The sequence below is a fragment of the Henckelia pumila genome, chromosome 2 (genome assembly GCF_033568475.1).
Source record: "Henckelia pumila isolate YLH828 chromosome 2, ASM3356847v2, whole genome shotgun sequence".
Classification (NCBI taxonomy): domain Eukaryota; kingdom Viridiplantae; phylum Streptophyta; class Magnoliopsida; order Lamiales; family Gesneriaceae; genus Henckelia; species Henckelia pumila.
This window is the reverse complement of record NC_133121.1, coordinates 194,033,611-194,105,699: the sequence shown is the minus strand read 5'-3', so window position 1 is coordinate 194,105,699 and position 72,089 is coordinate 194,033,611. Positions and strand designations below refer to the sequence as shown.

At 37.7% G+C, this 72,089-nt stretch overlaps 1 protein-coding gene and 1 long non-coding RNA gene across 3 annotated transcripts; one reads left to right on the top strand and one right to left on the bottom strand.

The window, feature by feature from the left end:
- Positions 1–36,189: 36,189 nt before the first annotated feature.
- Positions 36,190–40,070, bottom strand: LOC140879351 (DUF21 domain-containing protein At1g47330). Of its 2 annotated transcripts, XR_012149396.1 has the most exons (13): positions 39,584–40,070; positions 39,221–39,297; positions 39,033–39,116; positions 38,825–38,938; positions 38,577–38,663; positions 38,274–38,413; positions 38,091–38,178; positions 37,843–37,916; positions 37,182–37,300; positions 36,777–37,009; positions 36,641–36,687; positions 36,383–36,487; positions 36,190–36,287 (listed from the first exon to the last, which is right to left on the bottom strand). XR_012149396.1 is itself a non-coding variant. In XM_073283031.1 (12 exons), the coding sequence occupies exons 1-12, from the start codon at positions 39,759–39,761 to the stop codon at positions 36,463–36,465; spliced, it is 1,266 nt and encodes a 421-aa protein (XP_073139132.1). In that variant the 5' UTR covers positions 39,762–40,070; the 3' UTR covers positions 36,190–36,462. The 2 variants fall into 2 exon arrangements, 1 of the variants encoding a protein (XP_073139132.1); XM_073283031.1 differs by having other exon boundaries at positions 36,190–36,487.
- Positions 40,071–41,885: 1,815 nt separating this feature from the next.
- LOC140880428 (uncharacterized) lies at positions 41,886–42,411 on the top strand. The gene is made up of 3 exons (XR_012149656.1): positions 41,886–41,998; positions 42,072–42,215; positions 42,299–42,411. It is a non-coding gene; the product is annotated as an uncharacterized lncRNA (long non-coding RNA).
- The last annotated feature ends 29,678 nt before the right edge of the window (positions 42,412–72,089 follow it).

Here is a 72,089-nt window from a genome sequence, read left to right as displayed (position 1 = left end):
GAAGATGAAATGCAGATTTGAGGAAATAAGATTGAATGTGCTAATATCAGACGTGAGATATTAAGCTAGAATGCATTATAGATATTAATGCAATAACTGAGTATCAGATAAGAATTGATTGATTCTATGCAGTGATTAAGTTAGATCAGCAATAGAAATGAGTAGAGATCTATTTGATATGAGTTTCAGAAAATAAAATTTCTATTATTTAGGTACTGGTTATACCAAGATGCAAGTAGAAGAACGTCGGAAGAATTTTAGTCTAACCTAGAATTGACAGATTTGTCAGTGGTTAGAATATACAGAAATATGCAGAAGACATATTTTGACTTTTCTACGAAATGAAAGGAGTTCTATAGAAAGTGATGTCTAGTATGAAATTCTGATGACAACTCGTATAGAAGAGCATTACTTGAACTGAAGAACTCCAGAAACAGCTACAAAAGTGAGTAGAAAAGAGTTATTTAGTACAGAAATAATGAGTAATTCTATGACAATCAGGTAAGGCGAAAAGATTATATTCGACTATTGTCAGCTGAGAATTAATAAATGAACTCATGTCAATAGAGAATAAGAAAAATCAGTTACAGTTGAGCTTTATCTTCAATTTTGCTGAAACTATTACATCATAGACATCATAATTCTTGAATTTCTTGATATCGATTCTGAGGTTGTGTTATTTGACCTCGATCGATTTTGATTGATTCTTATTCTTTTGCTAGAGTCTGCTTTTCTTAACTCGCTGTCATTCAGAATATTTGATTTTGTCTGACATTTCCTTGAGCGAGGTTCTTTGATTGAAATTTGAGAATTATTGATTATTTGATGTATCTATTCAGTGTATCTTGAAGTATTTGGCTCGTAATTGATAGAAACCCAGATTCAAAGTATCCATAATATTTATGGGTTGATTTCATAATTTGCTAGTACATGGTAAATAAAAAGAAGAAAAGTAGATGAATACTTGATCGAGTGATTACAGATCTGTAATTTTTATACGTGAGTTGCTAGACAGATACTCATACAATAAGAATTGTTGCAATCCAAGATAATAGTGATTGGTTTGGAAAGATAAAAGCAACATGGATATAAGATCAAGCAATGAAAATTAGATTGAGAATGCTAGATTAAGATAAGAGATAAGACATCTGATCAGAACAGATGAATTTTGAAGTGAATAATCGTTTGAATATGCCAAATATTCAAGATATGGAATATCAGATTCTGAAAGAGGCATATGACAACAGATTGAATATCCATTCAATTGTTTACACATGTATGACTTACATGTAGTCATTACTTGGAAATTAGTATTGGTGAAAAAAATGAAAACAGATACGACAGAATTGACATTACCAATACTAATATTCCAATAAACAAAGCAGAAAATATGAACCCAAGTGGTTTCTGTAACAGATTAGTTACGTAAGAGTTGAAAGAAGATCAACTTTGCAGAAGATTTTAGTTCGAATATACTCAAATCGTCATGATTTTGCGATTTAGATTGTAGTAGATTGCGACGGATTCAAGAATATGTTGTATTAGATATGATACAAACATACAGAGATACTTGTTATGAATTTAGCAAGATGATCAGATTACAGGAATTATTGAAATCTATTGTCAAGATAAAGACTGTAGATTTGTTTTCTAGATTGTGGCACTGATTGTCTGATGTTATGAGTGTTTGGTTGTATGAGATTTCATTATACCATCCTCCGATTAGTGGAATATCAGATGTGATTATCCAGATTTTCGAGGATATGCTCAGAACTATAGTACTAGATTTGGTACTAATTGATTGATTATGTGTCATTTGATTACCATAATTCTTGTGACAGCTATCTGATAGATATAGAGACAGTCTTTTGCATTTAGATAATAAGAAAAACAGAATTGTCTTTATATTGAAACGATATTTCAGAAGTATCAGCTATCAGACCAGATATGAGTCAAGAAAAGATAGAGAATATGAAGATTGATTTGAACAGAATAAGAACAGAGCAGCATAGACAGAGTTAGCAAATCAGTAATAGATGTAGATTTTGAAGCCTGAACAGAATGACCAGCAAAGAAGTTCTTTCCCAAGCATCATTAGGTTCAGAAAGAGATTTCAGAAGCTATGAGTATTTGATCTAGCTTATTGATTAATACTCAATTTCGAATTGTCAGACAGATGACTTGTTATCCATATGAATTGGCTGAAGAATATCAGCTAGAATATGTATGTGAATTCAAGTCAGATAACTGATACAGAGTTAGATCACGAGAAAGAGCAACTTAGATATAAGTTGACTTAGTGATTATATGTTCAAGAGAATATATATGATTGCAGAAACGATCAGAAGGAAGAATAAGATACTATAGAAAAGAAGATATCAGAATAGATATCTAAAGCTCAGAGAATTGAAGTACGTATTACTTCAGTCAGCTATACAGCTTACGAGAATCAGCAGTAAGATCGAATGCGATTTTGAGGACGCAATCATTCCTTAGAAGGGAGGAATTGTAAGGCCCAAAAATATTAAGTTCTTAATGATGGGATTTAAGAGTTAAATTCTGAATAATATTGAAAAGATGAATTTAAGAATTTATGGAAATTAGAGATTTCAATTTCGGGTCGAAAATATTTAATTTGAGGATTTTTGGATTTTAAGATTTTAATATCCGGAATTCTTAAATTAAAATATTAAAAATATTTGAATTGATATTTATGGAATTTAAGATGCAAATTCCAAGATTATAAATATCAAGGATTTAATTTGAGGATGAAATCCGAGAAAGGGCCAATTTGCAAATATTGAGAAATTCAAGGACTAAAATGCGATAAGGTACGAAATGATTTAATTTTACTCTGAAAATATTTAATTTGAGAATATTTAGAGTTTAAAATTAAATTCTATTATTCTTAAATTATTTAGGATTGAAATTGAATTAAATCGCTTGTCCGGGGATTGAATTGTAAATATGCCAAATTTCAGGGACCAAAGTGCAATTTGCCTTGCAAATTGGCCATAAAAACGTGTAAGTATGTGGGAATTGATCATAACACTCAGCCAAGAAACCGAGAGAGAAGGAGAAAGGGGTTTCAAGCCATTTTCGATTCTTCAAGCTCCGATAAAAATTGATCCGCCCGGTAGAATTTTCGATTGATCATATATTTGCGATCACGGCTCCGAGTGCTACGTTTTGACGTAAGTTTTAAGAAGTTCTACCATGTTTTAATTTTAAGTTGTTGTTAGAATTAAGATTTGATTGTATAAACGTGTTCTAGCATATACGACGATAACATATCTAAGACGGATCGAGAAAAGATCGTCATTTGGACATGTTTTGGAATTTTGAAAGAATGTTCGAAAATATGAATTTTTAGGGCTAATGATTTCGAAATTGAGCTGATGAATTGCTGTTGATATTGAGTTGAGATGATGAATAAGATTGATGTTATGCTTTCGGAATTACCGACTTCGAACTGTTATGCCCCCGGTTTGCAATTTAAGCCGATTTTAGCTATAGATTGAACTTAGCACTAAAGATCAGATGTGAGAATAATAGTAAGCATATTGTACACTTCATTTCAGTTGTGAATTGGAGTTATCGAATTCGAATCGACGAGTTCGAGCCGTTTGAAAAATTCAAGTTGAATACATATTTTGATCAACTATCAACGTCGATGAGCAAGCATGAATAGAAATTAGATACGTCATCAGCTTTGATGCTAGCAAGAGTGAATATGTCAAAGCTACAATTAAAAGGTATGAATAGACATTAATAAGATGAGCAGAATAACTCGAGATTGTTTCTGATTATCGAGTTGCCTAAAATCACATACATGCATGTTTAATATATGTTATTGTTTACGTTTACATAAATGGGATAGATTATTCAAGATAGCTATCTTCTTGAATTCCCAGAATAATTATGTAAATGTTTACTTGTCTTCTTTGATTTATATTATGTTCTGTATTGAATATGTTTTACGTATTCTATGTGATGCTTACAGATTTGTCGGTATCCTTGAGTGATTAGATGATTATATGATTATATGATTGATGTGTTCAAGATATTGTTTTAGCTTATGTATGATTTGATGCATCCAGATTTTGTTGCATTCATCTTGAACTTCAGCCTGAAAAGCACAGAGGGTTGAAAGGCCTAGAGTGCAGATGACGTTTGGAGAACTGTAGTTGAGTGGCATGGAATGTAGATTTACTTCCAGAGTCAGATGACTCATGGCACGGAATATAGATTTATTTCCAGAGCTAGATGACTCACTATAGTTGCACCAAAGTCAGGGGAATTGAGATATTTAACACCACCTCTATTGGGAGAGTCAGTGGTCGGTTAAAGATTTTATTTCCCCGGGATCCCAGAGCTACGATTTATTGATATCAGATTTGATAGCCTATTCCTTGACACATGCATTGCATTTATGCATTAACCTAGAGATTTCTATGATTTAGAATATGTGGTTATAAATGCTAGCATGTTATTTTATGACATTCAAGATTTGAATGAGTTTATATGCTTAAATGATGTATATGCATGTTATTTATACTGAGATTTATTCTCGCCGAAGTTATCCGGTTGTTGCTTTGTTTGTATATATGCATTGCATCAGGTTGGGGCTTAAGCAAGTCAGAGTTGACTTGGATAGCACGAGATTGAAAGATTAGAAGTGGAGACTTGGGTTTTAAGCAGATGACATGTAGTTTATTACTTTGGTAAACATGTTAGAACAACAAGCACCTTTGTTTATGTTGTTGTCGAGTATTGATTTATACTTGAGAATTCATGTATTATTGATATATCGATTGATGTTTAAATGCATGTCATGTTTATAGAATCATGTTGAGAAGCTTTGAGGTAGATTGTATCCTTTTTCGGATTTGAAAAGCTTCATTATTTAATTTTGTAGCAGGGCACGGACCCCGTGCATATGTTGAGCAAGGGTCCGTGTACCTCGGCTGATTGTATTATGTGCAAAGAAGCAAAGGCACGGACCCCGTGCCAAGATCCGTGTAGGGGTCCGTGTGGTCTGGAATGAAAATAGTAGCTCAGAAAATTTTGAAACTTGGGCACAGAGCCGGACACGGAGGTAAGCACGGGGTCCGTGTACCTAGAATATTTTGTTTTGTGCATACAGGTGTTGGAAAACTGGCGAGTTCCCAGACCATTTACGATTGATACCCGGTGCAGCGGAAGTTTAAAAATTTTTCATGGAACGTTTCCATGGTATGGGTATCAACCGTTCATCGATTGAATTACGTGTGTGTAAAATTTAAATAACAATTAAATAAATTTTACCTCAAATCTCGCAACGAGATTAATGGACACCAACAGAACAATTCTGCTCTTGTTGTCTCTCCCTGGAACCGATGAACGCCTTCAATCAGGTCCACGAACAGAGGTTTAATCCCTCTGATAGATTGCACTAGAAAATCTATCAGAAGTTTTCTGCGAAGAGAATACACGAATTTGATTCGTTATTCCTTACTGCGATTCAAAATCACAGACCGGAATTTCTCAGACAGAGAGGGAGGGGGGGCGACGGCCAAGCTTGAGAGAGGGGCTAGGGTTTCGATTTTTTTCTCTCAAAATTATGAGCTATCGTGTGTAATTTCTGTACTGAAATAACTTATTTATAATGCAGGCCACTAACACCTTAGGGCCCATTAGTCATAAGCTGGGGCCCGACAAGCAAAGCCCGCTCGTTCAGAAATTAATATAAAATTCATCGTGACTCTGATTGATGAAACGATTTCACCAATGTGTACAGAAACCATTTCTGCACGTTTTAAAGTCAAAATAAATTTTCCTGAATCCGAATTCAGTGGTTTCCAAAAATGTCCATCCCTATGTCATTTTAGGAAATCCTACTCCCTTACTCTTATTTAAGAAGTCCAACTCCTTAGTTCATTAAATTTAACTCTTTAAATTTAACTATCTCAACGGGGATTAAAACTCCATTACACTGTGTGACCCTCAATGGTTCAGGGATACAGCTAGCCGTGGGCTCACAACTCCTTGTGACTCGGAACAACACTTTCCAACTTGCCCAACGAATCATGGTAAAGCGCCTAGCAACATCGCCCCATGATTCCCTAGGTATCATTGATAGTGCCTACAAGAACCAGTAGATTTTGGTTAACGTACAGTACGGTCCCTTCATCCATATATCCCGATCGAATCAACAACCATTGGTATATCGAGAGTCGCTCAAGATTCGATAACTATGCAATGCATCTTGAAGATCAAATTAGTGACATCGCATGTGCTACTAAGAAACCATTTCTTAAATCACATCAAGTACTCTGGCCAGAGATTTGTCACACTAATATCTCCTCAGATCGCATAGGATATCCATACTCGCAAGTATGTGGTGAATCCTTGACAACAATGCATTGACTCCTATATGTGTCGTAACTGTACCCAATCTCGACACCTGATGACCCCCTCAGAGTCGGTAAACGAGTCAAAGCACAGTACTAGCATATAGAGTCTCCATGATGTTTCAAGTCGTAAGGACTAATGGTGTACAACCAAAACCGCGGACTTTATCCACTCGATAAGTGATAACCACTTGGAAAGTCCGGATAGGGTAGTTCGACTATTCATCCTATGAATATCCATTTGCATGCTTCGAACATCTCCATGTTCCCTACCAATGAAACGTGGTACTCCGCATCGCAAATGCTAGTCTCAAACTCGAGCGACCCTTATCCTTATTATCGGACGGCTCAATCGACTAGGAACGGTTTTAGAATATACAGTGACTATAAGATGTATTTCATGATAGACATCTCCATGTTCTACCACATCTTACATACACTATAGTATATTCAAGGTCTTTATCAAAACAACAATAGTATATCACAATATAACAATATGAAGTAATATAAAGTCATTGCCATAAAAGTGTAAATAATATTAAACAAAAGATTGTTTATACAAAGAGTCAACAAAGCCCATAGCCACACAGTTGGCTCACTGGGCACCCACTCTTACAATCTCCCACTTGCCCTATAGCCAACTAGTCATACTACGTAGACCCATTGCTTCGCGATGTTTGTCAAACAATGGTCCTGGCAAAGGCTTAGTAAGTGGATCAGCGATATTGTCTGCAGAGGCCACTCGTTCGACACTGATGTCTCCTCTTTCCACAATCTCCCGGATTATGTGGTATTTCCTCAGTACGTGTTTGGATCTTTGATGAGACCTTGGTTCCTTTGCTTGAGCAACGGCACCCATGTTGTCGCAGTACACCGGGACTGGACCAACAAATTCAGGAATGACGCCCAACTCTTGGACGAAATTCCTCATCCAAACGGCCTCTTTAGCAGCAGCTGATGCTGCAATGTATTCAGCCTCAGTGGTGGAATCCGCTGTGGTGTCCTGCTTGGAACTCTTCCAAGAGACAGCACCGCCATTGAGCATGAACACAAATCCAGAGGTTGACTTCGAGTCATCCACATCACTTTGGAAGCTAGAGTCGGTATAGCCTTCCAGTTTGAGTTCTCGTCCTCCATAAACCATGAACATATTCTTAGTCCTTCGCAAGTACTTAAGAATGTCCTTCACGGCTTTCCAATGCATCTGACCAGGATTAGACTGATATCTGCTCGTGACACTCAGAGCAAATGCTACATCCGGTCTGGTAGATATCATCCCATACATGATACTACCTATAGCTGACGCATATGGTACATGTGTCATATTCTCTATCTCTGCATCAGTCTTGGGACACATAGACTTGGATAGAGAAACTCCATGACACATGGGTAGATGTCCTCTCTTGGACCCATCCATTGAAAACCGTTTCAATATGGTATCGATGTAGGTTGATTGAGTGAGTCCTATCATTCTCTTAGATCTATCCCTATAGATCTGTATCCCAAGAATGTAGGATGCCTCACCCAAATCCTTCATCGAAAATCTACCTGATAACCATATCTTTGTTGACTGCAACATCCCTACATCATTCCCAATGAGTAGGATGTCATCAACATAAAGTACTAAGAATGTCACCGCATCCTTAACTACTTTCTTGTACACGCAAGGTTCCTCCGGGTTCTTGATGAAACCAAAGTCTTTAATTGTTTCATCAAATTTCTGGTTCCAACTTCTTGATGCTTGTTTTAGACCATAAATTGATCTCTGAAGCTTGCATACCTTATGCTCGCTTCCCATGGATGTGTACCCCTCAGGCTGCTTCATATAGATTTCTTCCTTAATGTCTCCATTAAGAAAAGCAGTCTTCACATCCATTTGCCATATCTCATAGTCATACCATGCAGCTATGGCAATAAGGATTCTTATGGACTTGAACATTGCAACTGGTGAAAAGGTTTCGTCATAGTCAACTCCTTGCCTTTGAGTATAACCTTTAGCCACCAATCGCGCCTTGTAGGTCAATACCTTACCATCAGGCCCAAGCTTTCTTTTGTAGATCCATTTACACCCTATTGGAACAATTCCATCGGGAGGATCCACTAAAGTCCAGACTTGGTTAGTATGCATCGAATCCAATTCTGACTGCATAGCTTCAAGCCATAAATTCGAATCCGCATCAGAAATTGCTTCCTTGAAGCTTCTTGGATCACATCCAATGTCGGGTTCATCTTGACCCTCTTCAAGAAGAAGACCATATCGAACTGGAGGTCTAGAAGTCCTCTCGGATCTTCTAGGTGCAGGCGTGTCCAGCAATGGTTCCTGAGGTGTGGGATCGTTATTTTGTATTTCGGGTTCTTCTCGAACTTCTTCGAGTTCCATCATCTCGCCTTTCTTATCCAATAAGAACTCCTTCTCCAAGAAGGTGGCATTCCGTGAAACAAACACCTTTGTTTCAGCAGGATAATAGAAATAATATCCGATTGAATTCTTCGGATACCCCACAAAATAACACAGGCTGGATCGACTATCCAACTTATCTCCCACTGTCCGCTTCACGTAAGCAGGACATCCCCAAATCCTCAAGTATGAATACTTAGGAGCTTTGCCATTCCATAACTCGTATGGTGTTTTGTCCACTGCTTTAGTGTGGACGTTATTCAACAACAATACCGCCGTTTCAAGCGCATAGCCCCAAAACGAAGGTGGAAGCTCAGTGAAGCTCATCATGGATCGAACCATGTCCAACAAAGTTCGATTACGGCGCTCCGATACACCATTAAGCTGTGGTGTCATAGGAGGAGTCCACTGAGAGAGAATCCCATTCTCTTTTAGATAGTCCAAAAACTCGGTACTCAAGTATTCTCCACCTCGATCCGATCGAAGTGCTTTAATACTTTTACCTAGCTTGTTTTCTACTTCAGCCTTGAATTCTTTGAACTTTTCAAATGCTTCAGACTTATATTTCATTAAATATAAATACCCATACCTAGAATAATCATCAGTAAAGGTAATGAAGTAGGTGGGGCCATGTTGAGTCCCTACTCTAAATGGACCACAAACATCTGTATGGATCAAATCCAACAGATTTTGACTACGTTCAGGCTTCCCCTTAAAAGGAGATTTAGTCATTTTCCCTTTTAGGCAGGATTCACAAGTAGGTAGAGAGTTAATATCAGACATATCAAACATGCCCTCTCCCACTAGCTTGTTCATCCTCCTTGAGGAAATATGACCTAGTCTAGCGTGCCAAAGGTTTGCCGGGTTTTGACTATCGATTTTCCTTTTGTTTGTTGTTGCCGGTTTGTCAATACAATTCACTGGAACGTCTTTTAGTTTTAAATTGTATAGATCGTTTTCAAGTTGTCCATTTCCAATTAAACATTCATTCTTGTAAATACTGCAAATCCCATTCACAAAATTACAAGAATAACCATCTCTATCAAGCATAGAAATAGAAATAATGTTTTTAATTAAATCTGGCACAAATAAAACATCTCTCAACAATAATTTAAAACCATTCTGCAAAATCAAACAAACATCTCCAATGGCCGTAGCTTCAACTCTGGAACCATTCCCGAGCCTCAGCTGGGTCTCACCCATTCTAAGCCTGCGACTTCTTGTCATCACCTGCAAATCATTGCAAATGTGAGATCCACATCCGGTATCCAATACCCAAGAAGTTGTATTAAGTGACATGTTTATTTCGATATAGAACATACCCTTTGCAGTTCCCAACTGCTCAAGATACTCCTTGCAGTTGCGCTTCCAATGACCCGGCTTCTTGCAGTAATGGCAAACATCCTTGGATTTTCCATCGTTTGAAGCCTTTGTCTTTTGCTTCTTCTCGGGTTCCACTTTCTTGGGTGGGGCAGAACGTTTCTTGCCCTTCATACTTGGCCCCTTCTTAGCAGAAGATGAGGAGCCCACCAAGAAAGCTGGCTTATCCTTCTTAAGTGTGGATTCATATGTAACGAGCATATTGACCATCTCTTCAAGGGTGGCCTCTATCTTGTTCATATTAAAATTTATCACGAATCCATCAAATGAAGAAGGAAGAGATAGAAGCAGCAAGTCCACATTGAGTTCATGCTCCAACACCAAATCAAGGGTCGCTAACTTCTGTATGAGCCAAATCACTCGTACCCCATGATCACGGACCGAAGTCCCTTCACGCATGCGGCACGTCATCAACTCCTTAACAGTAGAGAACCTTTCAGCCCTCGACTGAGCCCCAAAAAGTTCCTTGAGTTGCGTGTGAATGTCAGCAGCATTCACCGTGTCCTCAAATCGCCTCTGGAGTTCATCAGACATCGAGGCTTGCATATAGCATTTGGTCTTGATGTCATGGTCACACCATGCATCAAGTTTGGCCAATTCCTCCGGACTTATGTCAGCTGGTGCTTCCTTCGGAGGTGCTTTCTCTAACACGTAGAGCATTTTCTCCGAAGTTAAGACAATCTTCAACTTCCGGAACCATTCCGTATAGTTGGCGCCAGTCAGCTTGTTTTGTTCGAGGATCGAGAATAAAGGATTTCGCGAATTCATTGTATGAAATACTGAAAAGGAAAAACAGACATATATCAATGATTGTTTAACAATTTACTAAGACATAAAATAGGCGAATTTAATTTTATGAATCTCACTCCCACTATTTTAACGATTTCACCACCCTCTAGTGAAAACGGGAAACTTTTTCCTTAGTGAGAACATGGAGTCCAATTGACAAACTTATGGTCCCGAATAATATCAGCCAACCATAATTCTCAAAAGGTAGAGCCCAATTGCTTCCAAAGCAACCCCCATGTATTTACCTCATGTCCAATAAGGGCCCAATAATATGACGCCGTTTAAAGTGACATGTCAAGATGACCCATCAATATTAAGTTGTGATGGACGGTCGCCATGTGGATCCCCCAATAATATGAGCCGATCCCATGGGAGTTCCACCCAACTTACAACATTTGTCGATCCAATGTACAGCTTTCCGACGAACGGGCCCCCCCAATAATATGAGCCGGACCGTATCCGCGGGTAGCATCACATACATTGACCGTTGATGGAAGGTAGGAACATTTAAACAATATTTAAATTTCCTTTATTTATCTTGATATAAATTTTAAATCATATTTAAAATGAGGGATTTTATTTATAAAAATATTTGTCTCATCATTTTTAATTTATTGCATGCATTGCCGGATTCACGCAATTTATGTCTAAACATGCATACAATCATAATATCACATATTATATAGGATGATCGATTCCATTTCTAATTGACCCGTGGTTGCCAATCACGGGTCTTAGTCCAATCCTAGGTAATATGCAGTATGCAAATGCAATCCTATTACATATGCTTCCAATTTACATTTCTTCAGTCTTCATTGTCTGCTGGGCCCACCATCTTCAAATCTTGATCTCCCACTAAATCTAATGTATTTACAATTAAATAACAATGACAAGTAGGGGATACATTTTTAGGGGGTGGGAACGGGCTATAAACCAAGCCCACTTTTATTACATATGACATTCATATCGGGCCATAAACCAGGCCCATTAATAAAACCAACAACAATAAAGACAAAATGTAAATTCCTAACATACACCTACAAAATTGGTCATGGCAATCGATCATCCTTATCCAATAACATTTAATTCAAAATTAATTTATTGGATAACATGCTGTGGCAATTCAAATTTAAACAAGATAAAATCATATTTTATATATAAAATCACATTTCACATATAAAATCATATTTTATCTCCATATCAAATAAAATCATATTTTATCTATAAAATCCAATTTTACAAATAAAATCATATTTTATCTAATATATCATAAGATCATATCTTATCATCAATTGTACCAAAATAATTGATTTCAAAATTCAATTTACGGATAAAATATTAAAATTTTCCAAAAATTCAAATTTATCCAAAATCAATTTTAAAATTTACGGACTCGAACAATTCGATCCGAAATCTCGTGAACCAATCAAAAACAATTTTTGACCGGACCAAAAATAAATTTTAAATATTAAAATTAATAAAAATATTAAAAATTAATTTTTCCCGCGGGCCACCCGGGACACTCCCGGGTTGGCCCGCACCCGGGGCGCGGGCCGGGGGCAGCCCGGCTGCCCCCTTAGGGCAGCGCCTGGCGCCGCCCCTGGGCGGCGCCGTGCGCTGCCCTGGGCGGCGCCGAGCGCCGCCCTGCGCAGCGCCTGGCGCTGCGCTGGGCGGCGCCGAGCGCCGCCCCTGGGCAGCGCCGAGCGCTGCCCTGCGCAGCGCCCAGCGCTGCGCTGGGCGGCGCCGTGCGCCGCCCTGGGCGGCGACGGTCGCCGCCTTGGGTGGCGCCGTGCGCCCCCTTTGGGCGGCGCCGTGCGCCGCCCGGGGCAGCAACAATTGCTGCCCCACCGGGCAGCGATCCAATCGCTGCCCGGGTTTTGCCCCGAAAAAAAATTTTTTTATTTAAAATATTTATTTTGTTTCAAAAACCGAGACTCAAAAATTTTGTACAATTGATTAATTCAATCGATTGATCTGAGCAACCTGGCTCTGATACCACTGTTGGAAAACTGGCGAGTTCCCAGACCATTTACGATTGATACCCGGTGCAGCGGAAGTTTAAAAAATTTTCATGGAACGTTTCCATGGTATGGGTATCAACCGTTCATCGATTGAATTACGTGTGTGTAAAATTTAAATAACAATTAAATAAATTTTACCTCAAATCTCGCAACGAGATTAATGGACACCAACAGAACAATTCTGCTCTTGTTGTCTCTCCCTGGAACCGATGAACGCCTTCAATCAGGTCCACGAACAGAGGTTTAATCCCTCTGATAGATTGCACTAGAAAATCTATCAGAAGTTTTCTGCGAAGAGAATACACGAATTTGATTCGTTATTCCTTACTGCGATTCAAAATCACAGACCGGAATTTCTCAGACAGAGAGGGAGGGGGGCGACGGCCAAGCTTGAGAGAGGGGCTAGGGTTTCGATTTTTTTCTCTCAAAATTATGAGCTATCGTGTGTAATTTTTGTACTGAAATAACTTATTTATAATGCAGGCCACTAACACCTTAGGGCCCATTAGTCATAAGCTGGGGCCCGACAAGCAAAGCCCGCTCGTTCAGAAATTAATATAAAATTCATCGTGACTCTGATTGATGAAACGATTTCACCAATGTGTACAGAAACCATTTCTGCACGTTTTAAAGTCAAAATAAATTTTCCTGAATCCGAATTCAGTGGTTTCCAAAAATGTCCATCCCTATGTCATTTTAGGAAATCCTACTCCCTTACTCTTATTTAAGAAGTCCAACTCCTTAGTTCATTAAATTTAACTCTTTAAATTTAACTATCTCAACGGGGATTAAAATTCCATTACACTGTGTGACCCTCAATGGTTCAGGGATACAGCTAGCCGTGGGCTCACAACTCCTTGTGACTCGGAACAACACTTTCCAACTTGCCCAACGAATCATGGTAAAGCGCCTAGCAACATCGCCCCATGATTCCCTAGGTATCATTGATAGTGCCTACAAGAACCAGTAGATTTTGGTTAACGTACAGTACGGTCCCTTCATCCATATATCCCGATCGAATCAACAACCATTGGTATATCGAGAGTCGCTCAAGATTCGATAACTATGCAATGCATCTTGAAGATCAAATTAGTGACATCGCATGTGCTACTAAGAAACCATTTCTTAAATCACATCAAGTACTCTGGCCAGAGATTTGTCACACTAATATCTCCTCAGATCGCATAGGATATCCATACTCGCAAGTATGTGGTGAATCCTTGACAACAATGCATTGACTCCTATATGTGTCGTAACTGTACCCAATCTCGACACCTGATGACCCCCTCAGAGTCGGTAAACGAGTCAAAGCACAGTACTAGCATATAGAGTCTCCATGATGTTTCAAGTCGTAAGGACTAATGGTGTACAACCAAAACCGCGGACTTTATCCACTCGATAAGTGATAACCACTTGGAAAGTCCGGATAGGGTAGTTCGACTATTCATCCTATGAATATCCATTTGCATGCTTCGAACATCTCCATGTTCCCTACCAATGAAACGTGGTACTCCGCATCGCAAATGCTAGTCTCAAACTCGAGCGACCCTTATCCTTATTATCGGACGGCTCAATCGACTAGGAACGGTTTTAGAATATACAGTGACTATAAGATGTATTTCATGATAGACATCTCCATGTTCTACCACATCTTACATACACTATAGTATATTCAAGGTCTTTATCAAAACAACAATAGTATATCACAATATAACAATATGAAGTAATATAAAGTCATTGCCATAAAAGTGTAAATAATATTAAACAAAAGATTGTTTATACAAAGAGTCAACAAAGCCCATAGCCACACAGTTGGCTCACTGGGCACCCACTCTTACAATAGGTTAATGCACGGACCCAAGCACAGACCCCGTGCCAAGGTGGTAGCGCTTATAGTGTACGCCCAAATTACCCGGCTCAATCAGATAAACAAATAATGCACTAGTGTGAGTAGGGATCGTTCCCACGAGGAAAGGTAAATTTAAAAGTGTTCTTTGAAAAATACTAAAATAGTTTAAAGGGGGGTTTGGGAGTTGAGATTAACTACTGAAGCTTGTAAGCAATTAAAATTTACTAACATGAAAAATTAAATAAAAGACTGAAGAAATCAATAAGAAATAAGACTTGGTATCGGTCGACTACACCCTTGATATTATTCATTCAATCATTGATCATCTAAAAATAATTAATCCTATCAAATATTCATCATCGAAAATTTAATTCCTGTTTCACCTTAATTTTAGTTAACTAGACACAAGCGTTCTAAGTTAACCCTTAGCCCATAGACTAACCCAATACCAGCGATCAGATTTAAATCCACAGTAGCATTCAAACTAGTAAAACTGATAAAGCTAGACAACTCATACACAAGCGGATGAATTTAGCCTAGTCAATTATTATTCCCACGATTTAGCAAATTCAACAGCAGAAAATATTAATCGCAGTTGCTTCGCAAATTAGAGGTTTCAAACAATTACGGATTTGAATTCTAATTTAGCTTTTGTTTGTATAATGAAATTCTAAGATGGCCAATCTAAAAATCTCATACACAAGCATATCAATCAATTCAGAATAATTCTTGATACTTGATAGAAATCAAACAATGAAAATCAAAATCTCATGAATAAACTAAATCAAGGGTCTTGTCTTCCTCAACCAAGTATTAAAGTTTAGCCAACACCCATGAATTCTCTACAAAAATTCATGAGAGAAAATAAAAAAATAAGAAAAGAAGGGAGAAAACCTAGCCGTCCACAGAGAGTTCTTCGCGTTCTAAGCGTGTAGAATAATCTGATAATCTCCCTCAAAAACGAATTAATTCTCTAATAAAAGTCTAGAGCCTTAATTAAAAGAATTTTCCAAAATTACAAATTTTTCCCGCATCAGACCCGCGCGCTCGATCCCAACAATTCCCAGGATCGAGCGCATGCTAAATATTCAACTCTCTGCCTTTAAACTTCCTTGCGCTCGCTCGATCCGGGATTTTCACCCGATCGAGCGAGAGATCTTGAGCATCCTACTGCCTTCATAATTTCATGACCGCGCTCGATCCCAAGAATTTCCAGGATCGAGCGCATGCATCCCCCTGATGAAAAATTCTGCTCTGCTGTTTTCTTTGGACGCATGGACGCACTTCGATTTCTTCGATCAACAAAATAGCAATTCCTACACAATGAAAAAAAAACTAAGTTAAGAAGCTCAATGCATGACATAAAGTAAAACTAGAATAAAACACAAACAATGACACAAAATGCATGCAAAATACTAATCAAAACGACACTAAAAATTCAAACAAAACACTACTATCAAATACCCCCACACTTAAACCTTGCTCGCCCTCGAGCAAGTTATGCAAGACAAAATATAAACACAACGAAAACATAAGAAAGGACGAATCATGCATACCATAGCCTCAGAGAAAACCACTTTCATCTAACAAATAAGTTCATAGCGACTCTCAATTATCAATGATACACCTTCAGTCGAATGCGAACGTGTGCGTGTGCCATGTTACCCCAATTACATGCAACTTCAAAAGACAAAGTTTCAAGACTGTTCGCCGACCTTTTAAACAATTCAGTGTAAGCTACACCATCAAGAACTCTCCTCTCAACAATCATTCAACACAACACAACTTTCTTGAGAATAATTACGCACCTCCGGATTTTGCACCCGGTATTGCAATAACCCCAATAATTACCCGCAAACTTAGCTACAACTAAGATAGGATTAGAATTTCAATCCCCTCGTCTATAGCCCGGATGGAGCATCAACCCCATTTTATCCGCATACTTAGCCTTGATCTTGCTCTTTTAGGATTTAAATCCTGTCAAGGCCCGGATGGAGTTGTACATTTATTACAATTTTTTTTTTTTGGTGCGCCCAAGATCATAGGTGTCACATCAAAAAAATCATCAAGGTTCAAGAAACTATCAAGTTTCACAGACACCTATTGCCGTGCAATGGTCCAACAGACATCCACGATATCTAATAAATCGCTACACTTCACTGGTTAAACATGAGTGCTTAAGAATATTCAACAAACAACCTACAGTTTCTCATATCCAACTAAGAGTCAAAAAGTTTTTCAAAAATTAACATTTTTCAACTATCTCATCATAGGCTAGAAATCATCCTTTACTTATACACAACAAAACCTCATGACACAATTTACGAACTATATGCAAATACGCAACAAACATAATGCAAAACAAACAACAAAACACTGCAGCTGGTGGGAGTGTGGTGGGATCAATCCCTAGTCGCTCGGAGATGCCACGAGTAATATAATCTAGCACCTGAAAATTTGCAGCAGTGGCTGCATTGAACATGTTCTGGTGCTGCGTGAAAGCGGCCATCTCTTGAACAGTAACTGCAGTCGAGCGGCGTGGAGGTGGAATAGGACGCACCTGCTCGTGCACCGCCACAAATTGGTCATCCACCAGAAATAGGCTCCGCCTATAAGCCCTTTTTGCATCAATGACGGCTTGATCAATGGGTCGCATTGGTTGCAACCATTCCTCGTCTGCTCTTGCTTGCACACCAGCTCGCAAGCATAGCTGTGTAATTATCATAGGAAAGAAAAGACCGGATGTCCTAGAAGCAACCGACTGTCGTATCAGGTGGCCGGATTCACAAAAAGATATTTCTCTTTGAAGCACTTGTAAGTAATCGGATCCAACCAAGCAGCCCCGGTAAAGCATAGCTGAGCAAGGATCTCGTGAACATCCGGGTAAAGGGCAGCGCTTTGGAATAAACTGTCATCGACATCTGGTGTCTCGAGCATGGCATTCAGCTCAGAGGCTGCGTATGAAACCAAAGTGCCCCGGACAAAGGCCTTGCCATCCGTCCGCTCCGCAGCATTAGCATAGAATTCCCTAACAAGAGGGACAATGGCTGGAGTGGGTTGCTTACAGAACGTTCCCCACCCACGTGCCAAGACTTGAGCCGCCACTTCGTTTACAGTCACATCGAGATCAAAACCCCGCTCAGTAATAGGGGATCGATGGTTCTTGGCGTGGTCGTAGCGATCACGAGCCGCTTGATTGACAAAGCGCCCGGCTAAGTTGAAGGATGCGGTTGTAGCTCGTGTGCCTTGGCGAGAAGATTCGCCTCTCTCAGTAGTACGCCTTGGACCCATGAGCACTCAAAAATTTGCAAGGATTAGTGATATTGGCAATTCGTCGAACACCTTGTGTGCACCAACAATTCCGGCTTTTCTATCAAAATATGGCCTTGGAGGAGTAGAGAGTAGGAAAAAGATGAAGATTCCAAGCCCTTGAATGATCCTGTAATAGATTGATAACAATTCGTGAACAATGGTGAAATGTCAAAAATTTAGAGAAAAATGAAGCTAAGGGCCGAGGGGAATTTGTAGGGAGAGTGGGGAAAAGAGAATGAAAAACGCCTAGTTAAAAAGCCAAAGTGGCGCGCGCTCGATCCGGGTAAATTCCAGGATCGAGCGCGCCTATATAAAACGCGAGGCAGATAGCTTGTGAAATCTGCGCGCTCGATCCGGGAAAAATACCCGATCGAGCGCCCCCAAAAAATAAATGAGGCAGTAAGCTTTTTCAATATGCGCGCTCGATCCCAAGAATTTCTAGGATCGAGCATGCCTCGAAAAAAAAAATTTTACGAAAATGAAATAAAAACAAAATTGAACGAAACAAAAAAAAAATTTTAAATAAAATTAAAAAAAATAAAGTAAAAGCAAAAACTAAAAAAAATTAGAAATACTGGGTTGCCTCCCAGTCAGCGCCTTTGTTTACGGTCGTTGGCTCGACTGAATGTTGCAGTTCCTCAGGGTGGTTTAAATTTGGTTCCTTTGTCCACATTCACCCATTTAAAACATTTTCCAGAAAATTTTGTCTCAAGCATTTGCTGCGTCAATTTCTTGGAGGTGCTAGCTCCTTGACCCCGTTTCTCTTTTCTCATGGGCATCCTTTTCGCGTTATCAGGAGGACATTTTGTCGCAGTTTTTAGTGCCTGCATATCAGAGAAAAAATTTTCAGCAGTAGAAATTTCAGCAGGTGTTACAAGAATATTAACAACACTTTCACGGGCAGGAATTTTCAGGGTATCAAAAATATCAAATTTAGCAATTTTTCCATCGAATTCCATCGTGAGATTACCGTTATCAACATCTATGATAGACTTAGAAGTTTTCAAAAATGGTCTTCCTAACAAAATAGGACTATTCAATTCATTACTTTTCATGTCAAGAACATAGAAATCAGCAGGAAAGACCAAGTCACCAACTTCTACTAAAACATCTTCTAACAAACCCCTTGGAAAAATAGTAGATCGATCAGCCATTTGGATAACAATATCAGTTTCATTCAAAGGCCCAAGATTTAAGGAAGCATAAACAGAGTATGGCATGACGTTAATAGATGCTCCTAAATCTAGCATGGCCGTATCAAGCTGAACACCTCCTATTTGACAAGGAATCGAGAACATACCTGGGTCCTTGCATTTTGTAGGTACCTTTCTTTGAATAACGGCAGAAACCTGTTCTCCCAATTCAACTTTCTTACAACCCTTCAAATTTTGTTTTCTTTTCGCAGTACATAATTCTTTCAAAAATTTAGCATAGCGAGGTACTTGCTTAATAGCATCTAACAGTGGAATGTTTACCTCGCATCTACGAAAAGTTTCATAGAGCTCCTTTATCCCCTCATTTTTCCTAGAGTCCTTTAAAGCTAAGGGAAAAGGGGCTACAGGTTTATACTCAGACAAAGGAGGAAACTTACCTCTCGGTGCTTCTTTAGGAATGGGCTCACTCTCCTTCACCTTAGATTCTTTTTCCTTTTCAGTCTCTATCGGTTCTTTGACCAATCCGTCTTGAATCTGCAGCTCCTTTCCACTCCTCAAAGTGATAGCACTCACGTTATCCTTCGGATTCACCACTGTTTGTGAAGGCAAACGGCTGGAATTTTGTGCTTCCAACTTGCTAATTGCTGTAGCGAGCTGCCCCATTTGGGTGTTTAAGTTTTGGATGCTCGTCCTGGTGTCCTGTTGAAAAGCCAAGGTATTAGTGGCAAGATTCTGAACTATGTTTTCAAGAGACTCACCTAGCGTAGGAATCGGAGGACGCTGTGGTGGAGGGTACGACGGCCTATAAGCTTGATTTTCTGGAGGATTGCCATATCTGAGGTTTGGATGATCCCTTCAACCTGAATTGTATGTGTTAGAGTAAGGATCATACTTCTGCTGAGGTGGCCCTGGAAATCCTCCTGCTGCATTGACTTGCTCCGCAGATCCCTCTTGAAGAGTGGGACACATGTCAGTTGCATGTCCCACTTGAGTGCAAATTCCACATACCCTTGCAATCTGTCCATTCCCTACAGCCATTTGTCGCACAAGAGACGTCAGTTTGCTCAGTTGTTGTTCAAGGGAAGAAACGTTTACCTCGTTACTCTTCCTTGGTGCAGGATCACTTCTGTTGGTGCCAAATTGCTGAGAATTGGCAGCCATATTTTCTATTAAGTTCCTCGCTTGCACCGGAGTTTTGTCCACAAAAACTCCTCCACTAGCCGCATCCAGCATACTCCTGTCATGAGACAACAACCCTTCATAACAGTATTGAATTAGTAAGTTTTCACTTATCTGGTGTTGTGGGCAGCTGGCGCAAAGTTTCTTGAAGCGCTCCCAATACTCATGCAGTGACTCTCCCATCTGCTGTTTGCACCCATAAATTTCTTTCCGGATGTTTGCTGCTCTAGAAGCTGGAAAGTACTTCTCTAAAAATATTCTCTTCATCTCAGTCCAGGTGGTGATGGATCCAGAAGTTAGGTAGTACAGCCAATCCTTAGCAGAACTCTTTAAAGAGAAAGGAAAGGCTCTGAGCTGAATCTACTCCTCTGTAACTCCATGCGGTTTCATGCTTGAACACACCACGTGGAATTTCATCAGATGTTTGTGCGGATCCTCACCTGCAAGACCATGAAAAGCAGGCAGTAAGTGTATCAGTCCAGATTTCAATTCAAAATTAGCATTATTTTCTAGAGTAGGGAAAGTAATGCATAAGGGCTGTTGGTTTGGATCAGGAGTGCCCAATTGTCTCAAAATCATATTAGCGTTAACAGCCATCTCTTCTTCTGGGAATGCAGCTCGAGCAGCTTCCTCTTGTTGTTTCCTACGAAGTTCTCTCCTTCGCGCAAGCAAGTTTCTTTCTATCTTTGGGTTGTATTGAAATTATTCTTCTTCTGAAGATTCACCTGAAAGCATGAACAAACCATAGTAGCACTACGAGGAATAAATAAAAAAAATTAAAATTAAAAATAAAAATAAAAAGAACACAATAAATTATTGTCGTTCCCCGGCAACGGCGCCAAAATTTGGTAGCGCTTATCGTGTATGCCCAAATTACCCGACTCAATCAGATAAACAAATAATGCAGTAGTGTGAGTAGGGATCGTTCCCACGAGGAAAGGTAAATTTAAAAGTGTTCTTTGAAAAATACTAAAATAGTAAAAAAGGGGGGTTTGGGAGTTGAGATTAACTACTGAAGCTTGTAAGCAATTAAAATTTACTAACATGCAAAATTAAATAAAAGACTGAAGAAATCAATAAGAAATAAGACTTGGTATCGGTCGACTACACCCTTGATATTATTCATTCAATCATTGATCATCTAAAAATAATTAATCCTATCAAATATTCATCATAGAAATTTAATTCATGTTTCACCTTAATTTTAGTTAACTAGACACAAGCGTTCTAAGTTAACCCTTACCCCATAGACTAACCCAATACCAGCGATCAGATTTAAATCCACGGTAGCATTCAAACTAGTAAAACTGATAAAGCTAGACAACCCATACACAAGCGGATGAATTTAGCCTAGTCAATTATTATTCCCACGATTTAGCAAATTCAACAGCAGAAAATATTAATCGCAGTTGCTTCGCAAATTAGAGGTTTCAAACAATTACGGATTTGAATTCTAATTTAGCTTTTGTTTGTATAATGAAATTCTAAGATGGCCAATCTAAAAATCTCATACACAAGCATATCAATCAATTCAGAATAATTCTTGATACTTGATAGAAATCAAACATTGGAAATCAAAATCTCATGAATAAACTAAATCAAGGGTCTTGTCTTCCTCAACCAAGTATTAAAGTTTAGCCAACAATACCCATGAATTCTCTACAAAAATTCATGAGAGAAAATAAAAAAATAAGAAAATAAGGGAGAAAACCTAGCCGTCCACAGAGAGTTCTTCGCGTTCTAAGCGTGTAGAATAATCTGATAATCTCCCTCAAAAACGAATTAATTCTCTAATAAAAGTCTAGAGCCTTAATTAAAAGAATTTCCCAAAATTACAAATTTTTCCCGCATCAGACCCGCGCGCTCGATCCCAACAATTCCCAGGATCGAGCGCATGCTAAATATTCAACTCTCTGCCTTTAAACTTCCTTGCGCTCGCTCGATCCGGGATTTTCACCCGATCGAGCGAGAGATCTTGAGCATCCTACTGCCTTCAGAATTTCATGACCGCGCTAGATCCCAAGAATTTCCAGGATCGAGCGCATGCATCCCTGATGAAAAATTCTGCTCTGCTGTTTTCTTTGGACGCATGGACGCACTTCGATTTCTTCGATCAACAAAATAGCAATTCCTACACAATGAAAAAAAAACTAAGTTAAGAAGCTCAATGCATGACATAAAGTAAAACTAGAATAAAACACAAACAATGACACAAAATGCATGCAAAACACTAATCAAAACGACACTAAAAATGCAAACAAAACACTACTATCACAAGGTCCGTGTCTTGTTAAAAAAAATTTTTTTTTTTATGCTTCATTTATTTCTTTGCATTAATGATGTTTAATGTATAATTTGCCCTAAGAATAGAGTAGCAACCCGAGGTCCCCACAACCGCCCCTCACAACTGATCAAACAAATCATATATCCATGGCAGTGAATACTTGTTCTTCACTGTGACTCGGTTCAGCTCTCTATAGTCAATGCACAACCTCATCCCCCATATTTCTTGCGAACGAACAATACTGGTGCACCCCAAGGTGACACACTCGGTTGTATGAACCCTTTGTCTAGAAGTTCTTGCAACTGATCTTTAAACTCTTTCATTTTGGTTGGTGCCAATCTGTACGAAACTTTAGAAACTCGCGTGCTAACAGGTACCAACTCAGTTCCAAACTCCACTTCTCTGGCTAGAGGTAATCCCATCACATCATCAGGGAACAGCTCTAGGAAATCCCTCACTACTTCCACTTCTTATAACTTTGGTCGAGGCGACTCCTGTTCTCCGGAGATACTCGCTAGGATGCCTGAACACCACTTTCTCAACAACTACCAAGCCTTACATGCTGAAATCACATGAGGTAAAATCGGTCTTGGTGTAGCACAGAATACAAATGCTTCACCCTCTTGCGTTTTCAAGGTGATTGTTCGCTTCTTGTAGTCTATGATAGCCTCATGCTGGGACAACCAATCCATCCCAAAGATTACATCAAAATCTGCCATACCCAACATAATAAAATCTGCACACAGTTTGTGTCCCTGCATCTAAATCTTACAATTTCTCACAGCACTTTTACTCCTCAATTCTTCCCTTGAAGACAAGGAAACACTAAATTCCGAAATCTACTGATCTCGTACTACCCCCAACTTAGCCACAAAGTTCACAAACATAAAAGAATGTGTAGAACCCGAATCAATGAAAGCACAAGAAGAAAAACTAGAAATAATTATTATGCATGTGACAATAGCAGAGTTTGTATCTACATGTTCTTGCGTCATTGCAAAAACTAATCCCTTAATTTGATCCCTGGACTGGGGACACCCTTCACAAAATGTCCATACTTCTTGCAAATAAAGTAGACACCAGATCCCATCATACATTGGCCTCAGTGAAACCTTCCAAACTTCTTACATGCAGCTCTGTTTTTGGTCTTAGGAGCACTTACGACTGCTGGTCATGGCCCTTGAGGCTTAGACTGAATTGCTAATTGTCGTCGCTGCTACGGCCTCCCTTGGGACGGAGCCTAATATGGTATCTTCATGTTGGGCCGTGCTGGTCACGCCCCTGGAAGCTCACCCTCTTGCTCTGTGCCTTCTTTATAATGTCATTATTGTCCTTCTCCGCTAGCATCGCTTGATCTACGACCTCCCTATAAGTGGCATCCCCACTCAATTGGACATCACGACAGATGGAGGCATGCAGACCCTCCATGAAATGTTTCAACTCCTCCTCTGGCCTCACAAAAATCAAGGGCACAAAGTACCGCCAATGCTCAAACTTCTTGAAATATTCCGCCATACTCATGCTCCCCTGAAGAAGCTCCAAGAAATCTCTTGACAATCTATTCTTGGTGCTCACAGTGAAGTACTTCTCATAGAACACCTCCTTCAACCCATTCCACATCAGTGTGGTCAGGTTAACTGCATATTTTTCCTCCTTCACCCAGATACGGGTGTCATCCCGAAACATAAAAGTAAAACATCTCCCCTTATCTACATTTATCAGCTGCATGAACTTGAAAATGGTCTCCAGCGATCTAATCCACTCATCTGCCACAACTTGATCAGACAACCCCTTGAATTCACTAGGCCCCAAATCCTTGAACTTCTTTAATATGGGGTTGGTGAATCCTATAGGACGATTATTCCCACCATTGTTCGCATGAGCCCATAGTAGTTGTTGAATCTGCTCCCCCGGAGCACGAATTTGTTCTTGCAGCAAAAGTAACTAATCCCATCAGAAACTAGTTTTTCTAATCATTGGTATCATTGTTGTTCTGTCCCCTACATGTTGCATAGTCCTGATCTCCAACGTAATCCACATCACTCATTCACAACTTTTACATAGTAAAAACTTAACCTTTAACATCTATAATTCATAAACCTAGAATACTACCTTGCAATTCTATCATTTGAAACTTTAAAACTTAAAGACATGAAGACGAAGCATCTGAGTCGTGGCGATAATTCATGCACGTGTTGTCTTATAGAACTAACCTCTCTGATATCAAGCTGTAACGTCCACAAATCTCGAGGACGCTACTCAAAATTCATTCGTTAAAACTTAAGAAAAATGAGGAAAATAAAAAAATTCATTTAAAAATAAAGTGAACCAAAAAAATTTAATAAAATATTCATCAATGTTTTTACAACATGAAAAAATATTGAAAAAATTATTTTTTCTTCCTCAACGACACTTTTAAGATGCACAAAAATAAACAAAAGTCCTCTAAAAGCTCGCTTGTGCATAACCTCTCATCGGACCGGCTATTCCGCTTCTTGTCCCGCGACATACTCATCAATATCATCATCATCTACATCATTCAATTATAGTGAGTCTAAAAACTCGGCAAAAAACTTACATTTCATAGCTAATACATAATAAAACATAATGTATAAGCATAACTAAACAAAAACATCATGCATAAAAACATATGTCATAAACTTCTTCATTTTGGGTGATGAAATACATACAATTTTGATAGCCGTCATTTATGAGCACATTGGGTTTCTGTGATCACAGTCGTTGTACAACAAGCATATGAAACATACGGGCCTTGGACAATATGCATCTCATATCAGCCTTAGCCCCTTAAAATTTCATTCTTTAGAAGGGCCCCTCCGGGTTCAATACGGATTACCAATCTTGTACTACTATCACAAGAACACATACAACATCAAAATATTTTTGATGCTTCATCATTCATCATCATTCTTCATCATTGTTATGAAACATCATCATCATTCTTAAACTTATCATAAACTTTCTCATAAAACTTCTCATCAAATTTCATAAACATTCCATGCCTTTAAAACCTTTCGTGCTTAAAAATCATGCATGATATTTGAAAGAAATTAGTATAACAACTTCACATTCATGAAACTTCATGCTTTCATAATGAACATAAATTTCGTGAGGAAAAAGTACATATAGATGTACTACATAGCTAAATCGATCTACGTGAGTTGTTCTTTCCGTTCTAACTTCAAAACTTGAACATATTTCCATGAAAACATTTTATAAATAGTTCCAATACCTTAAAAAACCTTAAAGTATCTTTAAGACATTAAAAATTTGTTTAAAAGAAGTTCCAAGATGACCCCTAGCGCTGAGGCGCCTCTGGGAAGCGCTCTGGCACTAGGGCCACAGCCCTGTCTAGCGCTGGGTGCTAGGGTATAGGGCTTCGGCCCTGGGCAGAGTTGGGGTGGTGTCATGACGCTCAAAGAGGGACACAATGTTATTTTGGTCCATTTTTCGATCTTTTTTTATTCCAGTTCAATCAAACTCACTCACACATTGAAACTTTGATCATACTCATGAAAATTTTCAAAAAATAAAAAAAAATTCAATCAAAAAAACCAACTTCAAAAAAATTGCATCAAAAACTTAACATAAAAGAATACACACAACAAGAATCTGAGTTTCACACATCTTTTCTAATCAAATCTAAAAAATATTTACACAAAATGTCAAAAACGATTCACGTATCATAATTATACATCATGCTCATCCAAATCTCATAAAATCAATGTATCATACACTACATACACATCAACACACAGAATTTTCATATCAAAATAACGATATTCTTGAATGGTAGTTTCAAAACAATAAAAGCTTTCCTGATCGCCATAGGTTGGGTATAATCTAGCTTTGGTAGATATCTAGCCTTGAACTAACGCGATCGAAGAACGTATTTCTTCCTTAGTGCATGTTTTTGAAAGAGAGAAGGGATAGGGAGAGGGAGATGGATTAGGCTACGTTGGAATAGAAAATAATTGTGAAAATTTGAATGCAAACTCAATATATGACTAATGGGCTTGGAAGTCGACTCCTTAGTCACCACGCATGACTTTTAAAATTTTCTCCTCTCAACTTTTTAAAATAAAAACTACACCAAACAATGAACTTAAAATAAACTTAGAAATATTTGTTTAACCTCGTTCATAGGGTATTCTCGTTTTTCTCAGTCCAGAATTAATCCCAAACCTGAAAATATTAAACTTGCAACATTAATACATCAGGCGCAATCATAACATAACATTTTAATTTCATAAATAAAATACATTAAATCATAAAAATCATTTAAAATCTCGTGAGTGAATTAGTGAATTACTGGACCTTACAGAAAGTCTTTTTTTGAGAACATAGGTATTTTGCTAAAGGACGTCATCTTTAAATATGTGTTCCAAGCAAGAAAGATCCTCACTCTGATACTACTATGTTGGATCGTAAATGTGTGTAGAGGATGGGGGGTGAATATACACTTTAAACTTTTCTACTTAAAATATTAGATCAGTTGAGTTGTCAACGGAACCACTCGTTCTTACTTGGCTATCAATGTCAGTTAAACAACAGTAGTTGAGAAAAATAAGGTTGATTGAGAGATAAGAACATTGTAAAGATATCTCGACTGAAAATAAAGAACACAAGAAATTGTTTCTAGATATTCGGAGATTTAACAACTGCTATGTCACCCCTTCTTTATATATAGTATAGATATAGAATTTATGAATGTTTTCACATATATTTGGAGACACAAAAATTAACTAATTTTTTTTTAAAAAAAGTGACATATATATATATATATATATATATATATATATATACAATCCCGTTCCCCTGCACTCTAGGGTGCAGGGAAACTTGGGGCGCCAGCTGATATGGCAAACAGCTGGCGGCTCTCTCATTTTTTTAAAATTTATTATTTTTTAATTAAAATATTTGGGCCCTTCCCTACGCCCACGACCATCACCCACCACCTACCTATCTTATCCATCACTTCATGCAACCCATCACCCCTTCATCTTCACTTTCTTTCTCCTCTCTCAAACAACAACCAGAAATCTATCGGCCTCTACCACCCATCTGTCCCGATCTCACGTCTTATTCAACCCTAACACCCAACACCTCCGCCGGCCCTGATCTTGAACCCATTGCAAACACTTGGTGGTCGACTGACATTCGACGGGTGAGACAAAAAATCACAAAAATGGTGCACGGTGGTGGGGTGGCTGGTCGTGGGGTTGTTGGACTAGGGTGGTTGTCGTGGTGATTTGTGGTGGTGATGGTGGTCAAACTCAGGTGGTCGGGAGTGGAGTGAAAGGGGTGGCTGACCATGGGGTTGTGGGACTAGGGTGGCTGGCCGTGGGGCGATGGTGGTCGGACTGGGTGGTTGAGTGTAGGGTGGTCGGCATGAGGTGGTTGGTCCCCTTTTCCAAAGAGTGGTGGCCGTCTGAAGAGGAATTGAGAAGGGATGGGTGATAACCGATGAACGAGAGATGAGAGAAGGGGCCAACGTTTGGGCTTTAAAAAAATAATAAATTTTTTAAAAAAAAAAAAAAAAGAGAGAGGGGGGCACCAGCTGTTTGCCTTATCAGCTGGTGCCCCAATTTTCCCTGCACCTGGAACAAAATTGTGTGTGTATATATATATATATATATAATATATATAGAAGTTACTGACACTTAACTATTTATTCAAAGAAATAAATTTTAAAAACTTCAATCATAAAGTAAAAAATTCATAGGGTTCTAGAAAAAATGTAAAAATTCTGTAAAAGTCATGAAAATAAATCTGCAAGATTATGTGAAAATCTTTTAAACTCTTTGAAATTATACAAAAGTCAGTAAAAATCTATTAACTCCACAAAATTCTGTAGTTTTACAAAAAAATTTATTAAATATCCGCAATGAATACACCCACCCCCTAAGATATTTTGGCAAAATTTTCGTAAAACTGAATATGATATTTATCTTTAATTTTTGAATTTAAAATATAAATAAGAATATATGTAGTGACTCATGTATCTTTTTATGCAATTAAAATGTTAAAACATGATCAAGAGGTTACGAATTAAGCAAATCAAGTTATTAAGTTCAGAACAAAAGGATGACAGTTTGGAACATCAAAAGAGGTCAGATCCACTTAATGAATTCGGAAGCACTAAACTAGATCAGACGATTTGAAAATAAAATGGACCTTCAGTTTGTTGCATGGGCAGTTTGTTCAATGAGATGTCAAAAGTAAAATGACATGTAGCAGTTTGGACGATCCGAACTGAAGATCGAACCTTCCGAACGTAGGTTTCCACTGAGGTGTCCAAACGCTATTGACACGTCTATGAATGCACAGTTCGGATTACCCAAACGGACAATATGATGTAGAAATCAAGTGAACTCTCTCGTTCTCGGTGTGTAATTGATTTATCTGGCCATATAATCGAGGGTGGAGCTATAGAGAGGTGCTTCCGAGTTTGTAGCAAAGTCGTGCTCAAGTTTTGGGGTCTTCAACATCAAAGGGATAACGACGGGCACATGTATAAGTCTAAAATCATAATTGTTATTGGGAGTAGATAGTGACTTATTTAAGCCTTTTAGACGAATTATATTGATATAGTGTTCACTTGAACTGTAACCTCTGGCGGTAGACCTTGTTTACTTGACTTGTCTAATAAAGATACGTAAGTAATGACTGAGATATCCAACTGAGTATGCACGATTATATGTCGTATTTTATGTGCTATCCATGTTTTACTTTTTTATTTCTTCATGTCCATATATCACGGTGAGTCTGTATCTCTTTCAACATAGTCATTCTAGTAGGGTCACTCAGCTCTACTCTTTTGATATTTGATTGGAAATTGGGAGCTACCATGATGGCGGAGAGAAAGGCTATGGTGACCAGGATACCTGTTATATGAGATTGAGATAATTGTGTGAGATACCCAGCTAATTTGACCCCATAAGATACTAATAACTCATGGCGTCTAGTCTGAACAGAATTGATGTAGTTGACCGAATATTCTCAGTCACAAAATTTTTCATGAACATATATGTTTGTATATTCATATTTCATGTATTGGGCGTTGGTTGCTCACGTCTTCGGTATTATCTTGAACACCTCATTCGACGGGACAGGTCTCAAGTTGGATGAGGCAGTTTTAGAGGCAGAGCCAATGACTGCTTGTGAAGGTTTATCCATTAAGTTTCTGTTTGGTTGTGTCTGATGGGTTTTAGCTACTGATATTCGACATGGTTGTATAACATATATTGGTTTTTTGTCGACGTTGGATGTATTCTTCTGGTATGATATTTTATATTCGATTTACGTTTTCGCAATTACTTTTTTATTAATTTATCTATTTAACTTAATTGCATGCTAAAGTTTCAAGTTAGTAGATGATCTAGGTCAGGTTGTTACATATATCGTATCAGAGCATGCATTAAATTTTTGTGACATAAATAATACATTTTGGGAAAAAATTTCATTACTCTTTTCAAATGGCCAGACACGGTGATGAGAGTAGCCATGGAAATGTTGTACGTTGGGTTGATGATGCTCTGAGATGTCCCTGAGGACACCATCATCATGGTGAGGGTGGTCATCGTCGATATGAGTTGCATAAATTCCTTTAGACGAAACCTAAGCCATTGGTGGGTGGTGAGACTCCGAAGGCAGCAGAGGATTAGCTTGAGCGGATGGAGAGTTGTTTTCGTGATCTCTAGTGTATAGAGGAGCATAATATAGAGGTTGTAGTAGTTCGATTTCCATTCTAGTAATTATAAAGGCAAAGCATGTTTAGAATGGTGAAAACATGATTAAGGAATTTCCTAATGAGCTAAGAAGTTGAAAATGGATTCAGAACACTTGAGAATGGCCCGGGGGGTTCCAAGTTCCCGGGTGGATCGGAAGATCCGAAACCATGGATCGGAGGATCTGATCTTAGTGGGTTCGGAAGGTAAGTTGGAGTTCATAAGGGGCTCGATCGGATGATCCGAAGCTAGGATCGGACGATCCGATCTCCATTGGATAAGCTAAGATAAAATCAAGATTTGATTGGACAGCTGCAGGAGATCGGACGATCCGAAAAGAATATCGGATGATCCAATCAAGTTCGGAGTCTTTGATTGAGTTCGGAAGCATAGGGAGTTCGGACGATCCGAACTTGGGATCAGACCATCCGAACTCTGTCGGCAACCAGTTGTCAGGATAAGGGGACACGTGTTCGAAGGGGGTTGATTGGGGGAGATCAGACGATCCAAACTATTGATCGGACCATCCGATCTATGTATATATATAGAGGCCGAGATCCCCTCTTCATTTTCACTATCTTCTCCTCTATCTCCCTACTTCTAGGCCGGTTTTAAGGGATTTTAGGAGTTCTTCTCGAGGTCCAAGAGGCGAGGGAGCGCTGTCGGGGTTGTAACCAAGTTGTGCCCAAGTTTTGAGGCTATCACCATCAGTGAGATGGCGACGGACGCAGGTATACTACTAAACTCGAATTACATTTTGTGAGTAGCTATTAATTTAGTTAAGGATTTTAGTGAGCTATAAGTGATATAGTGATTATATGCTTATAGGCTTGAACTTGAGTACCCGGGTTGCTAGATTGCTTGAGTTGCATGGTTTAATGTACGGATGTACGATACAAGATACCCTGGTTGAGTATGCTTATTCTATGATTGCATGTTTTATATAGCATTGATTATTTGTGCATTTATTATGTCACGAATATTATGCTGCATGCATTGGCACGTCGAGCCTGTACTTTTCATTGAGATAACCAGTAGAGGGGTCGCTCAGCCCCATGATATTTTGTGGATGGATACCATAGTTTTGGATCCGGATAGTGCACGGGTTTATGGTATGGGATCCACCTCCTGATGCAACGGCCCAGCGTGCTACACACCATGATGCCTTTGACTGAGCAGTGTTCTATCTATGATAGGTTCCCGGTACCCATTCATATGCATTTGTATTTGCATTCATAGCATGTGTATACTTAGATCTCCGTACTGAGCATTATTCGCAATTCCGTGTGTTTTATTGAACACTCCATTTAACGGGGCAGTTGCAGGTTTCCCAGGTTCGGAAACCAGTGAGTAGTTGGCGACCAGAGAGTTGGGAACTCAGTTGGTGCCAACGGTGTTAGTTAGGCTTGACCCTTTTGTATTAGATTTTTGATTGGGTTGTATTATTATGGGTTTCAATTATTTACCAGTTTTATTCTGCTGGGTTAGTATTTGATTTAAGATTCCGCAGTTTTTCTCTGATTCTGTTATTTAAGCTTTAATTGCATGTGTAAGTTTTGGTTCCTTAGTGATTCTGGGACGGGTAGTGCGATGAGCTTGAAAGTGGTGGAGATTTGCGTTCGCACAGTTGGTCCTCGTACAGGGACAAATATTCAGTGCTGATTTCCGCAAAGCTTTCTAAATATGAATTTTCCTTCAGCTCTTCTTCAAGCGAAGCTATTGAGTTGCTGAGTCTAAAAAAAAAGAAGTATGATGATCGATGAGTATCAGCAGAATTTTATCGATATGTTTCCATTTTGTCCGCACATCAATGAAAGTTCTATCTCCAAGTATGACCATGCTAGACGATATTTGATCGGGTTATAGTCTATGATGATCCGACGTATTATATGGGTCTGGTTAACCATTTTTTTCAGGCGAAGATAAGTGTGAATCATGAAAAAGCTTTGCAATCTTCTCGACCTACGAGTTCTCTGGGTCTGCGTTCTCACTCATTTAAGAATCAGGATTCTTCTTCTTCTTCTTCTGGTACCGGTGTTGTGTTCCGTTATGAAAAGAAGAAGAAAGACTATAGTTATGATCATTGTAGGTGGAAGCATTCGACGGAGGAGTATCGTAGAGCTTTTGGATATTTTACCTATGTGGTGAGATGTGACATTTGAAGAAGGACTATTCGAGTCTGGGAGGATCAGGGAATGGTTCTGAGGCTTCTGTCCAGCCATAGAATCCACCAACGCCACATGTTAGTTCTAGTCTGCATCCTAGAGTTTCAGCACAAGTATTTTCTCTTAACCATGATCATGCCAAGGCCGAGAGCGAGCATAAGATTGCAGGTACTTTTATTTTTTGTGGTATACCTATCTTTGTGTTAATCGATATCGGAGCACTACAATCGTTTATTTCTGCACAACTTTCCAAGAAGTACAACTTTTCTTATGTTACCTTAGACGTATTTTAGTTGTGTCTATCCGATGGGATGGGAGATTTTGACTACGTAGTGACCCGCTCTGAAATCACCTACTAATTAAAATTATTTATTATGCAATAAATATCTTAAAGCACAATAATAAATTAAATCTAGCTGAAACTCAAATGATTCAACAAAACCACCAACAAAATACAACCGGCACCGAAATCACGGAAATAAATGTTATACAACCCGATCTAATGACAGTACTAAAAATCCATAAACAGAAACTTGATACGAAAATAATCCCAACACCGTTGCAGCTCAACGACCGCTACCACCTGGTTCGTCCAACCTAAGCACTACCCCGTGGAATGGGTTGTCCAGAACAAAAAATCGAGGACATGAGCATTTTTATGAAAAAAGTTAGTTTTTGATATTTTCAGGTATTGTTTAATTCCAGTGACGAAGGGAAACGAGAATGACCTATGAGCAAGGTTTAAGAAATTTTAAGTCAAGAATTTTATGTGGAGATTTTATTTTAAAGTGGTGCATAATATTTAATTTTTTTTAGTTTAGGAAGGAATACTTTAAAAGCCTGTATTTTTAAGCTTCATGGGCCAACTTTCGGCCCATAGGCTTTTCCATTAAAAAGGTTGGATGTAAGAGTTTTAAAATGATTAAAAATTTGTTTCGATGATGAATTGAAGTTTTGATGTCTTTTGGTATCATGTTCATGGGTGCAAGTTGTTAGTGTGATGCTTTGATGTGTATTCAAGGTTTATTTCATGAGAGATATCACGTTTTGTGTGCATGTATGTATTTTATTAAGGGTTTCAAAACAGTCAAAAATCAATTATTTTTTATGTTGGAATGAGTTTGATGTGTTTTTGGAATCAAAATCATGGTGTAAGTCGTTAGAATGGTCTTATGATGTGTTTTTGAAGTCTATTCCTTGTTAGATGTCGATGAGCAAGCGTGGCTATGCATTTGAATAGGCATGGGAGAATGTATTTTTCTGAAATTTCCATCTTGCATGTTGTTGGGCAACCCACTCCAAGAGGCACACGGGAGTGCCACCCCGCGTGGGCAAGGAGTACCCACGCAAAGGGGCAAGCGTGCCCCCCGCGTGGGTTACCAGAAAATTTTAAAAAGTGACCCACGCAAAGGGGCACGCCCGTCGCATGGGTTTGACAATATTTTTACATTTTTTTAATGCATGTATGTCCTACACAATGCATGTGATGATCCGTTTGTTGTCTTGTATGCTTGATGTATGAAGTTATCGTTAGAAACATGAAGAACGGCTTACGTATATACGTAATGCATGATGGTATAAGTATTTCTATCCATGAAAGTTATTTTACATATAAAGCATGATATTTAATGAAAATTTAATGGACGTGTTTACTTTCTTTCTAAAGAGGATGAATGTTTTTCAAACATGAGAGTTTTACGAGCATGATATGAATGAGAATGAATTGAATAATAATAATATGATGAGCATGAAAATGTTATTTTGATGTTTATGCGTACTTGTGGTGACAGTACGGGACTGGTGTCCCGAGAAGAGCTCCAAGGAGGGCCTTTCCAAACCAAGTACGAAAGATGTGCATATTGTCTTCGGCTAGTATGAGACGGATGCATATTCGCTTTGGCTAATATGAGCTGTGCCAAATGATACACCTAAGTTACACAACTATTTACAATATCAATTAACTCAATGAATGTGTTCTAATGGCTACCATATTTGCATGTAATTCTTCACCCAAAAAAACTGATGTTACTATTTTATGTTATGATTGTGTCCTACGCATGTCTTATGATTTTATTATGTACTTGTTATTATATAAATATGTTTGTTGAGTTTTTAGACTCACTATTCTTGGATGATGCAGATTAAAATGAAGAAGTTATTGATTTAAAATGATGGTTGTGAGGCTGAATAGTCGAGGACGAGATATGATTGTATGACACGGCTGTCCGAAAACATTATATTGAGCATGTCCATGAAAGTTAATGGTTTTATAATTCATGTTTTAGCATGTTATTTTAGGAACAAATATTTTATATTTTCATGTTTTGGGTGCCCGTATGAGAATCGTGTGTTAATCGAATGTTTGCATCATTTTGTCCCATGACATTTTATGCAAATTTTGAGTCATTGGATTTTGGAGTCATTTGAATGAATGAATTTAATGTTATGCAAGGTATTTTACACTTGCGAGCACGAACATATTGTTTTTGTCTTTACAAATAAATAAAAAATATTTTTCGCATAAATTTTAATTCACCCACGATATATGAGCATTTTCATAAGCATGAATGAGAAATAAAAGATGTCACATCACGAGCCGAATATCCTTAGGCCCCGTTTGGTTTCAAAAGTCAGGCCAAAAAAGCACTTTTTTAAGTGTTTTTCAGTTAACAAGGTGTTTGGTTGACCAAAAAAGTGATTTAAGCACTTTTTTAAGTCAAAATTAAAGGTTTTTTAAAAGCCAAAAATTATAGCTTTTAAAAGCATTTATTTTAAAAAATGTCTACAAAATCCAAACGGGCTTTTAAACTAAAACTCAGCTCGTTAAATTTGTCGAGCTCGAAATCAAGCTCAGAATCTTCTCGATAAGCTTAACGAACAAGCTTTTTACCGAGATGAACTCCGAATAAATTGCGAACACAATCCGTTTACATCCTTAGGTGTAAACAAATCAATTTACTTCATGAGCTTCTCAGGCCGACACGAAGCCGAATTGTATTCGAAATTATTGAATTCGAACCGAACACGAACATATTCAAACTCTTTTTCAAGCCGAACTCGAGCTTAAAGTATTTTGTTGATAGTTTACAAGCCGCTTGTGAGCTTTAATATTTTATGAACATATTTATATTATACGCTAAATAAATATAAGTCAAACCTTTATTTTCAAGTAGTTCGCAATCATGTCCAAATATTTCAAACAGAACTCAAACACGTGTCTTGACTCTAACCAAATTCAAGTCAAAAATTAAAATTTCAAACATTGAACTCGAGCTCGAATATACCTAATTCGAACCTTAAAATTTTCTTCATATCCGGTTTCGGTTATTTAACATCTCTAGTTGGCCCCAGCTCTCAAAAATGAAGGAGTAAGGGTCGCGAGGTTCGGCGCCTGTTTTTACTTCCCTTAAGTTGTAATCCACATTCATAACTTGCATTGGACTACAGAGATTCTTGATGAATAAGTTAAGTCTAGTATAATATACACATTTGCATCCCAATAGCAAAACTCGAACTCAAATGAAACACTTGCAAGAATTATAATAGATACTGAATAATCCTAACCTATAATGGAAAATCAGCTCTGTTGTTCAGAACCAACATTTCATGCAAACTGCAAACATAACCAGCAACCAGAAAACAATCAATAACACAGTCTGTTTACAAAATATATGTACCGTTGCGCAAGCTGGTGTTATGTTGACTTACTCAAGCACTGAATGAACAAAGAGGACCTGACGTAGTAGAAATAGGAGTGGAGTTTGTTTGTAGCCCATATGGGCGCTTATTCATGCGTTCATGTTTATCTTTATCCTGCAACAGAAGAAAAAGTCAACAAGTTTCCGAAGATCACACGCATGACATCTCTGAATTCCAAATTTTTGCTGATTAGAATCTCGTACTTTAAACATGAAAGATTTCTAATGTATTTGAGGTGAATTGATTTTCACGTAGATACAAGTTTACCTGTTGTGTATATTGACGTATTCATCGGTTTCATCCAGTATCTCCTCCTAGAAAATTAGTATATACATTCAAGCTTAGCCTTGATAGCTGTTAAAACTATGTTTGCAATAGTACTATAAAGATGAGAAAAGAGTACCTGAAGAAGTTCCTCGATGACATCCTCCATGGTAATTACACCAACAACTTCTTGATTGGGTGAAAACTCTGGAATTGGAGAATTTTCTAAATCTAGAATACAAAATGCACATCCCCTGTGTTTCTTCTTGAATGCCGGAGTTGCTGGTGGGCTTTTCTTTCTCACATCATCAACGGCCTTTGAGGTTGTGTCGGCATAATGGGAGGTGGAATTATTGGCAAAGTTCTCATTATCTGCATCAGGGCCCACCATATCTTGAAGAGCATACAGACTAATAATAGGCAAGGAGACAAGCATATAGATATTGGGTTGTCCTTGTATACTTATGAAGGGAAAATGCAATGAAAATAAAAAGATAGAAATGGAAATGGTTTTCAAGATTAAGATGATTCAGAATGTTCACACCTTTGGTTTTCTGCAACGTTTCTTTTGTTTCGTTTAAATCCTTATACACAACAGCAATGTGGCTGTGACCCTTCTGAAATTCATTGAGAATGTCATAGAGAGGCATTTTCTCGGAGACCCTGAAAGTTATACAAGATAAACAAACTAATTACCCTCCATCCGGAAAGTTTGTGCGAAATGTAACACTTAAATGACATTCCATTTCTCAGTTATCAAGACAAAATAAAAAAAAAACATAAGTACGCTCACATATTCATGAATTCCGTAGCCACAATGTTATTTTATTACAATTTCAAGGAGGTTTAACTAACACAGAACAATCCCAACACAACAAAAGAACATGGCGTTGTTAACTTCATACGTGAAATGTATTGGTTCAAAAATAAATAAATTGAAGGGAAGTTGCTTCTGTGCAAATATTAACCGAGGAAGAACCTATAGAAGATGTGTATACTTAATGGAAGAAGATCGAAAATACAAAGGCAGGATAACAATTGGTCGATAAAATATATCACAGAACAGGCACTAGAAAAGGCACTCTTCAACTTGATATCCAATAAACCATCACACTTGCAGCCATTTCAGCAACACTAAACATCAAGATTCTTTTTTATGTTAAAAGTTAGGGGCAACAAGGATAGATAATGAAGTTTATCCTCACCGAGGAATATTTCTAATCAACATTTTTCTTAAAGGAACTGATTCATCTGGGTCAACCGCTAATAGATTTTTAACCTGCACATGGAAAAGATGATGATATTAGGTTCTGTTAAAAAACCAGATATTACTTGCCATTATGAGCACATAAAAGAAAAGGTTTCAATTACAAATTTCCCAATCGATTTTACAAAAAAATGTGATATGAAGAATGCCAATATTTTGATTTTGCAAACTATATAAATGACTTACCAGTATGAGTCCAATAATATTCTTTGGATTTCTGTAATAGACCGGAACTCTGCTGTGGCCCATCGTCATTATAGCATTCAATGTTTCCCTGCGCGAGGATTATACCCCGAGAGAATAAGGGATATGAACATGCAAGTAAATTCAGTAGGCATATAATTAGATTTAGCAGCAACTGAAACCCACAAATTTAGAGTTCCGTCCAAATCCAGGGAAAATGCCTTCTCTATTGGGGTCATAGCATCTTTCGCAGTTTTCTCGGTCATTTCTAGCGCCCCAGCGATTATGGTAGTTTCATCATGTGTCAAATCTCCACCTTTACCAGCCTATCAAATATTCTTATTTCATATGAAGCCTCAAAATATGACAGATGATAAAATCGACCTCAAGGGTCAAAAATATTTCGTGAAAATGAGACAGATAGCAGCTCAAGAACTCTGACTTGTGGTTCTGTATGAAATAAAGTGCAGAAACTCTAAAATAGAAGACCTCATTGCCATGAAAATCAACGAAAGTTTTCAGCTCAGCTCGACGCAATAAAGCAGCGTGTCCCTTGCCCAACATCCAATCCAGAAACTACAAGCAAGAGAGCTCAACAATTAGAGAGACATAATATAGTTACTTTATTTCTGAAGCATTGTCTAAGTGGTGGAGAAAAGGAAGAATATGCGTCATTGGGATAAGAAAAATGGTATCCAGAATTTAGAATAAACTAATGGCTACAGGACATTATTTACCTTACTAATAGGATAAGAAACAGGAAAGAAAAGCCAAAGAAGAAGCCGAACAAAAGGTGCCATCGTTGCACCTACAGTCAATCCATAGCGAGTACATATTGCTTGAGGCAATATCTGAACAAGCAATGACAGACACCAGTTACAGGACAAGAAAAAATATAACAAGCACCGTATTAATGTATATTCTACATAGATGTAGATTAACAACCTCACCGAACATTAGGATGAGCGTGACAGATACTAGAATTGCTGCCCACGGAGGCACAAGCCTATCCAAGAATATGGGAAGTGACTGCATATGAAAACAAATCACATGGTTATATATACTAGTCCGTGCACAGGATACGAAAGGCAACTATAATTCCAACGTTTCCAGGTAAATGATGTTCGACAGACCTCCATTGCTAACGAGTTGCCAATCAAGAGTGTGCAAAGCAAAAGATGTTGATTTTTCACCACCGGGAGAATTTTTGCTGTCGAAAAAGAATATATCCATTAATAAGTTTCACAAAATCTGAAGGAACAGGTAACATCTAATATACTTCTCCAAATACCAAGGGCCAGAAACAGCAAACCCAAATGTTTAACTTCCTGACTTGAATCAAAGCCACCCGCTATCATACTTTACTAACAAAATCATCCAATAATAATATTCACAAAATCTCAAGGAACTCAAGCCCATAGCTCCACAACCAGCCAAAATAACTCAATAAAACACCAAAACACACATAATCAAGAGAAAAAGAGGGTTCACAGTACAAGCATTGATACGATCATCTGTCCGCCCAGATGTGCTGAGAACTTCCAGGTCCACAAGACCAAGAGACATCAATCCAAGAGTTAAACCAGCCATCAACCCAGCAAACAACACCAGCCCTATGATAACTACCAGGTAGACGAAGAACATAGTCTCACAGCATGGAATATCACGGGCCATCTTCGCTTTTGGTCACACCACGCAATTGTTCACGGCTTAAAAAAGGGTTTCTTGAAAATCTTGCGGTTTTATGCGGATGCGCTCGCTCGCTACTCTCACGTTGGATTAATTTATATAAAGTTGAGCTGAATTTGCAACAATTTGAACAGAGCATAAATGGAATCGAATCAAATACTTTGATTCTTGTGTGAAATCAAATTTGTTAGGTCGGAATAATGGAGATTTGCTCCCACGAATGGCGTGCGCTGAGCTGGGTTTTGCAGTTCCAAGAGTTTGAACCGTCAATCTTTGTGTAGTCTAGTGGTGTCAGTGTTGGGATGATGCACTAATCCTCCCAGCTAAATTAATTTTTATATATATATATATATAATATTAATATAATATTAAATAAGTTTTTTATGTCAAAATATTGCTATTATATGATTGTTTTTTTTTTTTTTAAAAAAAAAAAAGGGAAAATATGAATGTTTCAATAGGGCAAGAATTTTTTATTTTTTTTTACAAGTCAGTTGGGCAAGAATTTAATAATAATAATATGATGATGATGATGATAAACCTTCAAAAAAAAATTAATAATAATAATATTTTTCACTCGTAAACAACCTAAATATAGATAAGATACTTTCATCAAAAATTAAATTATTTAAATATTTATTTTGATGATCCTACATCATAACCGGTAAATTCCCCTTAAATACCCAAACTCAAACTCATGTTTGTGGACAGTTCTTATGGCAGTAAAAATCACTTTCCACTACCTTATTTATTATTTTATTATTTCAAACTCCCCAAATACAATATACACATAAATTATATTATTTTTAAATGGTATATATCTTATGAATACATACATAAATAATAATAAACTCGATTTCCTCATTTACCGGATCTCTATTTCCTTCTCGGCCCTTCTTCTCACCGTCACCCTCTCCTTGAGTTCATTCTCGTCATCTTCCAGCATTTTTTCAGAAAGTTTCACCATGAAGAATTTTTCTTAACCCAAGAAGGTTAAGAAAAAATTGAGATTTGAAAAGCAGGAGATTACGACAAATATTCCTGTCGATCGTAAATCAAAAAAAAGGTTTGCATCTCAAAAATTTTCTGTCAATCCGTACTCGTTTCAGGAATATTTGGAATTAGTCATTGTTATTTGTGTGTTTTTGAATCTTTTTTTCTCATCTCATTTGTTAACCATTTTATCCCCAAATTCTAGGGTTACGTTCTTGGCAATGTCGTTGTTAATCCGTATTAGTTTCACAAAATTTTTGAATTATTCTTGTTATTTAAGTGTGTTTAAGTATTTTTTTCTCATCTCATTTGTTAACACTTTTATCCCCAAAAAATTCTAGGGTTATGTTTTTGGTCATATAGTTATTCGTTCGTTTCTATTATATTTTTTCTACGGTTCTGATGATATGAGAATTCATAAATTTAAAGTGAATGATTACTTTTGTTGAAAATATTTATGATACTGACATTGATTTTTTGATTTCTGGTTTACTGATTATGTATAAATTTGTAAGTTTTGTGTCTTATTGTTGTTTCTATTTATTTAGGAACTGTTATTGAAGGAAAAAAAAATTGATGATTTTGCGAAGAAAGAAAGTGTTAAAGAATATTGTAGTCAATGCTCTCCTATTATGTTTAAAGATGTGATGACAGAATTAAAACCAAAAATAGGGGAAGAACAGAGGATTAGGATAACAGATACTCCTCTTGGTAATTGGATGGACATGCCCAAACTCGCAACCAGCAGCCGTAGGATTGATTTCATCTTGAATAGATTTGAGGTTAATTCATGCTCTTTGATTGTGGGTGATGATATTAAGATTTTTTTCACTCCAAGAGAGTTTTCAGGTATTCTTGGTTTGCAAAATTTTGGCCAACAAGTGGATTTGGATCTAAAAATGGATTCTACATTTCTTGCTCGGCAATTTGGAGGACATCTGGGCAGAGCAAAGCGAGCCGAAATCCATGAAAAACTTATTTCTCTTGCATGTAGTGACAGTGAGTCAGAGATTGATGATTTTGTCAGACTTTAAATCTTGTTCATATTCAATTGTGTAATATTTTCTACGAAAAATTATTATACCCCTAATTTTATATTCTCTTATCTCGATGACTTGACCACATTTTTTGACTATGCTTGGGGCGATGCTGCATTTCTATATCTTTGTCGATCAATGCGCAACATCTAAAGTAAAAGTTATTTAGATGGATGCACTGTTGGGTTGATGGTACGTATTGTTCCTGTTTAGTTTATATTGTCTTATGTTTTCGATCTATTAAATACTACTGATTTATTTTTAGGCTTGGGTGTATGAAAGGATTCCTTCATTGGTTGTTCCTCGTAGTTTAAAAATGTTCCCTCGGTTGTTTCGGTGGGGTGACAGTAAGATTCCTTTGAAGACTGCTAAAGCCGAATCATTGTTGAAATCTATAGATTCAACGAAGGTAATTGTTAAGGATGCAATATGGTTATGTCATTTTAAATCTTGTTTGAATTGACACTATTTTTTTGTATTTTCATGATACAGATTCTTTCGATATATCCATTTGATGAGGAAAAAAGTTTTTGGAGCCGACAAAAGTTAACATTAATTCAATAAGGGTGGATTACATTGTGAGAAAAGAAGTGGACGAGATAAAGAAGAGGTTATGTGTTGAATTCAGGAATTGCGATGAGCAAAAAATGCTTGTTGATAAAGAAGTTCACGAGTTTGGATCAGATTTTCAATTGAAGAGTAAAAATGAGTATGGAGTTGTGATCGAGGAGTACGAGACTACTGAGAAAGATGAGGACGAGGTTGATTTAGTTTTTCATAGTTTGTGCTTAATGATATTGTTTCAGATATTTTTGAAAGAAGAAATGTAATGAAATAAAATGAAATGATATGAGATAATTTATTTTAAATTAATTTTGGAATGATTATTTGTTCATCTTGGAACTTATTACAGGTTGTACTTGCAGGTTAATTTGTATGAAATGGAGAAAGAAATTAATGAGGGTGTAGGTACTGATTCAAAAAATGTATCATGTGATTCGAGTCAGATTAATGCCTTGTTGCTGAATGTTGTTACTGATATTCAAAAAGAAAACAATGATGACGTAAGAAGTGATAAAAAAAATAATGATTCTGGCATCTCTGATTTGAACAAAGGTGTGAATTGTGCTGGTACTCCTGAAAAAAAATGAAATGGTAGGCTGTGAGAATGTTTCTGAGATGGGTGACAATAGCAAAGGTTTGAGCTATGTTTCTAATGAGGTTGGAGCGTACAATGGTGTGGAATTTGAAAATGGTTCTAAAATAGGTGATGATAGCAAAGGTGTGAGTTGTGGTGCTACCTCTGATGCGGTCAAGGAAAAAGATGATGTGGCAGTATCTGAATATGATCATGAAAGTGGTGATAATAGCAAAGTTGTGAGTTCTAACTCCACCTTTGATGCGGTCAAAGGAAACACTCTTGGGGTAGGAGTTGAGGAAATTCCAGCTATTCAATCTTCAATTGTGGATACGGTGAGGACAAGGGTTGATCACAAGAAGAAAAGAAAAGCACCGATGTTTGTGACACCGCCTAGTTCGACGCCCAGACCTAAGAGGAAGTGCAAAAAGCTGGTATGACTATAAATTTATCATAGTTTATGTTCTACTGTATATATATACTAACCATTTCATTTATGTTTTTTTCAATTGTGTTTTTGTGTAGGATAACATAATTGAATGTATTGATGATAATAGCAATAGTCCAGCAGAGGATGATCTACTAAGATACAAAGATAGACTCGATTATTGTGGCCATGAAGAAGCAACTGAGGAAGAGAAAAATTTATTGGCAAACTATATTTCTAGGGAGGCTTTGAAGTACGTTCTTTATTTAATAATTTTGATTTTTGTTTCTAATATATATAGATGTATATATTTTCATGTTTTAATAAAAAAATACATGTACATTCTTATATACAGTGTCATCATTTGGGAGGAAGACGCAATATTTTTAGAAGGAAAAAAGTTTTGTGAATTTATGATTGGTAAACCTGTTGATTTCGAAATCATTAATGTTTATATGCGGATTATGCAAAAAAAGAGTAAGGAAAATGGGTCTGAGATATTTTGCATGGACACAACGGTTCAGGTTCGTAGCAATCCAAATATTTTTGATATTATTTTGGTCATGTTTTGCATGGACACAAATATGAGGCTTTGATTTGTGTGGTTTGTTAGAGGGAAGTATTTTCTCAGTTGAAGAAAAGAGGCAGTAGATGTAAGTTGCGTAGCGATGATGATTATGCCGCCTTTGTTGTCAGTCTGACAGTTTACACGAGGGGAAGACTTCAAATGTTGTATGAGGAACTATTTAGAAGATGTAAATATATAATTTTCCATCTGAATCAAAAGTGGCATTGGTTTCTACTTGTTTATAGAACTTCCGACGGTGCATTTAGAATTTGGAACTCAATGCGTGACCCAAATGCAAATGGAACTGCCACCGTTTATGTGAGTAAACACTATGACCATTTTACATTTTATATTTGATATTGAGAATTAGTTTTTAAAAAAATATAGCTTTTGCAGGCTACATTTTTGGTTGGATGCATCCGCTCCCAATCAGGTTTTGTTGTGGACAGCGAGTCATTGGTGAGAGTAGCGTGTCGTGATCAAGGTGACACACTTGAATGCGGCGTCTATACATGCATGTGGGTCGAGTGCTTGGCACGTGACACAAATATAATGTTGGAGTATCAAAAGGATGTCACAATGAGTATTTATCGAGCCCGTGTTGCAGCCTCTATATTATCCAATGCGAATGAATTACTGAAATAATTATTAGTTGTGTGAATGTTTGATGGTGACAACCATATGCACGTTTTTATGGTGGCATGCATATGCACATTTTGATTTTGGTTTCATTTTGACGGTGACAGCCATATGCCAATTTCACATTTCGAAATTTTCATTCCATATAATGGAATAAAAATATTAATGCTTGTAGTATTCCATGTAGTAGTTTGAATATACGAGTACAAACTCTATATAGTGCAGGTACATATGATATATTAGGTACAAATGCATACATAATAGGTAAACTTGATCGTAATAAATTTACGAGGTACAAATGCATGCCTATTGGGCACACTTGAGCTCTTCTACAGGTACAGATCCTGAGAAACCAGGCACATTCAGTAATGTTTGACCGTTGGAAAATTTTAATTTTCCAAGTACGCATTATAAGCCTACGAGGTACAGATATATGAATAATAGGTACAATTGAGCTTTATATTGAGTACCTAGGAGAGTAAATCGAGAACACATAAATGTATGTAAATAATTCCATTTCACAAGTACACATAATAAATTTACGAGGTACAAATGCATACTCTTGAGCTCTTCTACAGGTAAAAATCCTGGGAAACCAGGTACACACCGTAAAGTTTGACCGTTGGAAAATTTTAATTTCCCAAGTACGCATCATAAACCTACGAGGTACAGATGCATGAATAATAGGTACAATTGAGCTTCATATTGAGTACATACGATAGTAAATCGAGAACACATAAATGTATGTAAATATTTGATGAATGCAAATAATTCCATTTCACAAGTACACATAATAAATTTACGAGGTACAAATACATGCCTATTTGGTACACTTGAGAACTTATACAAGTACAGATCCTTGGAAACCAGGCACACTCAGTAATGTTTGACCGGTTGTAGATAATTTAATTTTTCAAGTACGCATCATAAGCCTATGAGGTACAGATGCATGAATAATAGGTACAATTGAGCTTCATATTGAGTACATATGAGAGTAAATCGAGTATATATGATTGTGATTCCAGCACATTCATGCATATGATATGTTTACATAAGTATGAAACATGTGATCAAATTCTTTGAAATTATTAGAATTCTTTATGGATTGTGCTCTTTAGTATGAAACAAGTTTTCAACTTCATTGTAACTAGTACAAGAATGTATATGATATGACTTCATGTAGTGACCACCAATATCCAAGGCATGTAATGACATGTTGAAAAATGTTTCACATACTTAAATATCTTAATATTTAGACAGGACATGGTTGAATAATTTTAAATCCAAAGTATTGAATCTCACAAGTACACATAATAAATTTACGAGGTACAAATGCATGCCTATTGGGTACACTTGAGCACTTATACAAGTGGAGATCCTTGGAAACCAGGCACACTCAGTAATGTTTGACCGGTTGTAGATAATTTAATTTTTCAAGTACGCATCATAAGCCTACGAGGTATAGATGAATGAATAATAGGTACAATTGAGCTTCATATTGAGTACATATGAGAGTGAACAACATCGAGTATATATGATTGTGAGTCCAGCATATTCATGTATATGATATGTTTACATAAGTATGAAACATGTGATCAAATTCTTTGAAATTATTAGAATTCTTTATGAATTATGCTCTTTAGTATGAAACAAGTTTTCAACTTTATTGTAACTAGTACAAGAATGTATATGATATGACTTCATGTAGTGACCACCGATATCCAAGGCATGTAATGACATGTTGAAATATGTTTCACATATTTAAATATCTTAGTATTTAGACAGGAAAAGGTTGAATAATTTTAAATCCAAAGTATTGAATCTCACAAGTACACATAATAAATTTACGAGATACAAATGTATGCCTATTGGGAACACTTCAGCACTTATACAAGTACCGATCCTTAGAAACCAGGCACACTCAGTAATTTTTGACCGGTTGTAGATAATTTAATTTCTCAAGTACGCATCATAAGCCTACGAGGTACAGATGCATGAATAATAGGTACAACTGAGCTTCATATTGAGTACATACGAGAGTAAATCAAGAACACATAAATGTATGTAAATATTTGATGAATGTAAATAATTCCATTTCACAAGTACACATAATAAATTTACGAGGTACAAATGCATGCTTATTGGGTACACTTGAGCACTTCTAAAGGTACAGATCCTTGGAAACCAGACACACTCAGTAATGTTTAACCGGTTGTAGATAATTTAATTTTCCAAGTACGCATCATAAGCCTATGAGGTACAGATGAATGAATAATAGGTACAATTGAGCTTTATATTGAGTACATATGACAGTAAATCGAGAACACATAAAAGTATGTAAATATTTGATGAATGTAAATAATTTCATTTCACAAGTACACATAATAAATTTACGAGGTACAAATGCATGCCTATTGGGTACACTTGAGCTCTTCTGTAGGTACATATCGAGATAAACCAAGCATTTTTAGTACATATTGCTGGACAATTGTACAACCCATTATTATATTATTATATCGTGTATATTATTGCATAACAGCTGTAGAATCTAGCAGCTTTATCCATCCTTTTTACACATGCATATCTCACCCATTTCAACTCATTGAATGTTGACCAACCAAACTTTAGACGGTCCAATCCTACTACTTCATACATTTTTGCTTCAAGGATTTTCTTTGGTGCTTTCCGAATTCATCCTGGTATGTGTTTCTTCAAATATTTTTGAACGTCGTCCTCTCATCTCAAAAAGAAATTACGGTTGCATAATGGAGTACAAGGATGCACCACAGTGCCAATGTGGTTTCGGGAAAATGATTTTAAGACAAGCTGGAACTCTTGCTACCCGACCCGGAAAGTATTATTACATTTGTCCTAGCGATCTTTGACACAAAAATCGATTTTATTGGTGTGATGAATATCATGGTGATATACACGACACCACGAAAAATTCCAACAAGAGCACAACAATGAATCCGAGTTATGGTGAATCATTGGATCAACAATCATCATCCACCTCGGCACTTGGTTTAACTGAGCAGCTTGATCACCAAATCCCTAAAAACAATGACATGATGGGTGTTTACATTGCACGAATATGTTGTTGTTTTGGTTGTTCATGTTTTCTCATTGCAGTTGTTCTCCTTCTAGTTCTTCTCATTGTTCTAATGAAACATTGATGGCTGAAACTAATCTTTCATTTTAGTACTAATTTGGATGTCATATTTGGAAAACTTATTGTTCATTAGTTGTATACCAAATTTGGGTTCAAGGGTACCTTATATTAGAAATTACTATACCTAATTTAGCTATATTTGTACTTATTTTTTGGTCTCAAATTCAACATGCTATTGTACTTTTTAAAAAAAACTATGGTGCTAAAAAACACAGACACACACACACACACACACACCATCACATTAATCAACCTAATAACACAGAAAAAAAAATCAAACACAACAATATCAAAAAAAATTCAGAATACAAATTCGACTTAATATTACAACACAAAAGTTTGTCCACAAAACAAAAATATTCTCAGAAATTAAACCACAAATAAGAGTCCATCTACTTGAAGATATCAAAGAAAATCACAAGAGTTTTGTTTTGAATCCCTCAAAACAAAACTTTCAGAAAATATCATCAAAATGAGGCTATCAAAGCAAAACACCACCAATGCTACGACCAAAACGTGTATGCCTCTTCTTTGGTAAATCCACGGATGATTGTACTTCATTCATCCTCTTCTTCCTGTGAAAATGTAAACACAATGTATGTCAATAGTGTGTGTCATATAATCTATGTTAGAAAGAAAAATAACTAAGCAAGCAAGACATATAACTGCACTAAACAGTAGGACTGCTTCAAGGAAAAGTAAAAAAAAAAACCTATTCTATAGCTTCTTTGCAACTGCGTCTATTATGCCCTCGCTTACGACAACGACCACACTTTGCAACACGTGTTTCAACCTGGGACGGTATCCTCTTAGTCTTCCTACGACCTGGTTGACTACGTACATCAGGAGCATTGATTATAGATCCTTCACCAATACTGTCCTCATTCATGTCAAATGTAGGTATGAGATTAATAATTTCTTTGTACGGTTGATGATACATATCAATGTGAAAATACCGATCACAGAAAGAGTAGAGCGACAAAGACTTCTACTTAATAGCTGCACAAGCATGCTTGCACGGTAACATGTTGATCTCCCAAGCTCTACATGAACAACTTTAATCATTCAAATCAACAACAAATGATTTATCACCATCAACTACCTCAAATTTCCAACCACATTATCTGTGAACTATCAAGTTTCGAGATTCAATGTATGTTCTTGTAAGAGTTTTCTCCTTCTTTGGGCTTAATGAAGGGGATCAGTTAAGCCGTTCCCGGATACGCAGTGGACATTTAAAATTTTTTATCAAAAGAAAACCGAGCACTTGTGTAGCAAACATCCATAGGGTGTTTTAGAAGATTTTATCTATCAATCTATAAAGATTGATTTATGGCTCCAACTAAGTTGTAAACAACTTAGCTCTTGAAATGGTAGAACCAATGTACAAGCTTCCAAAACACTCCTTGTTCGAAAAGATCCTGCTCTGAATTAGGTCCACGACTAGTCAAGCTAGATCCACTCTAAACATGCACTAGAATATTTAGAGCATTTTTGCATTGAGATTTTATTGTATTTTTCTTCCAAAAATCAAAGACAAAATTGGAGAGAATAAATAATGAAGGGGACGACCATGTGCTTTTCTGGGAGAGGAAAATTGTGTTGGAACACGTGTCTCTCTCACGATCAAATATTTGATACCCGGTGCAGCGAAAGTTTAAAATTTTATATGAAACAATTCCATATCATGGATATCAAATCCTAACAATTAAATTATGCAAGTAAAATAATAATAATAATTAATATTTTATCTCTTCAAGCAATGGCTTGATTAGTGGACTCCAACAGATATAATCTGCTCTTGTTGTAAATCCCGGGAACCGATGACTCGCTTGATCAATCTCCGGAATTATGTCCACGAACAGAAAACTAAAACCTTCTGATTGATTGCACTAGAAATCAATCAGATGTTTATCGAAGAGATTAAACAGATTTGATCTGTCAATTTAAAATGTAATTTTTCAGAAAAATCACAGACTGAATTTTCTCAAAAAGAAGTAGAGGATTTCGAAATTCCCCTTAGAATATTTAGTGTGTTTTTCGAAAACTCCAAGAAGAATCTTCTGTTGATTTTCGAACACTACACATATATTTATATATAATTTCTAGACTGGATTAAGTTATATCTCTATTAGGACTCTAACTTCTTAGGGCCCATAATCCATAACTTAAGCCTAACAATCCAAGCCCGTTATTATAGAAATTAATATAAAATTCATCATGACTCCGATTGATAAACTGATTTTACCAATGTGCACAGAAACCATTTCTGCACCTTTTAAAGTCAAGATAATTTTTCTGAATCCGAATTCAGTGATTTCCAAAAATGACCATCCCTATGTCATTTTAGGAAATTTCACTTTCTTTAGTTAAGAAGTCCAACTTCTCTTTCATTAAATTTAACTCTTTTAATTTAACTATATCAACGGGGTTTAGTAATCCGTTACTTGTGTGACCCTCAATGGTTCAGGGATACAGCTAGCCGTGGGTTCACAACTCCTTGTGACTCGGAACAACGATTTTCGACTTACCCAACGAATCATGGTAAGAGCGTCTAGCAACATCGCCCCATGATTCCCTAGGTATCACTGATAGTGCCTGCAAGAACCAGTAAGTTTTGGTTAGCGTACAGTACAGTTCCTTCATCCATATATCCCGATCGAATCAACAACCATTGGTACATCGAGAGTCGTTCGAGATTCGATAACTATGCAACGTATCTTGAAGATCAAATAGTGACATCGCATGTGCTACTAGGAAACCAAGTAACCTAAATCACATCGAGTACTCTGACCAGAGATTTGTCACACTAATATCTCCTCAGATCGCATAGGATATCCACACTCGCAAGCATATGGTGAATCCTTGACAACAAAGCATCGACTCCTATATGTGTCGTAACTGTACCCAATCCCGACACCTGATGACCCCATAGAGTCGATAAACGAGTCAAAGTACAGTACTAGCATATAGAGTCTCAATGATGTTTCAAGTAGTAAGGACTAATGGTGTACAACCAAAACCGCGGACTTATCCACTCAAATAATAATAACCACTTGGAAAGTCCGAATAGGGTGGTTCGATCATCCATCATATGAATATCCATTTGCATGCTTTGAACATCTCCATGTTCATTACCAATGAAACGTGGTACTTGGCATCACAAATGCTAGTCTACATCTTGAGCGATCCTTATCCTTATTAGCGGACGGCTCAATTTACTAGGAACTGTTTAGAATATACAGTGACTATAAGATGTGTTTCATAATAGTGATCTCTCTTTATTCACTATCTCATCTTACTTACACTATAGTATATTCAAGGTCTTTATCAAAACAACAATAGTATATCACAATATAACAATATAAAGAAAGATAAAGAAAATGCCATTAATGAATGTAAATTATATTAAACAAAGATTGTTTATACATAGAGTCACAAAAGCCCTTAGCCACAAGTTGGCTAATCGGGCACCCACTCTTTCAATCTCCCACTTGCCCTAAAGCCAACTAGTCATACTACTTAATCCCATTGCTTCGCGATGTTTGTCAAACAATGGTCCTGGCAAGAGCTTAGTAAGTGGATCAGCGATATTGTCTGTAGAGGCCACTCTCTCGACAGTGATGTCTCCTCTTTCCACAATCTCCCAGATGATGTGGTATTTCCTCAATATGTGTTTGGATCTTTGATGAGACCTTGGTTCCTTTGCCTGAGCAACGACACCAGTGTTGTCACAATACACCGGGACTGGACCAACAGCTTCAGGAATGACACCCAAATCTTGGATGAAATTCCTCATCCAAATGGCCTCTTTAGCAGTAGCTGATGCTACAATGTATTCTGCCTCAGTGGTGGAATCCGCTGTGGTGTTCTGCTTGGAACTTTTTCAAGAGACAGCACCGCCATTGAGAATGAATACAAATCCAGAGGTTTACTTTGAGTCATCCACGTCGCTTTGGAAGCTAGAGTCGGTATAGCCTTCCAATTTCAATTCTCTTCCTTCATAAACCATGAATATATTATTAGTCCTTCTCAATTACTTAAGAATATCCTTCACGGCTTTCCAATGCATTTGACCGGGGTTGGCCTGATATCTACTCGTGACACTCAGAGCAAAGGCTACATCCGGTCTGGTAGATATCATCCCATACATAATACTAACTATGGCTGACGCATATGGTATGTGTGTCATTTTCTCTATCTCTTCATTAGTCTTGGGACACATAGACTTGGATAGAGAAACTACATGACACATAGGTAGATGTCCTCTCTTGGACTCATCCATTGAAAACCTTTTCAATATAGTGTCGATGTAGGTTTTTTGAGTGAGTCCTATCATTCTCTTAGATCTATCTCTATAGATCTGTATCCCTAGAATATAGGAAGCCTCACCCAAATCCTTCATCGAGAATCTACCTGATAACCATATCTTTGTTGACTGCAACATCCCTAAGTCATTCCCAATTAGTAGGATGTCATCAACATAAAGCACTAAGAATGTCACCGCATCCTTAACTACTTTCTTGTACACGCACGGTTCCTCCGGGTTTTTGATGAAACCAAAGTCCTTTATTGTTTCATCAAATTTCTGGTTCCAACTTCTTGATGCTTGTTTGAGACCATATATTGATCTCTGAATCTTGCATACCTTATGCTCGCTTCCCATAGATGTGAATCCCTCGGGCTGCATCATATAGATCTCTTCCTTAATGTTTCCATTAAGAAATACAGTCTTCACATCCATTTGTCATATCTCATAGTCATACCAAGCTGCTATGGCAATAAGGATTCTTATGGACTTGAACATTGCAACTGGTGAAAAGATTTCATCATAGTCAACTCCTTGTCTTTGAGTATAACCCTTTGCGACCAATCGTGCCTTGTAGGTCAGTACCTTACCATCAGGCCCAAGTTTTCTCTTGTAGATCCATTTACACCGTATTGGAACAATTCCATCGGGAGGATCTACTAAAGACCAAACTTGGTTTGTATGCATCGAGTCTATTTCCGACTGCATAGCATCAAGCCATAAATTCGAATCCGCATCAGAAATTTCTTCCTTGAAGTTTCTTGGATCACATCCAATGTCGGGTTCACTTTGATCCCCTTCAAAAAGAAGACCATATCGAATAGGAGGTCTAGAAGTCCTCTCGGATCTTCTAGGAATAGGCGTGTCAATGAATGGTTCCTGAGGTGTAGGATCGTTATTTTGTATCTCGGGTTCTTCTCGAATTTCTTCGAGTTCCATCATCTTGCCTTTCTTATCAATTAAGAACTCCTTCTCCATGAAGGTGGCATTCCTCGAAACAAACACTTTTGTTTCAGTAGGATGATAGAAATAATATCCGATTGAATTCTTCGGATACCCTACAAAATAACATAAGGTGGATCGACTATCCAACTTATCTCCTACTATCCGCTTCACATAAGCAGGACATCCCCAAATCCTCAAGTACGAATACTTAGGAGCTTTGCCATTCCATAACTCGTATGGAGTTTTATCTACTGCTTTAGTGTGGACATTGTTCAACAACAATACCGCCGTTTCAAGCACATAGCCCACAAAACAAAGGTGGGAGCTCAGTGAAGCTCATCATAAATCGAACCATGTCCAACAATGTTCGATTGCGACGCTCCGAAACACCATTAAGCTGAGGTGTCATAGGAGGAGTCCACTGAGAGAGAATCCCATTCTCTTTTAGATAGTCCAAAAACTCGGTACTTAAGTATTCTCCACCTCGATCCGATCGAAGTGCTTTAATACTTTTTCCTACTTTGTTCTCTACTTCAGCCTTGAATTCTTTGAACTTTTCAAATGCTTCAGACTTATATTTCATCAAATATAAATACCCATACCTAGAAAAATCATCAGTAAAGGTAATGAAGTAGGTGTGTCCAAATTTAGTACCAATACAAAATGGACCACAAACATCTGTTTGGATCAAATCCAACAGATTTTGACTACGCTCAGGTTTTCCTTTAAAATGAGATTTAATCATTTTTCCTTTTAGGCAGGACTCACAAGTAGGTAGAGAGTTAATATCAGACATATCAAACATGCCCTCTCCCACTAGCTTGTTCATCCTCCTTGAGGAAATGTGACCTAGCCTAGCATGTCAAAGGTTTGCTGGGTTTTGACTATCGTTTTTCCTTTTATTTGTTGTTACCGGTTTATCAACATAATTAATTGGAACGTCTTTTAATTTTAAGTTATATAGATCGTTTTCAAGTTATCCATTTCCAATTAAACATTCATTCTTGTAAATATTGCAAATCCCATTCACAAAATTGCAAGAAAAACCATCTCTATCAAGCATAGAAACAGAAATAATGTTTTTAATCAAATCTGGTACAAATAAAACATCTCTCAAAAGTAACTTAAAATCGTTCTTCAAAACTAAATAAACGTCTCCCACTGCTTTGGCTTGAACTCTGGAACCATTTCCGAGCCTCAGCTGGGTCTCACCCATCCTAAGCTTACCACTTCTTGTCATCACCTGCAAATCATTGCAAATGTGAGATCCACATCCGGTATCCAATACCCAAGAAGTAGTATTAAGTGAAACATTTATTTCAATGTAAAACATACCCTTTGCAGTTCGCAACTGCTCGAGGTATTCCTTGCAGTTACGTTTCCAATGACCGGGTTTCTTGAAGTGATGGCAAACATCTCCAGATATGTTCACGTTTGAAGCTTTTGTCTTGCCCTTCTTCTTTGGTAAAATTTTCTTAGGTGGGGCAGAACGTTTCTTACCCTTTCCACTTGGCCCCTTCTTGGAGTAAGAAGAGGAGCCAACCAAGAGTACCAGTTTTTCCTTCTTTAATGTGGCCTCATAAGACACAAGCATATTGACCATCTCTTCAAGGGTGGCCTCTATCTTGTTTATATTGAAGTTCACCACAAATCCGTCAAACGACGAAGGAAGTGAAAGAAGCAATAAGTCCGTATTCAATTCATGCTACAATGTCAAATTGAGTGTTACCAACTTCTCAATTAGCCCAATCATGTGTACCCCATGCTCACGGACAGAAGTCCCATCTCGCATGCGGCATGTCATGAGCTCTTTGATGGTGGCATACCTCTCCGACCTTGACTGAGCTCCAAAAAGTTCCTTGAGGTGCATGTGTATGTCAGCAGCATTCACGGCATCCTCAAATCGCCTCTAGAGTTCATCAGACATTGAAGCTTGCATATAGCATTTAGCCTTGATATCATGGTCCCACCATTGATCAAGTTTTGCCAATTCTACCGGACTTATATTAGCCGGTGCTTCCTTTGGAGGATTCCTTTCTAACACGTAGAAAATTTTCTCCGAGTTTAGAACAATCTTTAATTTACGGAACCATTTCGTATAGTTTGCGCTAGTCAATTTGTTTTGTTCGAGAATTGAGTATAGTGGATTGCGCGAATTCATTGTAATGAAATACAGAAAAGAAACAGACAATAATCAGTGATTATTTAATTAATTTACTAAGACATAAAATATGGCGAGATTTAATTTTATGAATTTCACTCCCACTATTTTAACGATTTCACTATCCTCTAGTGAAAACGGGAAACTTGTTTCCTTAGTGGGAACATGAAGTCCAATTGACAAACTATAGTCCCGAATAATATCAGCCAACCATAATTTTCAAAAGGTAGAACCCAATTGCTTCCAAAGCAATCCCCATGTTTTTACCTCATGTCCAATAAGGACCCAATAATATGACGCCGTTTATTGTGACATGTCAAGATAACCCATCAATATTAAGTTGTGATGGACGGTCGCCATGTGAATCCCCAATAATATGAGCCAATCCCATGGGAGTTCCACCCAACTTACAACTTGTGTCGATTCAATGTACAGCTTTCCGAAGAACGGGCCCCCCCAATAATATGAGCCGGACCGTGCCCGCGGGTAGCATCTCATACATTGATCATTGATGGAAGGTAGGAACATTTAAACAATATTTAAATTCCCTTTATTTATTTTGATATCAATTTTAAATCATATTTAAAATGAGGGATTTTTAATTTTGAAAAATGTCTCATCATTTAGTATTTGTATGCTTGCGGAATTCATACAATTTAGTCTAAACATGCATACAACAATAATATCATATATTATTTAAAGGATGATCGACCCCAATAACTAATCGACCCGTGGTTGCCAATCACGAGTCTAAGTCCAATCCTAGGTGATATGCAGGTATGCAATGCAATCCTATTACATTGAGCTTCCAATTTACATTTTTTCGGTCTTTATTGTCTGCTGGGCCCACCATTGTCTTCAAATCTTTATCTCCCACTACGTCTAATAAATTTACAATAAATTTCGATGACAAGTAGGGGATACATATTTAAGGGTGGGAACGGGCCATAAACAAGGCCCACTTTTTATTACAAATGACAATTCAAATTGGGCCATAAACCAAGCCCATTAATAAAACCCAACAACAATAAAACCAAATGTAAACAATCTAACATACACCTACAATATTGGTCATGGCAATCGATCATCCTCTTATCCAATAATTAATTCAATAATTAAATAATTGGATAACATGCAATGGCATCATAATTAAAAAAGATAAAATCAAATTTTATCTAATATTCTCATAAGATCATATCTTATCATCAATTGTACCAAAATAATTAATTTTATAAAATCTAATTTAACGGCTAAAATTTACAAATTTTCCAAAAATTCAAATTTATCCAAAAATCATTTTTAAAAACTTCGGACTCAAACAATTTGATCCGATGCCTCGTGGACCAATCAAAAACAATTTTTGATCGGACCAAAAACTAAAATTTCAAAAATTTCAAATTTCAATAAAAATTAAATTTTTATTTTCCGGGCTGCCCGGGACATTCCCGGGTAGCCCCGCCTCCACGTGGGACAGGGCTGCCCACGTGGAGGTGGGCAGCTCGTCGCTGCCCGTGATGCCGTTGTTTCCTTTAAAAATTTTAATTTAAAAAATTTCGTTTTGTTTCCAAAACCCGAGGCTAAAAATTTTGTACAATCAATTAATTTAATTGTTTGATGCGAAAGCAACCTGTCTCTGACGCCACTATTGGAACACGTGTCGCTCTCACGATCAAATCGATCTGATACCCGGTGCAGCGGAAGTTTAAAATTTTATATGGAACAATTCCATATCATGGATATCAAATCCTAACGATTAAATTATGCAAGTAAAATAATAATAATAATAATTAATATTTTACCTCTTCAAGCAATGGCTTGATTAGTGGACTCCAACAGATTTAATCTGCTCTTGTTGTAAATCCCGGGAACCGATGACTCGCTTGATCAATCTCCGGAATTAGGTCCACGAACAGAAAACTAAAACCTTCTGATTGATTGCACTAGAAATCAATCAGATGTTTATCGAAGAGATTAAACAGATTTGATCTGTCAATTCAGAATGTAATTTTTCATAAAAATCACAGACTGAATTTTCTCAAAAAGTAGTAGAGGATTTCGAAAATCCCCTTAGAATATTTAGTGTGTTTTTCGAAAACTCCAAGATGAATCTTCTGTTGATTTTCGAACACTACACATATATTTATATATAATTTTTAGACTGGATTAAGTTATATCTCTATTAGGACTCTAACTCCTTAGGGCCCATAATCCATAACTTAAGCCCAACAAGCCAAGCCCGTTATTATAGAAATTAATATAAAATTCATCATGACTCCGATTGATAAACTGATTTCACTAATGTGCACAGAAACCATTTCTGCACCTTTTAAAGTCAAGATAATTTTTCTGAATCCGAATTCAGTGATTTCCAAAAATGTCCATCCCTATGTCATTTTAGTAAATTCCACTCCCTTTAGTTAAGAAGTCCAACTTATCTTTTATTAAATTTAACTCTTTTAATTTAACTATCTCAACGGGGTTTAGTAATTCGTTACTTGTGTGACCCTCAATGGTTCAGGGATACAGCTAGCTGTGGGTTCACAACTCCTTGTGACTCGGAACAACGATTTCCGACTTACCCAACGAATCATGGTAAGAGCATCTAGCAACATCGCCCCATGATTCCCTAGGTATCACTGATAGTGCCTCCAAGAACCAGTAAGTTTTGGTTAGCGTACAGTACAGTCCCTTCATCCATATATCCCGATCGAATCAACAACCATTGGTACATCGAGAGTCGTTCGAGATTCGATAACTATGCAACGTATCTTGAAGATCAAATAGTGACATCGCATGTGCTACTAGGAAACCAAGTAACCTAAATCACATCGAGTACTCTGGCCAGAGATTTGTCACACTAATATTTTCTCAGATCGCATAGGATATCCACACTCGCAAGCGTGTGGTGAATCCTTGACAACAAAGCATCGACTCATATATGTGTCGTAACTGTACCCAATCCCGACACCTGATGACCCCATAGAGTCGGTAAACGAGTCAAAGTACAGTACTAGCATATAGAGTCTCAATGATATTTCATGTAGTAAGGACTAATGGTGTACAACTAAAACCGCGGACTTATCCACTCAAATAATAATAACCACTTGGAAAGTCCGAATAGGGTAGTTCAATCATCCATCATATGAATTGAAAGAGTGGGTGCCCAGTGAGCCAACTTGTGGCTATGGGCTTTGATGACTCTTTGTAAAAAACAATCTTTTGTTTAATATAATTTACACTTTTATTAATGGCAATGACTTTATCTTTCTTCATATTGTTATATTGTGATATACTATTGTTGTTTTGATAAAGACCTTGAATATACTATAGTGTATGTAAGATGTGGTAGAACATGGGGATGTCTATCATGAAATACATCTTAATAGTCACTGTATATTCTAAACTGTTCCTAGTCGATTGAGCCGTCCGATAATAAGGATAAGGATCGCTCGAGTTTGAGACTAGCATTTGCGATGCGGAGTACCACGTTTCATTGGTAGGGAACATGGAGATGTTCGAAGCATGCAAATGGATATTCATAGGATGAATAATCGAACTACTCTATCCGGACTTTCCAAGTGGTTATCACTTATCGAGTGGATAAAGTCCGCGGTTTTGGTTGTACACCATTAGTCCTTACTACTTGAAACATCATGGAGACTCTATATGCTAGTACTGTGCTTTGACTCGTTTACCGACTCTATGGGGGTCATCAGGTGTCGGGATTGGGTACAGTTACAACACATATAGGAGTCGATGCATTGTTGTCAAGGATTCACCACATACTTGCGAGTGTGGATATCCTATGCGATCTGAGGAGATATTAGTGTGACGAATCTCTGGCCAGAGTACTTGATGTGATTTAAGAAATGGTTTCTTAGTAGCACATGCGATGTCACTAATTTGATCTTCAAGATGTATTGCATAGTTATCGAATCTTGAGCGACTCTCGATATACCAATGGTTGTTGATTCGATCGGGATATATGGATGAAGGGACCGTACTGTACGCTAACCAAAATCTACTGGTTCTTGTAGGCACTATCAGTGATACCTAGGGAATCATGGGGCGATGTTGCTAGGCGCTTTACCATGATTCGTTGGGCAAGTCGAAAATCGTTGTTCCGAGTCACAAGGAGTTGTGAGCCCACGGCTAGATTTATCCCTGAACCATTGAGGGTCACACAGTGTAATGGAGTTTTAATCCCCGTTGAGATAGTTAAATTTAAAGAGTTAAATTTAATGAATAAAGAAGTTGGACTTCTTAAATAAGAGTAAGGGAGTAGGATTTCCTAAAATGACATAGGGATGTACATTTTTGGAAACCACTGAATTCGGATTCAGGAAAATTTATCTTGACTTTAAAATGTGCAGAAATGGTTTCTGTGCACATTGGTAAAATCGGTTTATCAATCGGAGTCACGATGAATTTTATATTAATTTCTGAACATGCGGGCTTTGCTTGTCGGGCCTCAACTTATGACTAATGGGCCCTAAGGTGTTAGTGGCCTGCATTATAAATAAGTTATTGCAGTACAGAAATTACATACAACTGGTCATAATTGAGACAGGATTTTTCGAAAAACCCTAGCCTCCCCTCTCAATTCGGCCGCCCCCCTCCCTTCTCTGCGTGAGAAATTCCGGTCTGTGATTTTGAATTGCAGTCTGGAATAGCGAATCAAATTCGTTTATTCTCTTCGTAGAAAACTTCTGATAGATTTTCTAGTTCAATCTATCAGAGGGATTAAAACCTCCATTCGTGGACCTGATTGAAGGAAAGCTTGTTCATCAGTTCCAGGGAGATACAAGAAGCGCAGAGAAATCTGTGTGGTGTCCAATAATCTCGCTTCGAGATTGAAGGTAAAATTTAATAATAGTTATTTAATTTTACACACACTTATAATTTAATCGTTAAACGGTTGATACCCACACTAAGGAATTGTTCCATAATAAAATTTTAAACTTCCGCTGCACCGGGTATCAATAACGATTGATCTGAGAGCCGCGTTTTCCAACAGTGGTATCAGAGCCAGGTTTTTCAGATCAAACGATTAAATTAATCGATTGTACAAAAATTTTTGAGTCTTGGTTTTTTAAAACAAAATAAATATTTTAAATAAAAAAAATTTTTTCGGGCAAAACCCGGGCAGCGATTGGATCGCTGCCCGGTGGGGCAGCGACGGTCGCTGCCCCGGGCGGCGCACGGCGCCGCCCAAAGTGGGCGCATAGCGCCGCCCACGGCGGCGCACGTCGCCGCAAGGGCAGCGCTCGGCGCTGCCCAGGGCGGCGCACGGCGCCGCCCAGGGGCGACGCTCGGCACCGCCCAGGGCAGCGCACGGCGCCGCCAGGGCAGCGATTGTCGCTGCCCTAAAGGGGCAGCCGGGCTGCCCCGGCCCGCGCCCATGGGTGCGGGCCGGCCCGGGAGTGTCCCGGGCGGCCCGCGGGAAAAATTATTTTTTTTTATTTAAATTAATTTTAATGTGTTAAAATTTTATTTTTGGTCCGGTCAAAAATTGTTTTTGATTGGTTCACGAGGCATCGGATCGAATTGTTCGAGTCCGAAAATTTTAAAATTGATTTTTGGATAAATTTGAATTTTTGGAAAATTTTAATATTTTATCCTTAAATTGAATTTTGAAATCAATTATTTTTGGTACAATTGATGATAAGATTTGATCTTATGTATATATTAAGTAAAATATGATTTTATCTATAAAATTAGATTCTGTAGATAAAATATGATTTTATTTAATAAAAGGTAAAATATGATTTTATATATAAAATATGATTTTATCCTGTTTAAATTTAAATTGCCATATGCATGATATCCAATAAATTAATTTTGAATTAAATGTTATTGGATAAGGATGATCGATTGCCATGACCAATTTTGTAGGTGTATGTTAGGAATTTACATTTGTTTTATTGTTGTTGGTTTTATTAATGGGCCTGGTTTATGGCCCAATATGAATGTCATATGTAATAAAAGTGGGCTTGGTTTATGGCCCGTTCCCACCCCTAAAATGTATCCCCTACTTGTCATTGCTATTTATTGTAAATACATTAGATTTAGTGAGAGATCAAGATTTGAAGATGGTGGGCCCAGCAGACAATAAAGACGAAGAAATGTAAATTGGAAGCTAATGTAATAGGATTGCATTGCATACTGCATATTACCTAGGATTGGACTAAGACTCGTGATTGGCAACCACGAGTCAATTAGAAATGGAATCGATAATCCTATATATAATATATGATATTATGATTGTATGCATGTTTTAGACATAATTGTATGAATCCGGCAAGCATACAATAAATTGAAAAATGATGAGACAAATTTTCATAATTAAAAATCCCTCATTTTAAATATGATTTAAAATTGATATCAAGATAAATAAAGGAAATTTAAATTTGTTTAAATGTTCCTACCTTCCATCAACGGTCAATGTATGTGATGCTACCCGCGGATACGGTCCGGCTCATATTATTGGGGGGGCCCGTCCGTCGGAAAGCTGTACATTGGATCGACACATGTTGTAAGTTGGGTGGAACTTCCATGGGATCGGCTCATATTATTGGGGGATCCACATGGCGACCGTCCATCACAACTTAATATTGATGGGTCATCTTGACATGTCACTATAAACGGCGTCATATTATTGGGCCCTTATTGGACATGAGGTAAATACATGGGGGTTGCTTTGGAAGCAATTGGGCTCTACCTTTTGAGAATTATGGTTGGCTGATATTATTCGGGACCATAAGTTTGTCAATTGGACTCCATGTTCTCACTAAGGAAAAAGTTTCCCGTTTTCACTAGAGGGTAGTGAAATCGTTAAAATAGTGGGAGTGAGATTCATAAAATTAAATTCGCCTATTTTATGTCTTAGTAAATTGCTTAAACAATCATCGATAATTGTCTGTTTCATCTCAGTAATCCACATGTTTCTATTCTCCAACAAAACAAACTTATTGGCGCAAACAATACAGAATGATTCCATAAGTTAAGATTGTCCTAAGTTCGGAAAAGATTTTCTAAAGTGTTAGAAAAGGCTTCTCCGAAAACAGCCCCGGCTGATGTAACTGCCGAAAGGTTGGCCGAACTAGAGAAATGGTTGGACCATGATCTCAAGGCCAAATGTTACATGCAAAATTGGACAAGTCTAAACAAGTTTGCCATCACTGCAAGAAACCGGTCATTGGAAACGTAACTGCAAGGAATACCTCAAGCAGTTGCGAACTGCAAAGGGTATGTTTTACATTAAAATGTTTTTCTTAATACTACTTCTTGGGTATTGGATACCAGATGTAGATCTCATATTTGCAATGAGTTGCAAATGATGACAAGAAGTAATAGGCTAAGGATGGGTGAGACCCAGTCAAGGCTCGGGAATGGTTCCAGAGATAAATCCAAAGCTATAGGAGACATTTTTGCAGAACAATTTTAAGTTTTTTTGAGAGATGTTTTATTTGTTCCAGATTTGATTAAAAACATTATTTCTGTTTCTATGCTTGATAGAGATAGTTATTCTTGCAATTTTGTGAATGGGATTTGCAATATTTACAAGAATGAATGTTTGATTGGAAATGGACAACTTGAAAACGATCTATACAACTTAAAACTAAAAGACGTTCCAATAAATTATGCTGATAAACCGGCAACAACAAACAAAAGGAAAATCGATAGCAAAAACCCGGCAAACCTTTGGCACGCTAGACTAGGTCATATTTCCTCAAGGAGGATGAACAAGCTAGTGGGAGAGGGCATGTTTGATATGTCTGATATTAACTCTCTACCTACTTGTGAATCCTGTCTAAAAGGGAAAATGACTAAATCTCCTTTTAAGGGGAAGCCTGAGCGTAGTCAAAATCTGTTGGATTTGATCCATACAGATGTTTGTGGACCATTTAGAGTTGGGACTCAATATGGCCACACCTACTTCATTACCTTTACTGACGATTATTCAAGGTATGGGTATTTATATTTAATGAAATATAAGTCTGAAGCATTTGAAAAGTTCAAAGAATTCAAGGCTGAAGTAGAAAACAAGCTAGGTAAAAGTATTAAAGCACTTCGATCGGATCGAGGTGGAGAATACTTGAGTACCGAGTTTTTGGACTATCTAAAAGAGAATGGGATTCTCTCTCAGTGGACTCCTCCTATGACACCACAGCTGAATGGTGTATCGGAGCGTCGTAATCGAACTTTGTTGGACATGGTTCGATCCATGATGAGCTTCACTGAGCTTCCACCTTTGTTTTGGGGCTATGCGCTTGAAACGGCGGTATTGTTGTTGAACAACGTCCACACTAAAGCAGTGGACAAAACACCATACGAGTTATGGAATGGCAAAGCTCCTAAGTATTCGTACATGAGGATTTGGGGATGTCCTGCTTACGTGAAGCGGACAGTGGGAGATAAGTTGGATAGTCGATCCAGCTTATGTTATTTTGTAGGGTATCCGAAGAATTCAATCGGATATTATTTCTATTATCCTGCTGAAACAAAGGTGTTTGTTTCTAGGAATGCCACCTTCTTGGAGAAGGAGTTCTTATTGGATAAGAAAGGCGAGATGATGGAACTCGAAGAAGTTCGAGAAGAACCCGAAATACAAAATAACGATCCTACGCCTCAGGAACCATTACTGGACACGCCTGAACCTAGAAGATCCGAGAGGACTTCTAGACCTCCTGTTCGATATGGTCTTCTTCTTGAAGGGGATCAAGATGAACCCGACATTGGATGTGATCCAAGAAACTTCAAGGAAGCAATTTCTGATGCGGATTCAAATTTATGGCTTGAAGCTATGCAGTCTGAATTGGATTCAATGCATACAAACCAAGTTTGGTCTTTAGTAGATCCTCCTGATGGAATTGTTCCAATAGGGTGTAAATGGATCTACAAGAGAAAGCTTGGGCCTGATGGTAAGGTATTGACCTACAAGGCGCGATTGGTGGCGAAAGGTTACACTCAAAGACAAGGAGTTGACTATGATGAAACCTTTTCACCAGTTGCAATGTTCAAGTCCATAAGAATCCTTATTGCCATAGCTGCATGGTATGACTATGAGATATGGCAAATGGATGTGAAGACTGCTTTTCTTAATGGAGACATTAAGGAAGAAATCTATATGAGGCAGCCTGAGGGGTTCACATCTATGGGAAGCGAGCATAAGGTATGCAAGCTTCAGAGATCAATTTATGGTCTAAAACAAGCATCAAGAAGTTGGAACCAGAAATTTGATGAAACAATAAAAGATTTTGGTTTCATCAAGAACCCGGAGGAACCATGCGTGTACAAGAAAGTAGTTAAGGATGCTGTGACATTCTTAGTACTTTATGTTGATGACATCCTACTCATTGGGAATGATGTAGGGATGTTGCAGTCAACAAAGATATGGTTATCAGGTAGATTCTCGATGAAGGATTTGGGTGAGGCATCCTACATTCTTGGGATACAGATCTATAGAGATAGATCTAAGAGAATGATAGGACTCACTCAATCAACCTACATCGACACCATATTGAAACGGTTTTCAATGGATGGGTCCAAGAGAGGACATCTACCCATGTGTCATGGAGTTTCTCTATCCAAGTCTATGTGTCTCAAGACTGATGAAGAGATAGAGAATATGACACATGTACCATATGCGTCAGCTATAGGTAGTATCATATATGGGATGATATCTACCAGACCGGATGTAGCATTTGCTCTGAGTGTCACGAGCAGATATCAAGCTAATCCCGGTCAAATGCATTGGAAAGCCGTGAAGGACATTCTTAAGTACTTACGAAGGACTAAGAATATGTTCATGGTATATGGAGGACGAGAACTGAAATTGGAAGGCTATACCGACTCTAGCTTCCAAAGTGACGTGGATGACTCGAAGTCAACCTCTGGATTTGTGTTCATGCTCAATGGCGGTGCTGTCTCTTGGAAGAGTTTCAAGCAGGACACCACAGTGGATTCCACCACTGAGGCTGAATACATTGCAGCATCAGCTGCTGCTAAAGAGGCCGTTTGGATGAGGAAGTTCGTCCAAGAGTTGGGCGTCATTCCTGAATTTGTTGGTCCAGTCCCGGTGTACTGTGACAACACGGGTGCCATTGCTCAAGAAAAGGAACCAAGGTCTCATCAAAGATCCAAACACGTACTGAGAAAATACCACATCATCCGGGAGATTGTGGAAAGAGGAGACATCACTGTCGAACGAGTGGCCTCTGCAGACAATATCGCTGATCCACTTACTAAGCCCTTGCCAGGACCATTGTTTGACAAACATCGCAAAGCAATGGGTCTACGTAGTATGACTAGTTGGCTATAGGGCAAGTGGGAGATTGAAAGAGTGGGTGCCCAGTGAGCCAACTTGTGGCTATGGGCTTTGATGACTCTTTGTAAAAAACAATCTTTTGTTTAATATAATTTACACTTTTATTAATGGCAATGACTTTATCTTTCTTCATATTGTTATATTGTGATATACTATTGTTGTTTTGATAAAGACCTTGAATATACTATAGTGTATGTAAGATGTGGTAGAACATGGGGATGTCTATCATGAAATACATCTTATAGTCACTGTATATTCTAAACTGTTCCTAGTCGATTGAGCCGTCCGATAATAAGGATAAGGATCGCTCGAGTTTGAGACTAGCATTTGCGATGCGGAGTACCACGTTTCATTGGTAGGGAACATGGAGATGTTCGAAGCATGCAAATGGATATTCATAGGATGAATAATCGAACTACCCTATCCGGACTTTCCAAGTGGTTATCACTTATCGAGTGGATAAAGTCTGCGGTTTTGGTTGTACACCATTAGTCCTTACTACTTGAAACATCATGGAGACTCTATATGCTAGTACTGTGCTTTGACTCGTTTACCGACTCTATGGGGGTCATCAGGTGTCGGGATTGGGTACAGTTACAACACATATAGGAGTCGATGCATTGTTGTCAAGGATTCACCACATACTTGCGAGTGTGGATATCCTATGCGATCTGAGGAGATATTAGTGTGACGAATCTCTGGCCAGAGTACTTGATGTGATTTAAGAAATGGTTTCTTAGTAGCACATGCGATGTCACTAATTTGATCTTCAAGATGTATTGCATAGTTATCGAATCTTGAGCGACTCTCGATATACCAATGGTTGTTGATTCGATCGGGATATATGGATGAAGGGACCGTACTGTACGCTAACAAAAATCTACTGGTTCTTGTAGGCACTATCAGTGATACCTAGGGAATCATGGGGCGATGTTGCTAGGCGCTTTACCATGATTCGTTGGGCAAGTCGGAAATCGTTGTTCCGAGTCACAAGGAGTTGTGAGCCCACGGCTAGCTGTATCCCTGAACCATTGAGGGTCACACAGTGTAATGGAGTTTTAATCCCCGTTGAGATAGTTAAATTTAAAGAGTTAAATTTAATGAATAAAGAAGTTGGACTTCTTAAATATGAGTAAGGGAGTAGGATTTCCTAAAATGACATAGGGATGTACATTTTTGGAAACCACTGAATTCGGATTCAGGAAAATTTATCTTGACTTTAAAATGTGCAGAAATGGTTTCTGTGCACATTGGTAAAATCGGTTTATCAATCGGAGTCACGATGAATTTTATATTAATTTCTGAACATGCGGGCTTTGCTTGTCGGGCCTCAACTTATGACTAATGGGCCCTAAGGTGTTAGTGGCCTGCATTATAAATAAGTTATTGCAGTACAGAAATTACATACAACTGGTCATAATTGAGACAGGATTTTTTGAAAAACCCTAGCCTCCCCTCTCAATTCGGCCGCCCCCCTCCCTTCTCTGCGTGAGAAATTTCGGTCTGTGATTTTGAATTGCAGTCTGGAATAGCGAATCAAATTCGTTTATTCTCTTCGTAGAAAACTTCTGATAGATTTTCTAGTGCAATCTATCAGAGGGATTAAAACCTCCATTCGTGGACCCGATTGAAGGAAAGCTTGTTCATCAGTTCCAGGGAGATACAAGAAGCGCAGAGAAATCTGTGTGGTGTCCAATAATCTCGCTTCGAGATTGAAGGTAAAATTTAATAATAGTTATTTAATTTTACACACACTTATAATTTAATCGTTAAACGGTTGATACCCACACTATGGAATTGTTCCATAATAAAATTTTAAACTTCCGCTGCACCGGGTATCAATACCGATTGATCTGAGAGCCGCGTTTTCCAACATGAATATCTATTTGCATGCTTTGAACATCTCCATGTTCATTACCAATGAAACGTGGTACTTGGCATCACAAATGCTAGTCTCAATCTCGAGTGATCCTTATCCTTATTAGCGGACGGCTCAATTGACTAGGAACTGTTTAGAATATACAGTGACTATAAGATGTGTTTTATAATAGTGATCTCTCTTTATTCACTATCTCATCTTACTTACACTATAGTATATTCAAGGTCTTTATCAAAACAACAATAGTATATCACAATATAACAATATGAAGAAAGATAAAGAAAATGCCATTAATGAATGTAAATTATATTAAACAAAGATTGTTTATACATAGAGTCACAAAAGCGCTTAGCCACAAGTTGGCTAATCGGGCACCCACTCTTTCAAATTGTACATCTCTCTATGTATAATATAGATAATATATTTATCATGGTCAAGAATTAAATGATACAATTAAACCATGCATGAAAAAGTTAAAAGCTTGCATGAAAAATTGTATCCATTCTTCCAACCCTTTAAATCTCCTTTTAAATATAATATATAAAATATATAATCATATATATATATATATATATATATATATATATATATATATATATGTACACGCCTACATATATATACACATGACATTTGAACTTAATTTTAATTAATTATTAAACCAAAACTCATTTAAGTTTAATCAATTAATTAAATCTTAAAAAATATTCAAGCCCACTAGTAAAATAATTATACAAAACTATTTTATTTTGAGCTCTACAAGACTCAATAGTGTTTAATTAATCTAACACTTGAATTAATTTAATTATTTAAACTTTACAAAGTCTACTAGTGTAAAATTAATTCAACAATTGAATTAATTAAATAAGTTCAAAATAATAGTTCAGAAAATCACCATTTTCACAAACTAATTATTTTTAAGTCAACTTTTAATCTTGAAACACATTCACAATTTAAAAGTTACTTTCCCATTTATTCTCCATTAGAAGTCATACTTCTAATTTATTTTACTTATAAATTGCTTTATAAGTTGTTCAACACATTGAACTAATTTTAATATCAACGGGATCAAGAAAGCTAGTACTTGTGTGACCCTCAATGGTTCATTGATACAACTAGCATTGGGTTCACATCTCCATGTGATTCGGGATCAACAAGTCCCTTAGGTAAGCATACACCATATAGCTCCATTCTTATTAATCAACCCTTTGATAATAAGAACGTCAGAAAACTCAAGTCTGATAGTACCCAACCAGTCATGTTAAACGTCTAGAAGCATCTCTTACATGACTCCCTAGGTATCAAATAATAGTGCCTGCAAGAACCAATCAATCATGGTTAACGTACAGTACGCTCCCTTCAACTCATATATCCCGATCGATTTGACAATCATTGGTATATCAAGAATTGTCATTGAATCGATAACTATGTACCATGTCGTAATTGCATCGAAGGTGTAATTTAAGAAACCCCTTTCTTAATTACCACCTACTCTGATCAGAGATTTCAAACTACGTATACATAAGAACACATAGGATATCCATACTCGTAGTTAAGCGGTGAATCCCCGACTACAATGCATCGACTCCTATATGTTTCGTCACAACACCCAACATTGCCACATGATGACCCCAGATGAGTCGGTAAACAAGTCAAAGTAAAGCATTAGCATATAGAGTCTCCATGTTGTCTCGGGTCATAAGGACTAATGGTGTACAACTATAAACTAGAACTTCTCCACTCGATAAGTGATAACCACTTGGAAAGTCCTTTAGGGAGGGTTGTTCAATGCACTCTACAAGGAGCACCTATTTGCATGCTTGGACATCTCCATGTACCCTACCAATCAGACATGGTACTCATATCGCAAATGCTAGTCTCAAGCTCGAGCGGCCTTTATCCATCTTTATGACGGCTGAATCGACTAGGAATAGTTTAGAATATACGGTATAACAAATATGAGTTTCATGATAGTCATCACATGACCATCTCATATTCTTTCAACTATTTGTATAATCAAGGGATTTATCTATGCAGCTAGCATGGGTATATAGATAAAGATGTGCCAAATTAAATAATGTCAAATATTAATAAAATAAAGATTGTCATACAAGAGTTCTCTCAAGGACCATCGACCAACACTTGGCTCCACAGGCACCTACTCTAACAATCTCGCACTTGCACTAGAGCCAACTACCCATATTCTTCAAACCCATTGATTCGCGGTGCTTTTCGAACAATGGTCCTGGTAAAGGCTTAGTTAGTGGATCAGCAACATTATCTGCGAAGGCGACTCTGTCTAACAAGACATCTCCTCTTTCCACAATCTCCCGGATGATGTGGTATTTTCTCAGTACATGTTTGGATTTCTTATGAGACCTCGGTTCTTTTGCCTGAGCAACGGTACCGGTGTTGTCGCAGTACACCGGGACTGGATCAACTCCATTAGGAATCACGCCCAACTGTTGGACGAAATTCCTAATCCAAACAGCTTCCTTTGCAACATCGGATGCAGCAATATATTCTGCCTCAGTGGTTGAAACCGCAGTGTTGTTTCGCTTGGAACTCTTCCAACAAACAGCAGCACCATTGAGCATGAATACAAAACCGGAAGTTGACTTCGAATCATCAACATCTCTTTGGAAGCTAGAGTTGGTATAGCCTTTCAATTTTAGTTCTCCACCCCCATAAACCAAGAACATATTCTTAGTCCTTCTCAAATACTTGAGAATGTCTTTCACAGCTTTCCAGTGTAGAAGACCTGGGTTTGATTGATATCTACTTGTAACACTTAGTGCAAAAGCCACGTCAGGACGTGTATATATCATCGCATACATGATACTACCAATTGCAGATGCATATGGAATGCGTGTCATTGCCTCTATCTCTGCATCATTCTTGGGAGACATGGACTTGAATAGAGACACGCCATGACATATTGGTAGATGTCCTCTCTTAGACTCATCCATCGAGAACCTCTTCACGATGGTATCAATGTATGTGGACTGGGTGAGACCAAGCAATCTTTTCGATCTATCCCGATAGATTTGTATTCCCAATACAAAAGACGCTTCACCCAAGTCCTTCATCGAGAACTTACTCGATAACCATACTTTAGTTGATTGTAACATGCCTACATTATTCTCAATGAGTAGAATGTCATCAACATAAAGTACCAGGAATGTCACAGCACTCCCACTGACCTTCTTATACACACAGGGTTCCTCAGGATTCTTAGTAAACCCCAAACTCTTTGATTGTACCATCAAATCTGAGGTTCCAGCTCCTAGATGCCTGTTTGAGACCATAAATAGATCTCTGAAGTTTGCATACTTTATGCTCACTGTCGATAGATGTGAACCCTTCAGGTTGAGACATGTAAATTTCTTCCTTATTATCCCCATTAAGAAAAGCTGTCTACACATCAATCTGTCATATTTCATAGTCATACCATGCGGCAATGGCTAGCATTATCCTAATAGACTTGAACATTGCGACTGGAAAAAAGTTTCTTCAAAGTCAACTCCTTGCCTTTGAGTATAACCTTTTGCTACCAATCGCGCCTTGAAGGACACCACCTTCCCATCCGTCCCAAGTTTCCTCTTGTAAATCCATTTACACCCTATAGGAACAATTCCTTCAGGTGGATCCACAAGATTCCACACTTGGTTCGAATACATGGAATTCATCTCAGATTCCATAGCTTCAAGACACTTGGATGAATCGGCATCAGATAACGCTTTCTTGAAGGTCCTTGGATCACATCCATGGTCAGGCTCATCTTGGCCCTCTTCAAGAAGTAGACCATACCTTATAGGTGGTCTCGAGATCCTCTCGGATCTTCTTGGAGCTTGTATCTCCTCTCTTGGCTGTTCGGGCATGGGTTCTACAATCGTGGGTGTTTCTCGAACTTCTTCAAGTTCTATAATCTCCCATTTTCTATCCAATAGAAATTCCTTCTCCAAGAATGTTGCATTCATAGAAACAAACACCTTTGTTTCTTTTGGATGATAGAAATAATATCCAACCGAATTCCTTGGATATCCCACGAAGTAGCATAAAATGGATCGAGCATCCAATTTATCTCCCACTGTCTTCTTCACATAAGCAGGGCATCCCCATATTCTAAGATAAGAATACTTTGGAGGTTTTTCCATCCATATCTCATATGGTGTCTTATCAACTGCCTTTGAATGGACATTGTTCAACAACAGTGCCGCTGTTTCAAGCGCATATCCCCAAAAGGATGGTGACAACTCCGTGAACCCCATCATAGACCGAACCATGTCCATCAAAGTTCGGTTACGACGTTCTGAAACACCATTAAACTGAGGTGTACCAGGATGAGTCCACTGCGAGAGAATCCCATTTTCCCTAAGATATTCTTGGAATTCAGCACTCAAGTACTCACCACCTCGATCCGATCGAAGTGCCATGATGCTTCATCCCAACTGTTTTTCTACTTCATTTCTGAATTCTTTGAACCTTTCAAAAGATCCAGATTTTTATTTCATCAAATACGCATATCCATACCTAGAGAAGTCATCGGTAAAGGTGATGGAGTAGGAATATCCGTGCATAGTAGTGATGCTAAGTGGACCACACACATCTATATGGATCAAATCCAGCAGTCCCATAGCCCGCTCCACATGGCCCTTAAAGGAAATTTTGGTCATCTTTCCTTTTAGACGGGGTTCACAAGTAGTAAGAGAATTAAT

Excerpts from the sequence above, each read along its gene's own strand:
- LOC140879351 (XM_073283031.1), bottom strand. The coding sequence starts at position 39,761 with ATGGCCCGTGATATTCCATGCTGTGAGACTATGTTCTTCGTCTACCTG. Across the intron at positions 38,414-38,576 it reads TTGATTTTCATGGCAATGAG|GCTGGTAAAGGTGGAGATTT; the intron begins GTCTTCTATTTT and ends AATATTTGATAG. Across the intron at positions 37,301-37,842 it reads TTGATTAGAAATATTCCTCG|GGTCTCCGAGAAAATGCCTC; the intron begins GTGAGGATAAAC and ends TATAACTTTCAG.